General features: G+C 44.0%; 1 protein-coding gene across 4 annotated transcripts; it reads right to left on the bottom strand.

Moving 5' to 3' along the window:
* Positions 1 to 18,913: 18,913 nt before the first annotated feature.
* On the bottom strand, positions 18,914 to 66,397 carry lrrc8c (leucine rich repeat containing 8 VRAC subunit C). Of its 4 annotated transcripts, none has more exons than XM_052012936.1 (5): positions 66,308 to 66,397; positions 47,559 to 47,652; positions 46,807 to 46,847; positions 43,539 to 43,681; positions 18,914 to 22,000 (listed from the first exon to the last, which is right to left on the bottom strand). In XM_052012936.1, the coding sequence occupies exons 3-5, from the start codon at positions 46,817 to 46,819 to the stop codon at positions 19,715 to 19,717; spliced, it is 2,442 nt and encodes an 813-aa protein (XP_051868896.1). In that variant the 5' UTR covers positions 46,820 to 46,847; positions 47,559 to 47,652; positions 66,308 to 66,397; the 3' UTR covers positions 18,914 to 19,714. The 4 variants fall into 4 exon arrangements, with proteins under 4 accessions (XP_051868896.1, XP_051868895.1, XP_051868897.1 ...); XM_052012935.1 differs by lacking the exon at positions 66,308 to 66,397 and adding an exon at positions 52,561 to 53,120; XM_052012937.1 differs by lacking the exon at positions 66,308 to 66,397 and adding an exon at positions 52,705 to 53,120.
* Positions 66,398 to 72,089: the final 5,692 nt, after the last annotated feature.

Below are 72,089 nucleotides of genomic sequence, written 5' to 3'. Positions count from 1 at the left end.
CCCACAACGTTGTGCTGACATAGCTATTCTCTCCAACCTACACAAGGCCCATATCCCTCTATTTTCCTCATTCATATGCCCATCCAAGCCCCTCTTAACAGTCCCCAATGAATTTGCCTCCATCACCCCATCAGGCAACACATTCCAGGCATCCACCACTGAGTAAAAAATGTACTCATGTCTGTTCCGAACCTACCCCCCTCACCTCAAATGCACGCCCTCTGTTATTGGATCACTCAATGGGGAAAAGATATTGTTTGTCCACCCTATCTATGCCCCTCAATTTTATACACTTCCAACAGATCACCCCTCAGCCTCCGCCATTCCAGAGAAAAGAGCCCAAGTTTGAACAAGGGTCCTGACCCAAAATATTGACCACCTGCTTTTCTGCATGGACACTGCCTGGCCTGCTGAGTTCTTCCAGCATCATGTTTTTCAGCTTTTTGCATGTGTTGTTCCAGATTCCAGCACCGGCAGAACTTCTTGTCTCTGTTTTGCTGTTCCACTGCAGTCTCTTCCAGGGATGCCTACCCTGAAGAAGTTTTCTTCCTCTCTTCGACGGGAATTCTGCGAGGCCCTCTCTCACTGTTCCCCTCCGTGGTCTCTGCTGCTCTTGAGCTCTTTGACCATATGCTCACCCAAGCTCACTTCCATAGCCACCTGCCCATTCCGGGCACTTGTATCTGCTGCTATCTTGTGCCACATGACCTCTTCCACCTATCACCTCTCAGCTTCTTACATCATTCCCTTTCATCCCCTTTCCCCCACCCACCTACCCTCCCCCTCTCACCTGGGCTCACCTATCACCTGCCGGCTTGTGCTCCTCCCCCTCGTCCAACCTTTTTATTCTGGCTTCCTAGGCCTGAAACATCGACTGTTTATTTCCCTCCACAGATGCTGCCTGACCTGCTGAGTTCCTCCAGCACTTGTGTGTGTGTTGCTAGGATATGGAATACCCCACCAGAGACATTGCTGGAAACAATTCATAACAGCCTTGGAATATTAGTATCTGAAAAGATTAAAAGGGATGGGGATTAGGGCAGGGGATTGAAACCCAGGAGACGGTGCTGCCAAGTGTGCTTACATAACAGCTTGTCTCTGTAGCTGTTACATCTGAGGATTATTATTTAATAAACTTAGAGTAATTATGTTTTTCACTTTACTAATCCCGTGCTCACAGCTTCCCAGATCTATTATGTAGGGCACACCTTCCACCAATATCACGCAAGAATAAATAAGTAAAACCAAGCCAACCTGTTCCATCACTTTTGAGTTTAGGATGGGAAATGATCCATTCTGGATTTGCCAGAGGGAGTACAAGTTGAGTACAACCGATCTCAACTTGTTAAATTTTACATCCAGTGTTTCCACAGAAGAGAAAAGCTGAAATACCTTACCCCAGAGCTGCTGACTTCCATTTCTGTTTATGAACACCAAGCCAAATGTCCATGTTTATCTTCCCTGCCTGGTCATACACTGAGCCTAGCCTAGCACTTGGCCACTCAGGACTACTGGCACTTAATAAGGTCTTGATGGTAACCTCATCGCTGCATTCCTGCCTATTCCCCCAAAGCCTTTCACTACCTCCACCCCCACCCCTCCTCCCCCACTTGTTTATCAAGTATCCATCCACCTCTGCCTCAAAAATATTCAAATCCTCTGCTTGCACTGCCCTTTAAAGACTCAGGACCCTCAGAAAAACCATTCCCTCATCTCTCCTAAATCACCACTTATTTTAAAACAGTTGACCCACTAGTTCTAGATTCTTCTATACAAGGAAGCATTCCCTTCATGTTTATCCTGTCAAGACCCATCAGGATCCTATATATTTCAACCAAGTTACCTCTCAATGTTCTAAACTCCAGTGGATACAAGCTTGGCCTGTCCCAGTGAAGGAAAGCTGCAAATGAGAGATGGAGCTAGACATTATGAAAATGAAGGAAAGGGGAGAGAGGACATCTGTAATTGCCTGGGTATTTGGTACAGCACAGTCAACCTTCATTACCATTGTCAAAAACAAAGGAGCAGTGACAAGTATGGCAGAAACTCCAGTGACTATTTGTTTTTGTTGAAAAATTATGGGAGGAAGAGAATGTAGAAGATATCAAACATACCGACTGGGGATCAAAGAGGCACCATCTCTCTGGCATTATTCACAAGACGTGTGTCAAATGGAAGGACTTTAAGAGATTGAAGCACCTACATCTATTGGATATAAACAGCCAGCTGAACTGTTTGTTGCTAGCCTCAGGCTGTTTTATTTTATCAGATAATTTGCATCTGTAGATGGGCGGAGATGCAGCCAGTGCAGATACTACTCCCTCCCTCCCACCCATATTTTGCAGAGCTGCAGAAGATTATAAGTCATGGTGGTTATGTGCCCAAACAAGTATTTAACTCTGAGGTGGAACTTATTTGGAAGACATTACCAGAATGTACCTTCATATCCTGGACCAAGAGATCTGCCCCAAGCTTTGAAGCAGCAAAGGACTGTTCAACCCCTATTCTGGGGCAAATACAGGTGGTGATTTCAAGTTTAATGTGTTCCTTATCCATCACCGGAAAACTGAGGGCATTGGAAGGTGTATCAAGGCCTGCCAGTTTATTACAACTCTGACAGCAAGGCTTTGATGTCCAACATGGAGATACATTGGGCATGCAATTGAATGACATCTTAAGAACAATATCTGGATGATAAGGGTTTGTTGATTATCAATAATGTCATTGATATATGTAGCAAAATCAGCATATTTTTGCTGCTTTAACAGTACTCACTCACCTCAGTGTCCACCCCCCCCCCCACTGCCTAAGATGAAAAATCATCTTAACCACCTTCTTTTGCAATCTATGGACAAAGGTGTCATTTTGACATTCAAGGCTTATTACTTGTGTTGTGTGAAGTGCTATGTGATGAGGGAAACTGAGGAAGGTGGCAATAGAAGTCCACCATAAAGGATGCATTCAACACTAGACCAGACACTTGGAATGAAGTGAAGATGATGAATGGTGCCTGCTGGAAATTGTGGCCTGAAGCAATGAATGACTCCAAAGGCTTTCCTATTGTAACCAGCATCAAGACTGATGGCAGGTATTGACAGCACCAATGTGGAAGTCAAGGAAGCTCTGAAGTCATGCGTCAAGGAATTTCCAACTGAGGACAATCGGGAACAAACAAAGGAGCAGGAGGAAGCTGAGTTGGAAGATGAAAGCCAGGAGTCAAGAAATCTTAATGTGTTAAAGGATTTCTTTTCTAAAATAGATGAGGTTTTTGCGGTAATGAATATCAAAATGGATGTAGTACAAATGTTACCTGTGATATTGAATTAAGCATTTGTTGTTATCAGAAGCTGTCTGAAGAAAAGCATCGAATATTATGACAGACCTCTCAAAACTTTCCTTTAACTGTAACATCTGCCTCACTGAACTAGTACCTACCACTAACATCATCCAATAAGCTTGCAGCAAAGCCAGCTGCCTCATCACCTGCCTCACTCAGCTCAGTCTCCTTGCCTTCCTCCACCACTACCAAGGCGCAGATCATCTGTCCATCCCTCACACCACCCTCGTGTGTGGAAACATTTTATACACTCTTTGCCTTCCAAGTGCATCAGAACATAGAACATTACAGCACAGTACAGGTCCTTTGGCCCATGATGTTGTGCTGACCTTTTAACCTACACTAAGATCTATGTAACCCTTCCCTCCTACATACCACTCCATTTTTCTATCATCCATGTGCCTATCTAAGAGTCTCTTAAATATCCTCAATGTATCTGCCTCTACCAGCTCATTCCACACACCCACCACTAAAAAACTTCTCTGATATCCCCCCCTGTACTTTCCTCCAATCACCTTAAAATTATGCCCCCTCGTGTTAGCAATTTCTGCCCTGGGAAAAAGCTCTGGCTGTCCACTCGATCTATGCCTCTATCATCTTGTACACCTCTATCAAGTCACCTCTCATCCTCCATCTCTCCAAAGAGAAAAGCCCTAGCTCACTCAACTTATCCTCACAAGACAGGCTCTCCAATCCAGGCAGTGTCCTGGTAAATCTCCTCTGCACCCTCACTAAAGCTTCCACATCCTTCCTAGTGAGAAGACCAGAACTGAACACAATATTCTAAGTGTGGTCTTACCAGGGTTTTATAGAGCTGCAATGTTACCTCATGGCTCTTGAACACAATCTCTCGACTAATGAAGGCCAACATGCCATACACCTTCTTAACAACCCTATCAACTTGCACAGCAACTTTGAGGGATCTATGGACTTGGACCCCAGGATCCCTGTTCCTCCACATTGCTAAAGAATCCTGCCATTAACCCTGTATTCTGCCTTCAAATTCAACCTTCCAAAGTGAATCACTTCACACTTTTCCAGGTTGAAATCCATCTGCCACTTCTCAGCCCAGCTTTGCATCCTATAATGTCCTGTGGTAACCCTCGACAACCTTCTACACTATCCACAACACCTCCAACCTTCGTGTTATCTGCAAACTTACCACCCTTCCACTTCCTCATCCAAGTCACTTATAAAAATCACAAAGAGCAGGGGTCCCAGAACAGATCCCTGCAGAACACCATTCGTCACTGACCTCCAAGCAGAATATGCTCCATCTACAACCACCTTCTCCTTCTATGGACAAGCCAATTCCAAATCCACACAGCCAACTTTCCCTGGATCCCATGCCTCCCAACCTTCTGAATGAGCCTATCATGTGGAACCTTATCAAATTCCTTACTGAAGTCCATATACACCACATCCACTACTCTATGCTCAATGTGGTTTGTCACATCCTCAAAGAATTCAATCAAGCTCGTGTGGCATGACCTGCCCCTCAAAGCCATGCTGACTGTTCCTAATCAGCCTATGCTTCTCCAAATGCCCATAAATCCTGTCCCTTATAATCTTTTCCAATAATTTGCCACCAATGAAGTAAGACTCGTTGGTCTAATTCGCAGGGTTATCCCTACTCCCTTTCTTGAACAAAGGAATAACATTTGCCACCATCCAATCATCTGGTACTACTCCTGTGGCCAGTGAGGATGAAAAGATCATCTCCAAGAGCTCAGAAATCTCTTCCCTTGCTTCCCATAGTGTCCTGGGATATATCCTGTCCAGCCCCAGCGATTTATCTATCCTAATGTTTTTCCAGAAGTTCCAGCACATCCTTCTTAACATCGACATGTTCTAGCTTATCAGCCTGTTTTACAATGTCCTCACAAATGTCGATGTCTCTCTCAAGTGAATACGGAAGCAAAGTATTCATTAAAGGACCTCCCCTACCTCCTCTGACTCCAGGCACACATTTCCTCCTCTATCCCTAATCGGTCCTACCTTCACTCTGGTCAGCCTCCTGTTCTTCACATATGAGTAGAACGCCTTGGGGTTTTCCTTAGTCCTACTCACCAAGGCCTCCTCCTGCCCCCTTCTAGCTCTCCCAAGTCCATTCTTAAGCTCCTTCCTGGCTATCTTGTAACTCTCTAGAGCCCTGTCTGATCCTTGCTTCCTAAACCTTAAGCAAGCTTCTTTCTTCCTCTTCACTCGATATTCCAATCTCTTGTCAACCATGGTTCCTTCACCCTACCATCCTTTTCCTGCCTCAGAGACAAACCCATCCAGAACCCCATGCAAGTGATCTCTAAACAACCTCCACATTTCCATTGTGCATTTCCCTGAGAGTACATCTGCTTCCAATTTACACTCCCAAGCTCCTGCCTTATAGCATCATAATTCCCCCTCCTCCAACAAAATACTTTCCCATACTATCTGCTCCTATCCTTCTCCAAGGAGAAGGTAAAGGTCAGGGAGTTGTGGCCACTGACTCTGAAATGCTCACCCACTGAGAGATCCAACACCTGACCAGGTTCATTGCCTAGTACCAGATCCAGAATGGCCTCTCCTCTAGTCAACCTGTCTAACAAATTCTGCCCCATCTAAACCTTTTGCACTAAGGAGGTGCCAATCAATATTAGGGAAGTTGAAATCACCATTGACAACAACCCTGTTATTTTTGCACCTTTCCAAAATCTGCCTCCTGATCTGTTCCTCAGTGTCTCTGTTGCTACTGGGGCGGCTATAGAATACTTCCAGTGGAGTGATTGCTCCCTTCCTGTTTTGGACTTCCACCCACACTGACTCAGTAGACAATCCCTCAAGGATATCTTGCCTTTCTGCAGCTGTGATACTATTCCTGATTAGCAATGCTGCTCCCCCACCTCTTTTACCTTCCTCCCTGTCCCTTTTGAAATGTTTGAACCCCGGAACATCCAGCAGCTGTTCCTGCCATTGTGACAGCCAAATCTTAGTGGCCACAGCATTGTAGTTCCACGTACTGACCCATGCTCTAAGTTCATCACCCTTGTTCCTGATACTTCTGCATTAAAATTGACCAACCCATCCAACTGACTGCAATTTTTAAAAGAAATATTTATTAGTCACATGTACATCGAAACACACAGTGAAATGCATCTTTTTGCATTACTGAGTGTGCTGGGGGCAGCCTGCAAGTGTCGCCACTCTTCCAGTGCCGACATAGCATGCCGACAGCTCCTAATCTGTACATCTTTGGAATGTGGGAGGAAACCTGAGCACCCGGAGGAAACCCACGCAGTCACAGGGAGAACACACAAACTCCCTACAGACAGCGGCGGGAATTGAACCCAGATCACTGACACTGTAATAGCATTACACTAACCGCTACAAGTCTCTCTACACACTGCATTAACCTGTACACCAACTGTCCCATCCTCTGACCTATCACTCGGGTGCCCATTCCCTTGCCAATAGTTTAAGCCATCCGCAACAGCTCTTGTGAACTTGCCCACAAGGATATTGGTCCCTTTTGTACAGATCATACCTTCCCCAGAAGAGATCCCAATGATCGACAAATCTGAAACCCTGCCCCTGCACCAACTCCTCAGCCACACATTCATCTGCCAAATCAATCTACTCTTATCCTCACTGGCACCTGACACAGGCAGCAATCTAGAGATTACTACCCTTGAGGTCCTGCTTTTCAGCTTCCTACCTAGTTCCCCACATTCACTCTTCAGGACCTCATCCTTTCTCCTACCTACATCATTGTGTACCACAACCTCTGGCTGCTCGCTCACCCACCCCCTTTAGAATGCTGCAGACCGATCTGAGACATCCTTGACCCTGGTAGCTGGGAGGCAATATACCATCCGGAAGTCTCTTTCACAGCCACAGAATCTCCTGTCTGCTCCCCTAACTATAGAGTCTCCTCTCACTATTGCTCTCCTCTTCTCCCCCCCTTCCCTTCTGAGCCACAGACCTGACCACTGCGACTTTCCCCTGGTAGGTCATCCCTCCCAACAGTATACCTGTTATTGAGGGCAACTGCCACAGGGGTACTCTGCACTATCTGCCTTTTCCCTTCCCCTCTCCTGACAGTCAACCAGCTATCTGCCTCCTGCAACTTGGGTGTGGCTACCTCCCTGTAGCTTTTATCTACCACCTCCTCATTCTCCTATACAGGAGAAAGGTCATCCAGCTGCAGCTCCAGTTCCCTAACACTGTCTGTAAGGAGCTGCAGCTGGATGCACCTCCCACAGATGTAGCCATCAGGTAGACTTGAGATGTCCCAGATCTCTCACATGTGGCAGGAAGAACACACCACTGACCCTGGACCCATTGTCACTACTTTAGCTAGGCACTAATAAACAAAGAAAGAAACTTACCTTGGCCTCTTCTCACTGCAGCCTCTTGAGCCAAAGCCTCAGCTCCCCCACTCTAACACTGGTCCACTCCAACAATGGCTGCTCTGCTTGACCCTACCTTCTTTTAATTAGTTGTTGTCAATTGGCTAATTTCCCATGCAATTATCACCTAACAATTCGCAACTGTGTCTGGAAATACCTGGAAAAGAACTGGGTCCTGACACTCACCTCTTTATATGGCTCCCACTTCTCGCACTGAGAGTCCCGCTTCTCACTCCAAGTCACAGCCCTCACTTCCTAGAAAAGAACTGGGTCCCGACACGCACTTCTTTATATGGCTCCCACTTCTCACACTGAAAGTCCTGCTTCTTGCTCCAAGTCACGGCCCTCACTACCTACATTCCTTTATGTTAATAAAACCAATATTTTGATGTTGCTTTTTTCAACCTCAGGCCACTAAAAATCATAATGTAAGGTACCCAGCTGAATCTTTTTCCATAAGAAATAATATAAAGCTAACTCCTGCTGTATTAATTTTTGCAGAATGCCTTTGTTAACCAGGGGAGAGCTGATTGCATCTTTATTCTCCCTGCCAAAATGGACATCAAATTCTCCCACATTATACTCCATTTGCCAGATCCTTGCCAACTCATAACCTATCTGGATCCCTTTGTAACTTCCTCATGTCCTTTTCACAACTTAGTTTCCGACCTATGTTTCTGTCATCAGCAAATTTAATACATTTGTCACCTTCATCCAAATGGTAAATATAAACTGTAAGAAGTTTTGGCTCCAGCACTGAGATCTGTGGAACACAACCCATTACATGTTGCCAAGCTAGAAAGGATCCTCCTCTCTATTTCCTGTAGCCAGTCAACATTCTTTCCATTCCATATGTTATCTGCTGCACCATAAACTTTTATTTTCCCCGATAGTCTTTGATGTGGCAACTTTATCAAATGTTTACTGAAAATCTAAGTACAGTAGTACTCATTGCGTCTCCTTTATCCACAACACATTACTTCTTCAGAAAACTCCAATAAATTGTTCAAACATTATTTCCCTTTCACAAAATCATATTAACTTTGTCCAATTGAATTTTTCTAAGTGCCCTGTTATAGTATCTTTAGGAATAACTTCGAACATTTTTCCAAAGACAGATGTTAAGCTAAGTTTCCTATAGTTTCCTGCTTTCTATTCCCCTCTCTTTGTGAATAAAGGAGTTACATCTTGCCATCCAATGGAACCTTCCTCTGAATTTAGTGAATCTTGGGAAATTAAAACCAACATATTAACTATCTCAACAGTTACTTCTTCCAGAACCCTAGAATGAAGTCCATGAGAACCCAGAGACTTGTCAGCCTGCAGTTCTAACGTTTGCACAATACTACTATCCTGCTGATTGTAATTGGAATTGGTTTATTATTGTCACATGTACTGAGGTGCAGTGAAAAACTTCTTGTATATCATTCATACAGATCAATTCATTACACAGTGCATCAAGGTAAAACAATAACAGAATGCAGAATAAAGTGTAACAGCTACAGAGAAAGTGCAGTGCAGGCAGACAATAAGGTGCAAGGTCATAACAAGGTAGATTGTGAGGTCAAGAGTCCATCTCATCGTACAGGAAACCATTCAATAATCTTATAACAGCGGGATAGAAGCTGTCCTTGAGCCTGGTGGTATGTGCTTTCAGGCTTTTTTATTTTCTGCCTGATGGGAGAGTGGATGGGGTCTTTGATTATGCTGGCTGCTTTACCGAGGCAGCGAGAAGTATAGAAAAAGTGAGAAATTGTAATTTACTTTAGTTCCTCCCAATTCCCTGATTTAGAGTTATTTCTGAGATGTAACTTGTATCCTCTTTGGTAAGAATGATGCAAAATACCTGCTTAATTCATCTACCATCTCCTTGATATTAATTCCGCAGACCTGCATTCTGCAGGACCAATGCTCAGTTTGTTCACATTATTCTTTTCAATTTTAAATATCTAATGAAACACCATCTATTTTTCATTTCTAGCTAGTTTAAGCATATACTCTAATTTTCCTTTCTTAGTAATTTGATTTTTCTGGCCAATCTTGCACATCCTTGCAGAATTACTTGCTTATTTTGTAAACCTGAAACAATCTTATACTATTTTAGTTAATGGCAGATGCCAGGTTCTCCCCTTGGAATTTTTCCTTCTTGTTGGAATGTATCCAAAAGGTCTCCTTAAAGGTCTGCTCTGCATCATGACTGATTCCTTAACCTTACACAGCGATTAATATTCCTGACGTACTTACTTCATAATATGTGTAGAATTACTATGCTTCAACCCCAAATTGGGCCTATCCACACTTCATCGAGTGCTCATACATAATTTGGAAGCAGGACAGATTTAAATATAATGCAAAATTAGTGCAAAATATTTCTTCCTTAATTTAACCCAGTGCATGTTTCTTTGTTACACCCTTGAATACCAGTAACCTGAAGGTATGTTTTCCACTGTTAATTACTGTTCAAGAAAATTAGATATGAATATGAAACAACGTGGGCTCATGAATATAGGTGATGGGTAAATCTTTTGTAGGGCTCCAGTTTTTCAGGTGATTATACACCAAGGATGAGAATTACTGGGTGATTCAGTGATGCAACTAATAGAGCTGCAGCCTCTCGGACCCAGAGACCGAGGTTCAGTCTTGACCTTGGGTGCTGTCTGTGTGGAGTTTGCACATTCTCCCTGTGACTGTGTGGATTTCCTGTGAATGCTCCGGTTTCCTCCCACATTCTAAAGATGTGCAGGTTGGTCAGTTAACTTGTCATTGTAAATTGCCCCCAGTGAGTGGTAGAATTTGGGGGAAATTGATGAGAATGCAGGGAGAATAAAAAAATGGGATTAATATAGAATTAGTGTAAATAGGTTGTTGATGGTTAACACAGACTCAGTGGGCCAAAGAGCTTGTTTCTGTGCTGTATCTCTCTGTGATCCTATGATACAGAAATAAGCAGACAACAATATTTTAAACAGATAGCAAACTTTTACCAACAGATTTATTTATTTTAACTATGTACAAAATGTTTAGTCAAATTAAAACAGCTTTAAGTATCATTGGGATAACTACCAGAAGACAAAGTCTATCAAACACTCTCAGCAGCAACACGATAAATCAGAATTTAAAACACTTTGTGCAATTTGTAACATCAGAAGTCTTCTCGCATTTCCAGTTCTGCACATCTTCCTATAAACTTCAAGGGAATTAAAGAATCTTGTACACAGTTTAGGAAGGAACATATTCAAAACCTGCACAGCTTCCTCTGTTGAACAAACTGCCTATAGTTGTTCTAAAATTGTCGTTTGTACCATTAGCAAATGATACTCAGTCCCTGGTAATCCAGGAGACATAACTGCACTCCTTTCAGAGGTTACCTTTGTCTAACTGCTGTCCTACAATAAGTTGAATATTCACTTCTCAAATCACAATTAAGTGTGCAACAGAAAAATCATTTGCAGAAATAACACAATGCTAGACTCCTGCACAAAGTTCAATAGAAAACTCTGCTTTTTCTGTTAACCACTGCACAAAGTGTCTAATTGACAACTAGCTGTTTGAAAGGTGATATGCACTGCATTAAGTGAGCAAATACATCCTTCATACACATATACTGTCTTGAATATGGTTACATAGATACATTGGGAGTCAATTAAAACACTGCTAGGTGCTGTTCTGAAACATAATTATATATGATATCACTATCTGAAATATAATTTACAGATACAAAGTGTCCCATTTCACATACTCAACTTTATAATAATGTACGTCAAGAAAATACAATATTGCAATATGTACAGTGTGATAAAAATTGACATTAAAAAATTAAAAAAAGGCAATTTAGTTCTAAAATCAGTAGTGGACACACATATATCACACAGGTTTCAACAAATAAACCAATGACTCTGGAATACAATAATAAGGATTTTGTCATTTCTGGATAATTTGGATTTTCAGGCAAAATAAAGCAGACAAGCTCTCCTAGCTTATTATCAGTGACATGAGAAAGCACAAATAATTACTGTTTAGTTTGCCTTAATGAGTAAGTGCAGAGTTGAGTGATGATAATATTTTGAACACAAGAAAGCTTCCCTGCAGTTGAACAAGTAGCAAGCCTAATTCATATTTGCAGGAGTGGCTAAGAAAGCAGTTTGTTGATCTCATATATCCAATGAAAACGCTGAACCGCATCTCTGTGATATGAATGCATGTTTGTTGAGAAGCCTTTACAGGACAGACTTAGCAGTCATGCAAAACAGTTTAGCTTGATAAACTGCTAAATGTGTATAACATATGGGAGTGGAGTGGAGTGGAGTGATACTCTGCCCTGCAGGGACTCTCACTCTGCTTCAAGCAGATTGTAAAGAAGCCCTTAATCAAAGAAAATGCAGCTTCTTCATGAGAAAGACCTAAGAAATTGTGAGATTTATACTTACTACATTGACTTTTTTCCCTCAGCCAGAAAAGTAGTGAGTTTAGTAAATTTACCTGATTACAATATCATTTCAGCAACCCATGAAACAAAATAGAAATTCCCCCTGTATTGCAAATGTACAGTTGTCTTAATTGACAAACATTAACAATAGTCACTCCTTTTAAGTATTTTTATTGAACATCTTTAAACACACATTGACTGATCTGTTAGTTAATTCTCATGTTCTTTGGTTGAATTATTCAAAATATATTATTTATTTTGAGGACAATTTCACACAAAATACTTCACAGGTTTGATATTTTTAACCTGTGGAATCTAGTTTATCAAAGCAATTTATTTCTTAAAAACACATTCCGATTACCAAAGGAAATGGGCACTTCTTTTGAAACAAAGGGAAAAGGCAGCATCAGTAGTAAAGTGCAGAAAGCAGCCGTGACCAACCTTTGACTTGACCAGCCTAGAGCATGACAAATAACCAAGTGTCACGTTTGAAACAGGGCTGGCAAAAGGGGAGCAACTAAATAAAAATTGCACATATTAGATGAACATGTATTGGGTTAGAAATATGCGCTGTCTACAGGACACAGACTGCAGTAATCTGCCAAGCTTTCTTCCACAGTATCTCTCAACATCTATTGTCTTTGGGTTTGCTTTCCCTAGAGCAGAGGAGGCTGATGAAGGTACATGAAATTATGGATAAGGTAGATAATAAAGATATCTTTAAGATATCTTTATTAGTCACATGTCCATCGAAACACACAGTGAAATGCATCTTTTTGCGTAGAGTGTTCTGGGGGCAGCCCGCAAGTAGCGACACTGCAGGCTGCCCCCAGAACACTCTACGCAAAAAGATGTGTGCTTCTGGCGCCAACATAGATCTTTCTCCTATGGCAAGGGTGTCTAAGACAAGAGGGCATAGGTTTAAATTGAGAGGTAGGAGGTTTATAGGGAATCTGAGGATGAATATTTTCACACAGAGAGGGATTGTAATCTGGTAAGCACTGCCCGAGGGGGTGGCGGAGGTGGATACTGCCACAACATTTAAGAAGCTTCGAGACAAGCACTTGAATCGGCAAGGCATAGAAGGATAAGGACCAATTGCGGGTAAATGGGATTAGTATAGATGGGTGCAATGGTCAGCATGGATGTGGTAGGCTGAAGGGCCTGTTTCGGCACTTAATGGCTCCACGACAAAGACACCAAGAACATGGGAACACCATTAGTCTAGGTTCCCCTCCAGCATGCGATTTTTAAATAGATGGGTGTTCCTCACTCAGAATCCAGGAAACACCAGCCCAGCAGTAGAGGAGACCCAACGCTATGAGGAAGCTCAGTTTAGTCACCCCACCATCAAAAGGCCAACGAGCAATGGGCAATAACTTGCGCTTGTCAGCAACGCCTCTGTCCCAAGAAACTTTTTTGAACCATTGTCATGTTTAAGACCCCATGACAGCAACTGAAGTACAGGGCACATTTCTCCATTTCTGTTAAATGCCATGACATCTTTTATGTGAAATCTGTACTAGAGTTCGGTGCCCTGGCTAAAATTCCTATCTCAGTCAAAGACAGGCAGATTAACTGGTTGCTTAAGTCATTTCTGCTGGAACTGATACTACATTTACCTGCCCAACAATTCTCAGTGCAATTAAAATCAACTCATTGTGAATTCACCTTGCATCTGGTATCTCCTTTACCTAACAATGCTGGACAAGCAGGAAGGTAATTTGTTAAAGTAACAGTTGTTTTAATAGGTTTTCATGCTGCTGGGTTTAAAGCCTCTGAGGAAATTCCAGAAGAAACAAAGCGATGTTATTCCACTGTTAGACTTCTTGGGCTTTCTAGGATGTTTACTCTCCTTTGACAGCATCCCAAACAAGCTTGGAGAAGAAAATGTACAACGTACTTGCCTCTATCGATTTGAACAGGACCAGACTTTGGCTAAAGAACCAGAATTAACTATGGGTTGTGGATTGCATTTCCACAAAGTATAACAGAAGCAGATTCAAAGGTAATGTAAACAGGAATTAGATATTGGTTCCAGCATACACATAAAATAGAAAGGATAGTGGGACTCTAGAGTAACAACAGGTGACTGATACAAAGAAGCATTTCCTTCAAAGAGCCTGTATGATGAGCCAACTGGCCACCTTCTATGTGGCAGTATCCTGACTCACAGATAGAAGTTCTAAGCAACATTCACTCTTATAATCAGAGAAAAGTTAAGTGGGTGCCTTTGATAACATGGGTTTCTTGTTTCAAGTTTATTAATGACTGTAAAAGCCCTTTCAACATGGAATGACATTATACTGAGTTCCTTGGAAAGCCATTGTAACACTACCATTGATCCATTTATTCCACATTTTTCCAATAATTGACAGAGGAACATTATACGAGGCATTAACAGCTGCCAAACAAAGTGTAATTTCACAAACTGCAGTTGTTGCTGTCAGATCCCTGAGGTTTGCTCTTGCCTTTATCCCACTTATTCTGGCATTCAAGGGATGGTTATAAAAGCCAATGGCAACGATCAGCAGTGTATCCTAAGTCTAATAGTGCTGTCCTTTAAAAGGAATCTCTCTCAGGCTGAGTGATATTTTTGTGCCTTGGAAAAGGTATGATGAAATATTTACAGGGTTGTATTATATGGGCATAGGGCAGAGTGGTTATATTCATTGGCTAGTTACAAATTTACAATCCAGGTTCAACTTGCCAACTAGTTGCAGAACTTAGATTCTGTTAATTAAGAATCAATAACCTTTAGAGTCATACAGCTATACAGTGTGGAAACAGGCCCTTCAGATGAACTCATCCATGCTGCCTAACTGAGCAAATCCCATTGCCTAAGTCTGGCCCATATCCATTTAAACTTTTCCTATCCATGTAACTGTCCAAATGCCTTTAAAATGTTGCAGTTGTACTCATCTCTACCACTTCCTCCAGCAGCTCGATCCATATACTCATCATCATGTGTGAAAAATTTGCCCCTCAGGTCCCTTTTAAATCTTTTCCCTCTCCCTCTAGTTTTGGACTCCCCTACCCTGGGGAAAATACATTGGCTCTTCATCTTGCTGATGCCCCTCATGATCTTACCAACCTCTATAAGCTCACCCCCTCAGTCTCCTACACTCCAGGGAAACAAGTCCTAGTCCTAGTCCAGCCTCTCCTTATAGCCCAAGCCCTCCAGTCCTGGTAACCGGTGTGAATCTTTTTTTGTACCCTCTCCAGTTTAATTACATTTTTAAATAAGCTAGTTTCAGTAATGATGACTATCATCTACTAGAATGTCATCAAACCCCAGTGGTTTTGTTAATGCCCTTCCTTACAGAACCTGTCATCCCTTCCTGGTCTGGCCTATCATTCAACCCACAGCAATGTGATGTCCTCTGAAATGGCCCAGCAAGCAATTCAAATGAATCACAGCAGCTACGTTAAACAGAATAGGTGAACTGCAATGGTTCGAGGGCACATAGAGATGGACAATATATACTGGTCTTGCCAGTGATATCAACATCCTGAAATCTCAACAAGTACTACAGGACACTGGTGTGGTACCAAACTATATTTCTGTGCCAATACACCACAGCCCAAAGGATTGGACTGACTGCATCCATAACTTTCTTCACACTGAGCATCTGATGATTGCTGTTTGTAGAAACTTAGTTGATTATGAAGCACATTGGGAGGTCCTGAGATTGAAAAAGGCACCATAAAAATGCAAGATTTTCTTTTCCATCTCTTTCCTCTATGGGTAGAGATATCGAAATTGGACAAGGTATTTCTATGCAGGGAAAAGGAGCATCCAAAGAACAAGTTTATCCAACCTAATCTCAGTGACCTGCTATTGACTGGTGGGGGACTGTCATCTATAAAAGCTGATTAAGGGGTGTGTAGTCTCCCCTGCAAGACTGGGACATGGCAGAAGGCAGAGTGAGGAATCTAGAGTGGAACTAAGTAAGTTGCATCAGGCTGTACATTGCAGATCAGATGGTGTCTTGGCAGTGTTTGCAATAAAGCTATGATAGCATAGTGATTAAACTACTGGTCTTATATCCTGAGGAGTAGACACTTGATCTGGAGATGAGTTTAAACCTCATCGCAGCAGCTGGGGAATTTAAATTCAAGTACATAAATCTGGAATGTCAGGAACAGTGACCATGAAATGATTTGATTGACTTAAATGCCTCCTGATTCATTAATGTCCTTCAGGGAATGTAATCTGCCATACTCACTGGGTCTGGCCTCCATGTCACCCCAGGCACTTGTTCTGAGCAAGTCATTCAGTTTAGAAGAACCTAGGGAGGATAATAAAATATAATTCTGACCCTGGGAGCCTGCTATTCTTATACTGGGCATATCCTGATACACATGTCACTGGCTGTAATATACAACTTAAAAATCATCTGGATTTCCAGCTTAAAAGTTGAAGGAATGTATTTTGGATATTGTGGGGACTTAGGGATGCAAAGTGAAAGTCCTTGAGTCATAGAGTTATACAGCATGGAAACACGCCCTTCAGACCAACTCATCCATGCTGACCAAGTTACCTGCCTGAGTCCCATTTACCTGTGTTCGGCCCATATCCCTCTAAAACTTTCCTATCCATGTACCTGCCTAAATGCCTTTTAACACACAGCTTTATGATGTAATCCACTTTCTCACCATTTGGTTAAGAAAATGTGGTATTATCCATACTACATAAATGTTGAATAAAACAGCTAAGTGTTAAACTGTACATACATTCTTGTGCTATGTAAAAAAGCATGGAATGACATTAGATATATCACAGAATGAGAACAGGGCATTCACACCAGGGATCCAAATCATCCAACAAACCTCACCTGAGAACCAACTCAACATTTACCTAATTTCTTGAAGCCAGTGAATAATGACAAATTACAAAAACTCTCAGCAGGTTATAAGCAGCATCTGTGGAGAGAGAAACAGAACATTTCAGCTCTGATCACTTTTTATCCACCTGAAACATTAACTCTCTTCCAATCTCCACAGATTCTGTCCACTGTTGCTTATATCCAGCATTTTCTGTTCTTTTTATCAACATCTGCAGTATTTTGCTTTTGGAATAATGACAGAGTTAACCTTCCCTCAGTAACCAAAGGCAATAAACTGATAGTTCCCTCATAAATACCCAACTCTCTCATTACTTTAATGAAAACGGAAAATGCTGGGAAACGGAGCGGGTGTGGAAGGAGAAACCGTTTCAGATCTGAGGCCCTGCATGCCGTTTGGTGCTTTTCCTTCCCCGCTCACTGGTGTCTGATAAATCTTGATGCCAGGGCTGTTCAAACCAGCGACGAGCGCTTTGCACCCTCTGCTGTCAGACTAGCTGCACTATCACCGTGGGTCTCTTTTAAAGGCACTTTCTTCAAGAAAACTGTCCATCGACAACGAAGATTCCCATATCTGCAATCTTTCGTGTCTGTTGAACGAACAGTGCTCATGACAAACTCTAGGTGAATTTACATGGGCAGCGAGGAACGATAGAATGGGAACTTTTCGATCAATGGGAAGTAAGGTTTTATATGCAGGGAGGGCTTTCTGAGTTTCAGAGCTGAATATGTCGACCGGTAGGGTCAAGGTGCGTGCATTTTGCAAGCCGGAGGTTAGTCTATGCCCCCGCCCGCACACCGACACAATGACTTGCGCCCGAGTGTCACACACAGCGGCGGCTGTGACACCACGGCCACTTTCAAACGCAAGAAGGGGGAGAGGATTTTGTTTCTGGTCGGTGGCGCACAATGTGTGAGAGGGCGAGACTGCCGGCCGCATCCCCTAGGAGAGACGAGAGACCGCAAGTACTGGAATCCGAGGCAACACGCAAACCGCCGGAGGAACTCCGCGTCTGCGGAGGCGGAGACCCGGCATCAGGAAGGGATGGTCGGCTCTTCGGGTCTGATGCAGGGGTCTCTGCCTCCACAGACGCTGCTCGACCCGCTGAGTTCCTCCAGCAGTTTGTTCTTTTGACAACAACCAGGGGCCGCTCCCAGGGCGTGTGTTATCGCTGGCAACTTGCTAACTTGCCCTCTTCCCAACAATAAAACATCTGTGTACATATACAGTACTTCTGTATACAAGAGTGCATGGTGTTTCTTTCGGTATTATACTTATTTCTCATTAACGAGGCTCTATACCTTTGACTCCCACACCAACATCCATTGAATGACCTATGTAGATCGTGTAAATCGCACCATTCTCAGCAATCGTCAAAAAAATCCCTTGTAATATATCTTTTTTTTTACAAACATCTCTCTAGCAGCAGTTTGGACCCCAAGAGCCACACAACACCGCAGCAACTTCATTGAAGGCCACTCTGTGACGGTCGGGAGTTGATCTGTTCGTTGTTAGGTCGGTCGAACTGAACGGAGCAGGGGCCAGCCTTCTGAAGCCCCCCGGCGACCTGCTCAACTTCCATTCCCAGGTGCAGGGTGTTTTATAAGCTGCATCTGGACAATTCAGCACAGCCTCCCCCCCCCCCACCCCACCCCACGTACCCTCCATCATTCAAGCGCACCCCCTCCCCCCAGCCTTAACACCCTCCTAATGGACGGTCTCGACCCGAAGCGTGGACCTTCCCTTTACCTCCACAGATGCTGCTCGGCCCGCTGGGTTTTTCCAGCAGCTTGACTTTAACATTCCTCCCTTTCAGCTCCCCATTCCCCCCTCCCCCAACAACAGCCTCCCATTCTGGGCACCCCCCTCACTTACACCCCTTCAATGCCCCTCTCCCACCCAATATCCCTTCTGCTGCCCACTGGAATCACAGAAATGTGCGGGCGCGGGAGGCCATTTGGCCCCCTGCGCCAATGCTGGCCCCCAAAGATCTTCAAATTAATTCTCCTTCTCAGTTCTGGTGCAAGGCATGTGTTAGTTCCAAGTGCTCGTCTCCTACATGCAGTGAGGGTCGTCGCTGTTCAGACAGTGAGTTCCAGACCCCCCGCCTCTCCCTGGGTGAACAAAAATAACTTCCACAATTCCCCTCCTATCCCGTTGCCTTAAAATTCACGCATTCCCATTGCTTTAAGTGCAAAGGTTTTATTCCCTGTTAGATCTCCGCCTCAAACAAACTGAACGGGGTTCTTCAACCTAGTGGCACTTCGCCTCTTCTTGCGCAGTTCCGTTGGGTAAAACCCTTCCAAAAGGCACGTCGCCCCCCCCCCCATTGATTTTTATCTCTCTCTAATAAATAAGTTCCCGCTTGCCTGCCCACGACACTGAGCACAGAAGTCCTGATACCATAAATATTACCCATGTATTAAAGGCTGGGATGGTCTTCGTGCTGCCCAGCTCTCCCAAGAAATGTGGCAAAGTGAAGATCAACATTATTCCCAACAGAAGCGAGCCAACAGCATTATTCAATCAGTTGTTTCATACAGTCGCAGCTAAAAATATATTTATATATAAATATAAAATAACGGATTATAAAATACGAGGTTAATGTAAAAATTAACGCTGGCGAGTTGGACTGGATGAGAAGCAAAAGGAATTTAAGGTTGAGACTATTGCCGCTTGATGGCACTCGCTCGCCGGGGGCGTGGAGTGCTCCCTGCCCTATTCCGCTCTCATCTGTTCTCTAACATCGCAGGGCAGCCCGTCGAAGAGGGCGTCCTCTACCAGCAGCCCGCTCCGCTTCAGCGAGCGGCACTCGCCCAGCTCCCTCGGCAGCACCTCCAGATGATTGCCCTTCAGCTCCAGCAGGGTCAACAGCGCCAGGTTGCCGACCTTGGGTGACAGGACGGAGAGGCTGTTGCGGCCGATCTTCAGCGTCTTCAGCTTCTTGCAAAAGTACAACTCGTCGGGGAGGCTCTCCACCTTGTTGCCCGTGATACAGAAGTCCTGCAGGCTCTGCAGCACGCCGATCTCCGGCGGGATGAAGCGAATGTCGTTGTGGCCCAGGTCCAGAGAGCGCAGCTTGTTGCACAGGAAAAGGTGCGAGGGCAGCACCTCGATCTTGTTGTGGCTAAAGTAGAGACACTCGAGGCTGGTCAGTTTCTTGATGTGCTCTGGGATGTAAGTTATACTGTTGTGCCACATCTTGAGGCAGGTGAGCTTGCGGCAGTGTTGGAAGCTGATGATCTCCTCCACCGACCTCAGGTTGTTCTCCTTCAAGTCCAGCTCCTGCAGGTTGGTCAAACTGAACACGGCGTGGGGTATGCGCTCCAGGTCACAGTGGATCAGCCCCAGCTCTGTCAGGTTGGACAGCTTCTTCAGGCTGTTGAGCATCACCAACTTGGTGCCATCGTTGTGGATACACAGTGTCTGGAGGTGGCTGGAGGTTTCAACGATGGAAGGTGGGACCTTGGTTAGATTGCTCTTAATGCAGAGGACCTTGAGGCTTTTGAGCTCTCGCAACGACTCCAGTGTGACGTTCTTGGACAGGTCGGGGCTCAGGGAGCCTTGAAGATGGAGCTCTTCCAGACACTTCAGGTTGTAAATCCAGTTCGGCAGCTCCCGCATGTCGTCGAACTTGACCCGCAAGACTTTGAGGTTGTCCTTGAGGAAGGCCAGCGCCGCGCTGTGGATCTTCACGGAGCACTGGTAGAGGGAGAGCTCCCGGAGCCCTTCCAGCTGAACGATGGTCGCCGGGATGGTCACGTTGTTGATAATCTCCAGCCTCAGGGACTGCAGCTCCGTCAGCTCAAACACGGTGTCGGGCAGCCCCGAGAGCATGAAGAGTTGCAGCTCCAACCTGTTCTGACTGTTGGTCTGCAACCTCTGCCGCAGCTTGTCCGGGGTCCACTCGTTGTTCAGGTTCAGCTGTTTGAGTTTGTTCTCGCTCACCTCGGAGAGGAAGACGGCAAACCTCTTGGAGTACAGCGGGTCGTACTGATCGATCAGGTGCAGCATGAAGGCGAAGTCGTTCTTGACGTCGGGGATGTCGTCGATGCCGGTCTCATGCCGGACGTACTCGAAGGAGTATTCCTTCAGGGAGCGGTAGAAGAGCCAGTAGAGAGTGTAAAGGCAGGTCAAGCCATAGACACTGACAAAGCACAGGTAGCAAATGGACAGCTTGGAGAACAAGTGAGCCATGGTGTGGTTGCAAGAAAACTTACAGTAGCCGGTCATCTCCTGAATGTTGACCTCACAATCCACCGTGAAGTTGACCTTGGACACCAGGATGCTATTGTAGACAACGATGAAAACGAACTTAATGACCTTGATGATGGTCTGGCGCACGTACATGGAATACAGGAGATCTCCTTCTTCCACATGGAGTCGGAACTTCTTGACCTTCTCGAACAACGCCTTTGCCTGCTCGCCTTCCTTCTGGTCCAGGGCGCTCACGGCTGGTTTCTCCACCACGATCTTCTCGGGAATGGAACGCAGCGACTGGGTCTTCACCAAGTCGCCCTCGGAGACGGACAGGCCCGGCGCTGCCTTGACCACGTTGTTCTTCTCGCCACCCTTGTTGTCCTTCTCCTCCGGGTTCTCGCCGGAAACCTCGGAGAGAGCGCGAGTCGTCCAGGGGGAGTCGAAGCACTTGCCCAGGATTGAGATGAAATGCTCGATCTTGGAGCTGGATCCGGGGAACTTGAACCAAAAGTTGCTGCACAGCATGAAGATCAGAGTGTGTATCAGGACGAGATAGGGGAAATACTTGGCGTACCAGTGCAGGGCACGCTCATAGCACATCTGGTTTATAAAGCTGTACTGTTGGAGGTCAAGGTTAGTCTTCAGCCCTTTCATCTCATCGGTGGAAGCAGAAGTAGTTAACTGCAACGGGACGGGTGTCGTATATTTACTGGAAGAAATGTTGACCAGAGTTTGGTTTGGACCAGGGCGCAGATTATGGGGCGAAGTGCGTTTCGGAAGACAAATAATCTTGTCTTGCATTACCTGGGAAAGGGAGAGGGAGAAACCAAAGGATAATGTTTGTGCGAATTTAAATTGAGATACTTAACAGCGAGTCATGTAACCTTTAGAAATTATACTGTGGAAACTGGCCATTCAGGCAATCATACTGCTGCTAGCCCGAGCTTTGCAAAAATGCAAAAGTATGAAAATGTTTTCCAACAAAAATGCTGGAACTGCTCAGCGGGTCAGGCAGCGTCTGTGGATAGAGAAAACAAATTAACATTTCATGTCAATGACCTTTTATCAGAATAGGATATCCGATAAAAGCCGAACAATCTGACTACTATCCACGTTTTTGCTTTTGTAAAGGGCATTTGTATACAGTCAGTCAGGCCACAGAATACTTCACAGAGTACTGTGCTGTCCTGTGTTCACAATGAAATACTTTGGAAATGCAGTCAATGTTGTAATGTAGGAAACTCATTTCCCACTCGGCAAACTCACGCAGGTAGCAAAGAGTTAGGATGTTCGTTGAGGTATTGTTAAGGACTAGGTGAACGTCCCTTTAAAATAGAACAGTGGTGTGTGTGTGTGTGTGTGTGTGTGTGTGTGTGTGTGTGTGTGTGTGTGTGTGTGGCGTGCTTACGTCAACAGAAGATAAAGGACGTAATGACATTGTTGAAGAAGTCAGACAAAGTCAGTCAGAGAGAGAGAGAGAGAGAGAGAGAGAAGGGAGAGAGACACCAGCCTGCTCGTTTCTCTATCGATGGATGAGAAACAATAACTGTGTCTGTTACTACAATCCACATATGGAAATTGGGAGTAATCTGGTGGAGTTCACTTTGTTGCTGACCTGTAGAGGGAAACAGGTATTTGTGTGGATGGCCACAATTCAGATGCTTTTCAGGGTGAGGAAGTCGCTACCGAGTAAACACTGAGGTGTCGTTTGGGTTCCATCGTGGAACATTTGGATTTCATAATTACTCTCTCTATGTTCTCTCTACATCTACGTCTTATCTTCAGACAACGGTGGTTCTTGAAGAAGTCTTTGCTCATGTTTCACCTTATGGCTTGCTGAACTGAACTTTAAGAACCATTCCTGGACTTGGAGTTTGGGACGTTGCCACACACACACACACGAAGAGTTTAGTTTTGGGGTTAATGTTCAAGGTTTAACATTTTTACTTCTAACATAATAACATTTTTACTTTTATTTTTCTTATTATCATAAGTAGTTATTAATAAAATAGTTTCTAACACTGAATCGTGACTCAGTGTGTTTCTTTTGTTGATGGTTCGTAACAGTATAAAGGGCTGTCCAGGACATTGTGCCAGATTTATTTGAAAAGCGCCACAGGATCTTTTCAATTCAACATCTCACCTTAAAAAAATGACACAACCACCAGTGCTCTCTCACAAGAGCATCACTAGGGTTAATTGGGTCACCACTGAAGTGGGATTTGAACTCAAAATCACCTGGTGTAGAGATGAGAACACTGAGCCAAGCCTAATGCCAAATAATATCTTCAACTGTCCTCATGTTTCAGCTAACAGCTTAATCAGTGTAACAAGGCTTATGGAAATATTGGAACATGCAACATTTTCCAGAGAGTTATCTTTCACACAAATGTTTCACAGTGCACCAAATGTCCGCATGTACCAATGTGAACAGCTTAATAGTATAACAAGGTTTATGAAAATAAAGGAGCATGCAAAATTTATCAGAGAATTATCATTTATACAAATGTTCACAGCAAAAGTATGCCTTTTAGTTTCAATTCACTTTTTAAAATTCTGTGAAGGAAAGTAACTGTTCCACTCTTGCTAGATTGTGTGTATTGAATTCAACATTACAAGTGTCTGCATGTACTGACGTGAACTGTCCCACTGTAGAGAACTGAGTTATTTTTCAGAGTGATTGTGAAAGCTTGGCAAAGCCCCAATACTCCAGTGGCAAATGACACTTGAGAACACGAGGCAGCCACTTGACATTTCAAGCCTTCTCCAGAATTCATAAAGGTTGTGGCTGATCTTCTGCCACAACATCATTTTCCTCCACTGTCCCCAAACCCTCTGAGTCCCTTACATCTACAAATCTATTGATCAATGTTTTGAATGAGCTCAGTGAGGTAGAGAATTCCAAAAATTCACAGTCCTCTGCGTGAAAAGCATCTACTCATCTCAGTCCTCAATGAGTTGAGACCTCTGGTTCTAGACTCATCAGCCAGGGGAAACATCTTCCCTGCATCATCTGTCTAGCCCCGTCAGAATTTGGAAGTTTCAAGGAGATCTTCTCTCAATCTTTTAAACTCCGGAGAAGTTATCAAGACAAAGGAGCAGAATTAGGCCATTCGGCCCATCGAGTCTGCTCCATGAGCTACACTAAAACTATTCCTATCTAGCCCCAATTTCCAGCCTTGTTGCCATATCCCTTGATACCTTGACTAATTAGATACCTATCTATCTCCTCCTTAAACGCCCCCAATGATTGGACCTCCACAGCTGTACGTGGCAAAGAATTCCATAATTTCACTACCCTCTGGCTAAAGAAATTTCTCCTCATTTCTGTTTTAAACCAGTACCCTCTAATTCTAAGATTGTGCCCTCTAGTCCTGGACTCACCCACCAAGGGAAACAGCTTGGCCACATCTACTCCGTCCAGTCCTTTCAACATTCTAAATGTTTCTATGAGGTCCCCTCTCATTCTTCTGTACTCCAGTGAGTACAGTCCAAGAGCTGACAAATGCTCATCGTATGTAAGGACCTCTTAATCGCTCCTCGTAAGGCAAATCACCATTCCCAGAACTAGTCGAGTGAATCATTGTTCTATGGCAATAGGTACTTCATCAGTAAATAAAACTGCAGATACTGGAAATCAGAAGTAGAAAATGCTGGAAACATTCATCAAGTCAGCCAGCATCCATAGAGAGAGAAACATAGTTAACAACTCAGAACTGAAGGGGCTTCAACTTCATAAATCATCCTTGCTTCCCTTGTCACAGATGCTGCCTGACCCACAGAATGTTTCCAGCATTTCCTGTTTTTACAGCTTGTATGTTCTCCCCATGTCTGCGTGAGTTTCCTCCGGGTGCTCCAGTTTCCTCCCACATTCCAAAGATGTACAGGTTAGGAAGTTGTGGGCATACTGTGTTGGCGCCAGAAGTGTGGCGACACTTGCAGGCTGCCCCCAGAACACTCGACGTAAAAGATGCATTTCACTGTGTGTTTCAATGTACATGTGACTAATAAAGATATCTTGTCTTATCTTATGTGCTTCTAGGTAAGGAGACAAGAACTGTACGTGATAGCCCAGGTGCAGTTACACCAAGACCCTACTTCATTGCAGAGACACATCTTTGCCCCTGTACTCAGATCCTTTAATAATAAAGGCCAACATACCCGTTGCCTTTCTAATTGCTTGCTGCAGCTGCATGTTGGTTTTCAGTACTTTGTGTAGGAGGACACCTAGGGACGTTTGAATCAACGTTACCCATTTTGTCATCATTTAAAACATGCACAGCTTTCTTGTTGTGTGCACCAAAGTAGATAATTTTACCATATTGTATTGCATCCACCATATCCTTGCCCATTCACTTAGCCTGCCCATGTCCCCTTGAAGCCTCCTTATTATCTTCTTTCCTACTTGTAATCCACCTAGATTAGAATCATCTGCAATCTAGGAAATACAAGATTTAGTCCCGTCAGCCAAATTGTTGATAGTTGAATAGCTGGGGCCTAAACACTGATCCCTGTGGTACCCTGCAAACATTTATTTCTATACTTTGGTTTCTGTCCAATGACTAATTCTCAATCCATGTTAATACACTATCCTAGATTTCATGTGCTCTAACCTAGCTGATCAACCTCCAGTGTGGGACTTTATCAAAAGTCTGCTGAAAATACACTGGTTCCCCCTTATCTAGTCACTTTGTCAAAGAACTCCAGGGGATTAGTCATTTTCTTTTATAATGGGTCAGTAATATTCTTTCATAAATCCATGCTGACTCTGCTCAATCAAATTATTCTTTTCAAATTGTTCTATCATTATAAACTTCATTATAGATTGCAAAATTTTCTCTATCACTGACATTAGGATAGCAGGTCAGTAGTTCCCTGCTTTCTCTCCCCCTCCTTTCTTAAATAATGGGGTCAAATTTGATATCCTGAAATCCACAGGAACAATTGCAGAATCTATAGAATATTGGAAGATGATACACCACCTCAATAGCCACCTTGTTCAAATCCCTAGAATGTAGATGATCAGGTCCTGGCGATTATCCACCTTTAGTCCCACCAAGTTCTCTAATACTTATTTTTACTGATACTTATTTCCTCATTCTTGCTCAACTCTTGGTTCTTGGGTATTTCTGGCGGGTGTTTGTGTCATCTTCCATAATGAGAGAAACAAAGCAGTTATTTAATTCCTCCGACGTTCCCTAATTCCCCAATTATGACTTCTCCTGTGTGTCTGTCCCTTTCGAGGCCCAAATTTGCTCTCACCAGTCTGTTCCATCTTACCTACCTATGGAAGTTCTTTGTTTTAATGGTTCTTCCCAGTTTATTCTCATATTCCTTCTTTCTTTCTTTACCAATTTTTCGGTCCTCCTTTGCTGAGTTCTAAAATACTCTCAGTCTTAGGCTTATTGCTATTTTTGGATCTGATATGATCTTTAATTTCTCCTTTCAGCCATGGATGGGCCATTTTTCGTATTGGACTTTTTTTCTGCAAATTATGCATTATCTCTTTAAATACTTGACGTCACCTGCCCAGCGTCAAACCTCCCAACATATTTTCCCAATTAGTCACAGCCAACTCTCCCCTCACCCCATCATAGTTTCTTTTGCTTGGATTTAAGAACAAAGTTTTGGATCGAATTACATCATTTTCAAACTCATTTCATCATGTTGTGATCACTCTTCCCTGAAGGCCCCTTTACAAGAGCCCCCTTATCAATTAACCCCCTTTTCTTTGCACATAACAGGGGCTGGCTCCTCCCAAAGTTGCCTGTAATGGAAGCCTGCACTCCCAGCCAACCTCAACCTGAGGTAAACTCTAATGCACCCAGTCCCATTCACACATCACCCTCTTTAGCTCCCGAATGACCAATGCCTCAAGGTTAAAATTCTCAGCCTAGCTTTCAAATCCTTCCATGGGCTCACTCATCCTTGGCTCTGTAAGTCCCTGCAGCCCACTAACCCTCTGAAATCTCTACATTTCTCCTGTACTGACTTTTTAACTACCCCAGATTTTTATTGTCCCATCACTTCAGCCATGCCTTCAACTGCCAATGCTGAAAACTCTGGAATTCTTTCCCATGAAACCCTCAACCTCTTTACCCCTCATTTCTTATCTTCCTATATTAAAGATACCGTCCTTGGCCACATGTGTTCAACGTGCGATATACCAAGGCATATTATTTGTATTCTGCTTCTGAAATTTGGCTCCATTTAAAACAATGGAACCAAATTTTGGAGGAGTACAATGCTCACATTGCATGCAACCCAGAATAATTTCCTACCACATTTCTAAGTGTGAGTTGTTGTTGTAAATGTGTTTCAACAATTCTCATATAGACCACAAGATGGCAGTGCGTTCCATCTCTGAAAACAACTGGTCTCACAACTGCTCAAAGCATTCAACCCGCAAACTTGAAAACTATTTAACGACAAATAACGTTGTGAATATTCAAATAATTTAATCAATGCGTTATTTAATCAATGCTTTTACTTACAATCATCTAATATGCTGGAGGGGTATGGGCTGGGGGCAGGTAAATGGGACTAGCAGAATAATGTTTCGGCACAGACTAGAAGGGCTGAATGGCCTGCTTTCTGTGCTGTAAGTTTTCTATGGTTCTATGGTTCTAAGTAAAATTTTATAAAATTTTGATATTGGTATTTTGTTATTTCATATACAGTACAACCTCCATATAACATGCCTCATTATATTGCTATTTCCATTATCTTTCATGGGGCATATTATGTTGTTGGGTTCTCCAGCTTTATTAGGTTGCATTGGACTTGCGAAGATAAATTAATGGATTCTATGACTGGTTAGAGTTGTGGCAAATGGATTCTAATTCAGGCAAATATAGAGTCACAAGTGTCTGTGAGACCTGTACCCATGTGAGTCAATGTCTGTAGACCTGTCTTTTTGTGGAACTGTACACCAGTGAGTGTGGTCATGGGACCTGACCCCAAGGACAGTCAGGGTGTGTGGTACTCAGCCACCAGAGAGTCAGTGTGCATGGGACCCCTTCCCCAGGGAGACGCAGTGCACACAGGACCCTTTCCCCAGGGACAGTCAGTGTGCTTGGGACCCCCTTCCCCAGGGAGAGTCAGTGTGCATGGGACCCCTTCCCCAGGGAGACGCAGTGCACACAGGACCCTTTCCCCAGGGACAGTCAGTGTGCTTGGGACCCCCTTCCCCAGGGAGAGTCAGTGTGCATGGGACCCCTTCCCCAGGGAGACGCAGTGCACACAGGACCCTTTCCCCAGGGACAGTCAGTGTGCTTGGGACCCCCTTCCCCAGGGAGAGTCAGTGTGCATGGGACCCCTTCCCCAGGGAGACGCAGTGCACACAGGACCCTTTCCCCAGGGACAGTCAGTGTGCTTGGGACCCCCTTCCCCAGGGAGAGTCAGTGTGCATGGGACCCCCTTCCCCAGGGAGAGTCAGTGCATTCGCATCTGTCTCCTGCTATGTACAGTTGGGTGGGATTTTCTGGCTCCTCTGATCTCAGTGTGTTCCCAATGCTCAGCTGCGCCCCAATTATTCCCAGGTCACAGGGAAGATGCATCATTCCCAGAAGACTATAACAGATACTTGCGAAAGTTCCCCTGACTATGGAGGTGGCGAGAGGGAGCAATAGATCCTGACAAAGGATCGCTGATCTAGTGGGAAGCAGCAATGAAGAGTGAGTGGAGGGAATGTGGGTGGATGTTGGGGAAAATGTTTAAACTGTCCGTGCGCACATGCAAGCACGAGTATCAGTGAGGTAGTCTTCTGTTGTGTGAGGGCATTGGGTATGGAGTCAAGTTATGGAAATGGAATTTGGTTGCAATCCTGAAAGAGGACTTCCAAAATTAACCAAATGTTAATCTCACTGGTACATGGATAGGAAAGGTTCAGAGGGATATGGGCCAAATGGGACTTGCTTAGATGGGCATCTTGGCTGGCATGGATGAGGTGGGCCAAAGGGCCTGTTTCCATGCTGTATTACTCCATGACGCCATGCCTCACTTATAACACAGGTAGTTTTGAACCAGGTGTTAAAGTTGCACTGTAATTTACAACCTCTACCTCTCAGATGAAGAATACTACCTTATTGCATTTTGATGACACATAGTCATAAAGACATACAGCACAGAAACAGGCCCTGCAGCCCAAACTCTAGAATCCTTTCCCATGAAACCCTCAACCTCTTTACCCCTCATTTCTTGTCTTCCTATATTAAAGGTACCGTCCTTGGCTCAACGTGTGATATACTGAGGCATATTATTTGTATTCTGGGACCCCTTCCCCAGGGAGAGCCAGTGCAGTTATATTGGGTTAGTGCAGAGTGCATTGATGTAGTACAGGTAAAAACAATAACAGTACAAAGTGTCAAGGAGGTAGTGTCTACATTAGGGGCAATTTTGGAACTCTCCTTGGGATGTGGGAGGAAACTGGAGCACCCGGAGGAAACCCACATGGCCATGAGGAAAACATGCAAACTCCACACAGGCAGCACCATGGTTAGGACTGAACACGTAAGGCTTAAACTGTGTTGTAGCCATTAATGCACACGTGGTTCTTGTCCAGAGTTACTCAGTGATTGAATGAATGAAAGCTTCAGATACAAGTAACCAAACCCTGCTGTTTTGATTCATCAGTGATTAAAGGAGAAGTGGGTTTCTGTAATGAATACCTAACATAGTCCATACCAGGGTCCTTTTGGGAAAGGAATAACAGTCAGATACCAGGAACCAAGGCACAGCTTTTTGCCAAAATTTACACCACTGCAGCATCTCAATACATCACTTGGTGCATGGTTTGATGGGCACAGTATTTGCTGTTTGACTCAGTAAGCAGCACACAGCTCTCTATATCAGAAAGGTATGGAATGAGGTCCCACTTCGGACATTCGGATGTGAATCTCCAGGCTGACATTCTAGTGCAGAAATGGTGTAGTGTTGTCAGAGGTGAATTTACAAGTACTGTACAAAAATAGACTGTATAAAACAGCTTTACTTTCCAAAGTAGCAGGCATGGTAGTGTAGCGGTTAGCATAACGCTTTACAGTGCCAGCGACCCGGGTTCAATTCCGACCACTGTCTGTAAGGAGTTTGTACGTTCTCCCCGTGTCTGCATGGGTTTCCTCCCACATTCCAAAGACATACGGATTTGGAAGTTGTGGGCATGCTATGTTGGCGCTGGAAGCGTGGCGACACTTGCGGGCTGCCCCCAGAACACTCTATGCAAAAAGATGCATTTCACTGTGTGTTTCGATGTACATGTGACTAATAAAGATATCTAATCTAATCTTATAAAAAAAATTGTAGTTGTTATATAGCCATTTCTACTTCCAGGGCTGAATAAATTGCCTGTATCTTTACATCTTGGCAGATTTATTTGAGCACTCCTAATTATCTCAAGCCCTTTAGCATTAATCTTTCTAGATAAGATATGAAGCCACTCATTCATTGTCCATGCTCAAGGGTAACAAGCAGGGATTCAACCCGAAACGTTGACAATTCATTCCCTCCCACAGATGCTGCTCGACCCGCTGAGTTCCTCCAGCGGATTGTTTCCTGCTCCAGATTCTAGGGTCTTGCAGTCTCTATGCACACAGAACTAGACGGCACTGGCTTAAGGTAAGAGAGGAGTGATTTAAATGCAGACTGAGGGGTAACTTCTTCACACAGAGGTGCTTATATTGAACGAGTTGCCAGAGGAAGTAGTTGACGCAGGTACAATAACAACATTTAAAAGATATTGCATAAGCACATAGATAAGAAGGGTTTAGAGGGATACAAGCCAAATGCGGGCAAATGGGACTAGCTTAGATGGGCACTTTGGTCAGCAAAAATGAATTGGGCCGAAGGGCCTGTTTTCGTGCTGTATTTCTCTATGACTCTACTCCCATTTTAGCATAATTGACTACTTTTGCCCAGTTTCACAGATTTTTTTTTCAGGGGATTCATTTGGGTAAAAGAGAGCAAAATCCAGTTTCTGGACAACAGTGTCTAACAAAAAGCATTGCATCAATTTAATAAGCTCCCTCCCACATCCCAGCAACTCATTCGATTTTGAACAAGAGGAGTAAGTAGATTATGGGATAACTAAATGCAACCTGACGACATGGAATTAGGGTAAGGGGTAAGAGATTTAGAGGGAACTGAAGGGGGACCTTTTTCATCCAGAGGGTGGCGAATTCTTGGAATACACTGCCTGAGAGAGTGGTGGACAGCATTTAAGAAGTGTCTAGACAGCACTTGATTCACCCAGGCAGAGAAGGCCATGGATCAAATGTTGGACGATGGGGTCAATAGAGATGGGTGTCCAATGGTTAGCATGGACAGGATGGGCTGAATAGCCTGTTTCCATGCTGTATGACTCTGTGACCATCAGCTCCAGTCTCTTCTGTCACGCCCCATGTTAGAAATTAGCTTAGGGCAAAGAGAGGTCATTTGGCCCATTGAGTCCATGTCAGCTCTTTCAATGGTTAATCCAGTTAGTTCTGCTCCCTGCTTTCCCCACTTCCCTGTAATTTTTCTCCTTCAAATATTTATCCAATTCCCTTTAGAAAACCACAATAGAATCTGTTTCCATCACCCTGAGAGGCAACACATACGAAGTCCTCACCACTTGTTGCTTCGAGTTCCTCTGGTTACCTGCTCTCCAGCCACTGGTAATGAAAAAGTCTTCATTTGCTTTCCAGACTCAAAGGAGTAGAACCCCAGCTTTCAAGTGACTGCAATCCCTCATCCCTGGAACTACTCTAGTAAATCTTTCCTGCATCTTCTCCAGAGCCCTTATATCCTTACTAAAGTGCCGTGCTCAAATTGAACACAATACTCGAGTTGGAACTAAACTGGGCTTTTATGTAGAATTAGTATAATCTCTTGGTGTAAGATCCGAAGAATCTTCTAACATTCTCATTTTCTACTTTCCTATTGACTAATTGTGTGTCAAACTGTTTAATTTAAAAGAATACAAACACGTGCACATTCTAGTGAAGGGGACGTTACATCAGCTTCCTACTTTGTGTTTAATTCATCCTTGAAACTGCTGACCTCGTTGATGGTCCACTTGTATAAGGCAGGGAAAGGAAGGAAAAAATTAATTCACTCAAAGCCAATAAATAGCTAAAAGTAAGGTCACAGCTGGGGATGAACAACGTAGAATGTTGAGGGCAGACTCTATGCTTCTATTTGTAATGGAAAGAATCCCAGATACCTTACTAACTCTTTGTTCACCTGTCCTGTCATTTTCAAAACATTTTACTGTTGCTGCACTGAACGTTTGGAGCTCCTTCCCAACAGCACTGCAAGAAGGTCCTTGGGAGAAGGATACAGTGGTTAAAGGAGACAGTCCATGTGCTTCTTAATGGCACTCAACAGGAATGTAGCGCTGTTTATTAATCAATCTTTCATGAAGTTCATTAATCAGTCGTACATGAGGTTCATTAACTGATCACACATGAAGTCAGTTAATTGATCATGCATGAAGTTTATTAATCAGTCATACATGAAGTTCATTTATCACACATGGTCCATTAATCAATCATGCTTGTTCATTAATCAGTCATACACGTGGTTCATGAATCAGCCAGACACGCGGATTATTAATCAGTCATACTTACCATTCACTAACTGATCATGCATGGTCCTTTACTCAGCCATGTGTGTGGTTCATTAATCAGTCATACATGTGGTTCACTATTCAGTCATACATGACATTCACTAATTGATCATGTGTGAAGTTCATTAATCAATCATACATGAAGTTCATTAATCAGTCATGCATGAGGTTCATTTATTCTCATCAGGTAAAGGTTAAGATCTGGAATTGGCAGAACTATTGATAAATAACCAAATCGATCACACCTTGGATTCTTCCAGCTCCTTTGGAAATATTTTGTGACGGGAATGTCTTTGAACTTATCAGGGTAGCAAGGGTTGGGTCAAATTGAGGTCCCAACAGTGCTTTCTCCATTCCCAAGGCCAAGTTTAATATAAAGATTCAGCAACTGGGGGGAGTTAAATGGGCATGGTGAAGGATAGAACTGTAATTTAATGCAGCTCCCTAGTTTATCATTCTCAATGGTTGGTCGGGAGGGGGAAGATATACAGGGTGCTTAACCAAATCTTATTCTTTCAGAATCCTTTGAACTCCATGTCAGAGATTCTTGGAGAACCACTGGCCTCACAAAACATGCCCTCTGTTGCAGGTGTTTTAATAAAGACACAGAATCTAGATAATTCCTTTGAAGGTGGGTCAGATAATTCAACACATTCACAATACATTCTTGTAAATATAAATACCTAGGGATGAATAGCATCCACAGGGACACAGCGCAGGGGCAATACCAGGTCACTGAATGGGATTCCACCTCCATTTATGTTGGGGAGTTGTGTTGTGTCAGGGGCCTGAAGACCCACACTCAACGATTCAGAAACAGCTTCTTACCCTCCACCATCAGATTTCTGAACGGTCTGTAAACCCATGAGCACTACCTCGTTATTCCTTTTTCTTTACACTATTTACTTATTTTTGTAATTTATAGTAATTTTATGTCTTTGCATTGCACTGCTGCCACAAAACAACACATTTCACATCATACAAGTCAGTGATAATAAATCTAATTTTGATCCTGGATAAAGTTTGGAGGATCTGGAATTTGGAGGCTAATTTAATAACTTCCTGGTACAACAGAAGTATTTTCTTTGTTGTAGGTGGGATTTTTCCAGCCTGCCTAGAAATAGTGAGAACAGAATGCCTACTAATCCTCAGAACCTCAATGCCAAAAAACACAGTTCCCCAATGGTTTATGTTAAAGCCACGCACAAAGCAACATCTCCTCCTCATTCTGGTGCTCCAGGGCTGGGAGGTAGCAGCCCTGTTAATCCCTGCAGCTCACAGGGCCAGGAACATGTCTGAACAGGACAGAGAGAGTGGAAGCACAAGAAGATGAATGAAACGGCAGAGGAAGGAACAATATCGAGAGTGTCTACAATGGCCAGATGCCAAAGGGTAGGAGGGTCAACGTCAGGCAACAAAGACCGGAAGCCTCAGGAACAATGCTGAAGACATTATAGAAAGAGATGGCTCAAAACAGGTGGCCTCACCCCAATCATAACACAAACAACAATAAAGATTTAATCAGTCAATGGGCTAATTGGCCACTCTCAATAGCCCCTACTGTGTAGGTGAGTGGTAGAATTTGGAGGAGAGTTGAGGGGAAGGGGTTTGAATGACGGGAGAACAATAATAGGGTTAATGCAGGAGGAGTGTAAGTGGGTGGTTGACGTTTCATGTGGACTCGGTGGGCTGTTTCTGTGCCGTGTCTATGACTCTACGAGTTATGGAAACCATACTTGCGAAGTCTCTATAAAACATATTACACTTAGCACGTCTTAAGATATTCATCTACTATATCCCAGAATATCACTCTGAAGGAAACTCATCCATCGTTCACTTAAACAAGTCTGTGTTCATTATGTGTCTCTAAACTCCCTGCTCCATAGATTTGCCACACAAATCAGTAAAACAGTCCATCTGCAGATTAAATCACAAAAAAAAGTTGCAGATGCTAGAAATCTAAATAATAGAATACTGCTGGAAACTCAGCAGGTCAGAGAACTGGGAAGGAGACTAAAGTAGCTTGTTAGGCTGCAGGGAGGTTGGGAGAGGGGTATGTCTCTGATGGGGTAGACACGGTGACCATGGGGATAAACTGTAAACAGGGTTGTCTGGTCAGTGAGTGAATGTGTGCAGTTAGAGAGTGAGAACATGGACAAATGAACATTGACCGGATAACCTTGTTTACAGCTTATCGCTATGGTCACCCTGATTTTACCCTATCAGAGACATACCCCCTTCCCCATCATCCCTGCAGTTTAACAAGTTCTTTTTGTCTCCCTTCCAGTTCTGTTGAAGGGTCTTCGACCTGAAACACTAACTCTGTTTCTCCTCCCATAGATACGGCCAGATCTGCTGTGTATTTCCAGCATTTTCTGTTTTTATACCGCCTGCAGATTAGGCTTTAAACAGACCCTCTTGCCATGTGATGGCTGTGCTGTCCCTGGACAAGGTAAAACAGCTCATCAAGGTCAACATCTTTTAACCTCAGTGGAATCTCAAAAATCACATCACTTCTTACCCGCTCATCTCGAGAGCGGATGCCTACTTAACGCAGCTGTTAATGAAAATCCAATCCCTGCATCCACTCAATTCCACTGACAGTCCTTCTGTAAATTTTCAACAGCTGCAGTTGTCTTTGTATACTATGGTGAGTGTGACATATTTGGACTGGGAAAAGGATCTATGGGGTTTCTTGTTTTAAACATAAAGTAAACATATTGAACTCTGCTTCTTAAATTTGGTTTCATTTAACACACACACGACAGAGGCCAAGTTTCTGACCTTTAAAGCTCAAAGGTCTCCATCAGTGTCGTTTTACCCCACTGCAAGACCAGTTCCTGTCTCGGAGGACAGCTTGCATTGCAGATGGGAGGGAGATAATGGGATGGGATGGCGGCCTTTCTCAGTGAAGAAATTTCTTCTCATCTCTGTTGTGAATGGCTGGACCTTTATTTTGAGATTGTGATCCTGGCTTTAGACACCACAGCCAAGGGAAATGTCATCACTGTTTCTACCCTTCTAAACCCATAAAAGTTCTAAAAGTTTCAAACTGTTCACCTCCTACTGTTCTAAAGATGAGAGTTCAGTTCCAGTCTGCTTTAACCTAGCCTCACAAGGTAAACCTTTCTGTTCTGGAATCAATCTGGTGAACCTTTCTTTAAATCCCTCTATTGCAAGTATATCCTTTGTTAGGGAGACTAGACCTGAACACAATATTCCAGATGTGGTCTCACCAGGACCCTGGTAAGACATCTTTACCTTGTAATCAAAACACCTTGCAAGAAAGGCAATTGTACCATTTGCCTCCCTTATTGCTTGCAGTACCTTGCGTGTTCACTCTCACTGATTCAGAGTAAACACCAACACCTTTCAATCTTCCACCATTTAAAAATATACTTTACTCTTCTACTTTCTCCAAAGCTGATGTGTTCTCATTTTTCCTACATTGTACTCCATCTCCTATGCCCCTGCCCATTCACTTAAGCTATCTATACTATTCCTACTCCCATGTGCTCTAATTTTGTTTAATTAGTAATGATAAACCAATTTGCCAAATACCCCTTGAACTACTACTGAGCTTGTACGCCTATTAGGAACTTGACTTCAGTATTTCATTTGACAAATTAGTCACATATAGAGAGCAGTCATCATTGCAAGCAAACTACACCACGAATCTCTGGATTTATGTGACGAGAAGTGATTAGCAAGAAAGGACAAGAAACTTGTTATTGAAAATTGTAGGAAGTTGATTTTGTGAGGCTACTGATTTAGAAATTTTCTGTATCTGTCTGGTACTCCATAGGAATGCTGGGTGGATACAGCAAGGAATAATGAATTTGCAAGTTACTTCGGGAGATGTTACATTTAAAGTGGAAATCCAGGAGCAAAGGGTGTGATATACAAGTTAGAGCCAGGACTTTCAGAGGTGAAGTTAGGAGACATAAGAAACCATAGGCGCTGGAAATTGGCAGGTACATTAGGGACATTTAAGGGACTCTTAGATAGACACATGAATGATAGAGAAATGGGAGGCTATATGGGAGGGAAGGGTTAGATAGATCTTAGAGCGGGATAAGATTTCGGCACAACATTGTGGGCCAAAGGGCCTGTACTGTGCTGTAATGTTCTATGTTCTATAAACAATCTGCTGGAGGAAGTCTGTGGGTCGAGCAGCATCTGTCAAAGGAAAGTGATTGTCAACGTTTCAGGTTGAAACCTTTTATCAGGACTGCTCATAACTGGGGGCAGGCATAGTAGTGTAGCGGTTAGCATAGTGCTATTACAGTGCCAGCGACCTGGGTTCAATTCTGGCCACTGTCTGTAAGGAGCTTGTACGTTCTCCCTGTGTCTGCGTGGGTTTACTCCGGGTGCTCTGGTTTCCTCCCACATTCCCAAAACATACAGGTTAGGAAGTTGTGGGCAGGTTATGTTGGCGCCGGAAGAGTGGCGACACTTGCGGGCTGCCCCCAGAACACTACGCAAAAAGATACTGTGTGTATTGATGTACATGTGACTAATAAAGATACCTTATCTTATCAACCATGATCAACCCACTGAGTTCCTTCAGCAGATTGTTTGAAGTTAGGAGACACCTTTACACTCAAAGGAGGGGAGAAATTTGGAATTCGCATGTGCAAATGGAAGTTGATACCAAACTGAAGATTTTAGTTAACCAAAATGGGAAAAGGATTTGATGTTAGGTTATCGATCAGCCTTGCTCTCAATGAATGGCACAGCAGGCACAGCAGGCTCAAGGGGGTCAATGTACTGCTCCTGTTCCATGTAAACAATACAACAGAAAAATCATCAAGTTTCACCGTGTCTGTCTCAAACCTGCTGGCTCTTAATACACCCAACAGCTGCTTACCAAGTTCCATTCTAAGATGTTAAAAATAGATATAAAAGATTTTGAAAGTAAAATATATTTAAGAACAAAATAGCATTATATAAGAAAGAGGTTTAGGTGTTCGAGCCCGTTCTTCCTTTAAATAAGATCATGGCTAATCTGATCTTGGTCTCAACCCCACTTTCCTGTCTGGAGAACTATGGGTCCGGCACAAATAAGCAGCTCAAAAAAAATTGGCATCAGGATAAAATTAGTACTGAGGAAATGAGACTGAAAGGCAATAAGTCCACAGTAGCTGGTGATAACTTCCTGGGCGGTGCCCATGGAGATGATGGATGCTCTGGTTGTCACTTTACAATATTCCATATTCTAGAACGGTTTCTACATATGGGAAGATAGTAAATGTAACCCCACTATTTAAGAAACAAGTTCTTCACTGTACCTCGGTACACGTGACAATAATACACCAATTCCAATAAGGAAGAGAGAAGATAAGGAACAAGACCACCTGGTTAGCCTGATGACAGCAAAAGGAGTAATGTTGGCATCTATATTAAGGAAATAGTAACAGGGCATTTAGAGTAAACATGGATTTATGAAAGGTAGATCATATTGAACAAATATTTGAATTTATTGCTGTAACCATTACAATAAATAAGGGCGAACCAGCTAAGGTGGTGTATTTGGACTTTCAGAGGGCCTCATCTCCCCAAAAGATTATACACAAAATGAAAGCATACGGTATTGGGTGTAATGTACAGCACAGTTGACAAACTGGTTTACAGGCAGGAAAGAGGAGAAATAAATAGGTTACTTTCAGACTGAGGCTCTTTCTAGAGGAGAGCCACGTGGATCACTGCTGGGCGCAAGCTGCTCATAATCTATGTCAATGACTTGGATGCAGGGATCAAATGGAATGTAATTAAGTCTGCTGATGATATACAGCTGGGAGGCTGCGTGTGAAGGAATGCAGAGGCTGTGGGAAGAGCAAAGAAAAGGGAAGAACATGGCAGATGGAATATAATATGGAAAATGAGTCACCGCCTTTGGTAGAATAAACAGAAGAAACATTTTTTTTAAAATGGTGAGAGTTTAAAAGCTGGTGGTGTTCAGAGGGACTTGGGTGTCCTTGCACACTCATCACTGGAAGTTAACATGAATGTACAGCAAGGCATTAGGAAGGCAGAAGATGTGTTGGTCTTTATTATAAGGGGATTTGAATGCAAAAATAGAGACGTCTAGCTCCAATGACTTGGATGAAGCAACCGTGTGTTTCGTATCCAAATTTGCTGATGATACAAACACAGGTTGGAAAGCAAGTTGCAAGAGCGTCAAAGAATCCCAAGGGTTATACGTAAAGTAAGTGGGCAAAAATTTGGCAAATGGGCAATAAAAATAAATAAATATATATGTTTTTAAAAGCAAGATGGTGCCTGAACATGGTGACTCATTGCAAGCTGCGCTCTGCAGATCTTCATTACTTCTATTATAATCATTCTACTCTTTTAAACCTAAATTCTATGACTCTAAGAATCACGATTTATTCTGTATTCTGTTATTGCATTCTCTTGTACTACCTCAATGCACTGTTATAATGAAATGATCTGTATGAATGGCATGCAGAACAAAGTTTTTCCACTGTACCTCGGTAAACGTGACGATAATAAACCAATTTACCAAAGTGGGGAAATGTGATATCATCTTTTTGAATGATGGAGCAGTCACAGGGACTGAATGGTCCACTCCTGCTCCTATTCCTGATGTTCTTTTCTATCCCTTTCTATCTCAGCCATAAAGACATGCAATGGCTAAACCTCAACTCTGTGGTAAGAATTCCAAAGATTCACAAGAGAGAAGATCTTCCTCACCTCTTCCTTAATTCTGAAACTATAGTCCCTAGTTCTGTATTGTCCCACCAGGAGAAACATCCTCTCAACAGTACCTTATCAAGCCCTCTCAGAATTCTATAATCCAATCTACTCCACTATTTCTCCTTAGTTAACCCTTTCACCCTAAGAATCAACTAAGTGTACATTTGAGGACAAATATACTTGCATGCCTCAAGTGTCTCCCTAACACCCTGTACAGCTGCAAGAATTCCATAGTTTTTTTACTCCATCCCTTGTAATAAAGACAAATATTCCTGATTACTTGATTTACCTGCATGTGATTATTTTTGTGTTTCATGCACAAGATCACTGCCACTGTACAACAGCATTCTGTAGTCTCTCTCAACTTAAGCTGTGTTCTGCTTCCCTACTCTTACTGATAAAGTAAGATATCTTTATTAGTCACATGTACATCAAAACACACAGTGAAATGCATCTTTTGCGTCGAGTGTTCCGGGGGCAGCCCACAAGTGTCGCCATGCTTCCGGCACCAACATAGCACGCCCACAACTTCCTAACCTGTACGTCATTTGGAATGTGGGAGGAAACCGGAGCACCCGGAGGAAACCCCCGCAGTCACGGGGAGAACATACAAACTCCTTACAGACAGCAGCCGGAATTGAACCCGTGTTGTTGGCTCTGTAATAGTGTCACGCTAACTGCTACAGTACTGGACTTCACATTTTCCTATGTTATCACTCTTCTGAAAAATTTTTGCCCATTCACTATATCTATAACCCTTTGGAGACTGTGTTGTCCTCACAACTTGCTTTCCAACCTACCTTTGGATCATCAGTAAATTTGGCTATAATACAGTCTCTTCATCCAAGTCATTAATGTAGATTGTAAATAATTGAGACTCAAGCATTGATCCCCACAAGTTACAGTGTGAAAACCTGAAAATGACAGATTTTTCTTGGGTCTAGTTGGTTTATTGGTAGAGATTGGTTTGGTCAACCAATATTTTACCAATGCTAATACCTGATCCCCCAACTCCACGAGCTCGTTTGCATTAACCTTTTATGTGACAATTTATCACATATCTTTTGGAGAAATACTACATCTACTGGATCCTTTCTATTCTATCCTGCTAGTCATATCAAAGATTTCTGATAGATCTGTCAAACACAATTTCACTTGCATAAAACAATGCTTACTTGCTTAACTGCACTATGATTTTATACAACACACAAACAGCTGGAGGAACCCAATGGGTCAGGCAGCATCTATGGAGGGAAACAGACAGTCGAAATCCTTGGAGACCACACATGGAGTATTGTGCGCAGTGCTGGTCGCCCAGCTACAGGATGAATGACATTAAGCTGGAAAAGATGCAGGAAAGATTCAGGAGGATGATACGGGGACTGGAGGGCTTGAGTTATAAGGAGAGGCTGGATAGGCTGAGATTTTTTTCTCTGAGGTGTAGGAAACTGATGGATGACCTTACAGAGGTATATAAAATCATGCGAAACATAGAAAAGGTGGATGGTCACAGTCATTTTCCCAGGGTAGGGGAGTCTAAAACCAGAGGACATAGATTTAAGGTGAGAAGGGAAAGATTTAAAGGGGACCTGAGAGGCACTTTTTTCACTCAGAGGATGGTGGGTATGTGGAACCAGCTGCCAGAGGAAACTGTAGAGGTGGGTACAGTTACAATGGTTAAAATGCTGGACAGGTAAGTGGATAGATAGATAGAGGGTTATGGGCCAAATGCAAGCAGATGGGACTAACTTGGACAGACATCTTGGTTGGCACAGATGAGTTGAGCTGAAGGGCCTGTTCTCCGTGCCATAATTATTATTTCCTTAATAACAAAGTATAGCATTATCTCAAAGCAGATGTCAGACTAATTGGCCAGAGTTTCCTTTTTTCTGTCTCCTTTCTTTCTTTCTTGAATATATTTGCACATTTCCATTCCTCAAGGACATCCTTAAGAATCTTAGGAATTTGTAAAAATTACAACCAAGGCTTCCACTACCTCTGTGCCCACTCCTTCTAAGACCCAACATACAGGCCTTGAGGTCTAGAAGACCGGTCAACCCTTTAGTCCCATTACTTTGCCTCATACTTTTATTCTTGTGATAGTTTTAAGTTCCTCGTTCCCCTTTGCACCTAGATTTTCTATGCAATTGAGATGCTTTTGGAGTCTTCACATGAAGGCAGATATAAGCCAGTTATATGGCACCTATAAAGCAGATGACTTGTGTTACGTGTATGCTGTTGGCTCCCAACATATAATACTGTTTGCACAATGGTATAAAAACAGAAAATGCTAGAAACACTCAGCAGGTCAGGCAGCATCTGTGGAAAGAGAAACAGTTAACGTTTCAGGTCAGGGACCCTACATCAGAATTGGGACAGAGTTACAAATGTAACACTTGTAACAAAGACATTTGGATCAGACCTGACATTCTCGTGGGCCAGTTCACTATTGATGCTGTTAATTGTCTCGCAAGGTGGAGTGAATTTTACTGCCCATTGCCCACTTAAATGAGAGCATGACACCTGTGATATAATATAAAGCCCCCAAATATCCATCTTGCGGACAATGCATTAAAACAAATCTCCATTTGCCCTCTCAGATGGGTGTGAAAGATCCCATGTCACATACTTGAAGGCTTTCGATCAACAGGTTGTCTCGTTGTTATGTTGTTAGTGGGATCTTGCTGTACCCAAGTTAGCTGCATTACAAGGCTGATTCCACCTCAAAAAGTACTTCACATATTATAGCTATGACATCCAACGTAATGAATGATACATCAAAAACATTACATCAAAAACCTCCTAAAAAAATGAACAATTGTAAACGGGAATACTTTGTATAAATAATAATGGAATGAAATAGATTTCTTTGTTTAAGAGTCAAACTGTTCCTCATTCTTTGTATAAAAATATTTGCAACTCAACCAACAGCCTTGCCAATAACCCACTGAAGGCTGCCTGTTTCTGAAACAAACTCCATTACAGAATGGATTGTCCCACACTGTGTGTATGACAGTGAATGAACGAGAGGGAGAAATGTAAGCAAGCTCCTTAAGAATGTTACGGGACCAAGGGAAAATGGGGGCAGCAATCAGAAGCATTTCCTCTTCAATGTTCAGGGCTCCCAATGTCCGTTTGAGTTAACTTTGCTGCTGGACAAACTAAAGGCCTACTGGATGATAACCTTAGGTATTTAGCAATTATACCTGGGGTTTTCCACACTGAAACTGTTTTAAGACAATGTGGCAAACACTGAGTAGAACATAATACATGAAAAAAGAAGAAATGTTCATAAATTCGCAGGATGCGAGCATTGCTGAAAAGACCAGCATTTATTGTCCATCCCTAACTACCATTGAAAAGACTGTGGCTAATTACTTTCTTAAACCACTCTACTCCATATGGTGAAATCACACTTACAGTGTTGTTAAGTAGGTAGTTTAATTATTTTGATCCAGCAACCCTGAGAGAGGAGTGAAAGATTTCCATATCAGAGGTGAACCTGCATGTGGTGGCCATTTCAATGCAGCAGCTGCCCTCGTCTTTGTCCTTCTAGATGGTGGAGTTTCATGGGTTTGGGATATTTGGTGAACTGCAGTGCTGTGCCTCTTTATAAGAAAGTCAAACAGTTGTAAGCGGGAAACAGTTTCCCCTCAGTGGCAGATTGCCCATGAGAAGGCTGGAAATAGGGCAAGCAATCAAACTGAAGGACTCATAAAAGGGGATGGCTTTGGGTAGCTCAGCAGATATCAGTATGAGGAATTTACAGCTGCAAATACGCTAAATGCAGGAGCTGGAAACCTCCCTCCAGCAACCCATCTTTGCAGATGCTGATTCCTTTAACACTATCCAGAAACGCCCACCTCACGGTTTCATGGCTATATGCTGGGGAACCAGCCCAAATGCCTGTCATGTCCTTTTGGATCCAACACCATCCCACTTTTAGCTACAAATACAATGGAAATCATCCCTGGTGGAAACTAATTGGTATTTAACTTAAGGTAGTACCAGACCTACCTGTAATGTGCATCCAAATACGCCAATCATCAGCATGGCGATGGCTATATAATCCGTGAAAACATCCCACCATGGCTTCAGCACTCTAAATGCAGGTTGATGGTCAGTGAACTGCTTAAACTCCGTGACTGGAATCATTGCTCCTGCCAAAAAAAAGATTTAACAATAAAAATCTTAAAATATGTATAATCATAAGATACATATTAGTTGGAGTATCACAAACAAAAATCTGAATTTGGGACACTTAGATATTGAGCTGGTTACATTGCTATGGTCTGGTAGAGACTGGACCAATTAATTCTAGTGTGGTTTCTAATCCTGTAGTCAGGAAACTTTACTTACAGCGTCACTGTGTGTGTGTACTTGGGTGTACAAGCATCGCTTCCTATGTAAGATGCATTCTGAGGTAAGAATCATTCCAAACCCTTTCAGCTGGTGGTCTTAACATGTGACCAGCTGCTAAAATAAGCTATTGCCAGATATTTATGATTCACTACACCCAAAGCTAAAATAATGGGGGTTAATGCTTTACAACAGTGACAATCCTTCAGATGTACCCTGTTAATTATGAAATGTCCAGAGAATGCAAAAGGGACAACAATTACAAATTTTGCACTTTGGAAAGTTGTGCTGCAATAATTTTAATGTTTACCAGCACTGGTTCACTAAAGATAATCCACTTCTGTTTAAGTATTTTGTGTGTTTTACTTTTAAAATGTCTAACAGAATCATCTTACACAGAAACATACCACTTTTAATTTGTGTTTTATTTTCATACTTGAATTAACCAAAAATTAAGCAGATTCATTTAATCTTAATTAAAGATGAGATAAGCAGATTGTCTGTAGTACATGAGTTTTACATTTTCCCATTGTCCACTCAGGCATCCTGGGATCCCAGAGTATGTTTAACAACCGAGGGTAAATTGTTCTAAATTCATAGCTTTGTGCTGTGTGCCCATACCCAAGAGGAAATGGATAAAGAGTATCCACACTGGTTTCACGTAAGACCATTGCAGCTCGCAGACAGAACAAACTTTAATTACCAGCTTGAAACTAGGTCTCAAAGATGAAAGACAGCTGTCTAACCCTCTTGCATACACCATTCACTCTTCCATTCTCCATTTTGTAACTTAAGGCTTTATATTTTAGGTTAAAAAGAACATATACATTTAATACATCTAATACATTTGTTTCCTTGTGTTGATTTCCAACGTTCTGATTTCCCCATCCCATTGTTATTTAGTGCTGACTTTTATTCCACCTCCTCAGGAGCGGTTTCAGAGCATTTCCCTGGATTAGAGACTGCCGACAGCGGGAAACAGATGAGGCAAACCACAAGTAGCAGCTAGATGGTATTAAGGATGGGTTTGTAAGTTTGAAGGGCACAAGAGGAAGATTAAAAGGCAAGGGGACTGATAGGACGTCAGCGGGAGAAAGAGCACTCAGGAGGGCACCTACAGAGAAACAAAGATGAACGTTAATGGGAACACTTACCACTGCAGCAAGGAAGCAAGAAAAATAATTTTGCAAGCACTTTGCTCTAGTACCCTAGCTAGTAGGAGAAGAGTATCTTAGAAGAGTTCCTCTGATACCTGCAGTGGTTATTGCTTGGCTGATGGGTTCACTGGATTGACAAGAATTAGTAAAGTGACAAAAAGGAAACAAAAGACACCAACAAACATTACTGAAATTCAGCATCAGAAGAAATCCAAAATTTTACTTGTGGCCTAAGGAGATGGAATGACAATGGAATATCAACAGACAAGTAACTGTGGATGAAGCCATCACAGCTAAAGCAATTAGCTGATGCTTGTGAGAGACTTGATGAAACTGTCCATAGAAGAATTGCAAGAGATTTTCATTGGCCCACTCCAGGCTATGGATGTGGCAATTCAGCTAATGGGCTGAGAGGAATAAAGTCCATCAGTGCTTAGCATCAAGAGGTCTGAAAGCAGCTTATGAATTTTCGAATTAAATCATTAGCAAATGAACAGGATAGTGAAAGGAGAAGCATGATGACATCAGACAGCAGAGCAAACACAAGGAAAGCTCTGAATTAAGACTCTTTCCATCCAAGACAGCATGGTTAAAGTATGTTCAGATAAAATTAGATAACCATAGACAATGATGAGAGATGATTCATTTGGAACTTGTTCAGATGTTCATGATGCTAGATCCCAACAGATGTCATATGGGCATCCAAAACAGCAAGAGATGATATGTAGATGTCCACAGATGCACAACATTAGTACCAAGAACATGAATGCAAAAGCAATGACAAAGTATATACTAATGATCTTGGAACCAACAAGAAATTCCAAGGTAATATGACATTGGAGAGTTTGCATCCATTGCTAAGTATGTGTCAAAGTATGGGCTGCAGGCAAGGTAGAGTGAGAACGAAGAAAGGATCAAGGGATATAATGAAGCATTCTCTTCTTATGCATGGCAGAGATATTGTTTTCAGAATTAGAGGGTGATTGGAAGCCAGCAAGCGAATGACCCAGAGACAACCAGCATCTTGACAGCGTCCAAACTGGTAGGGCAGGAGAGATGGAAGGAAATTCTTAGCAAGATTGTCACAGCTAGAGTTAGATAAGTGAAAAACATGCAATACATGTCTGGCATCTCTCTGCCATGCTGGATTGATCCATCATCCTGGTGCATTCAAACACCAACATGATTGGCCAAGCCTGAATGCCTAATTCCATTTTTGTGCTGTCTTCTCCTAAAGGTAATGCCTTGCGCTGGAGTATAATTCCAAGTGCGTTCATGGTCTCTAGTATCTTGCATATCACAATCCTTGATAAGATGTGTCTGTTGGATGCTTTAGTTTACATGTTGAGCCACTTGTAGCTCAGCTTCCACCAACATCCCAAATGTGCACTCCAGATATTAGAAATAGGAAGCTGGGGAGATTTTGATCATCTCCTCCTGCTTACGGTCAAAGGGCTTAACTGCAGAGACTCTGCCCCACATCAAGGCCAAAGTGAGCAAACTCAGCACAGACTAGCTTGGGATGCTCTTAGCCTGTTGTGCTGAGTACCAAACACTCCACATTCAGGCCACTGTTTGCAGCACAATGGCCTTTTCTCAGTGGTTTCACTCCCACTGTTTTCAATCATTCATGACTGTGGGTCAGGAAATGTCAGCATCCTTTCGGTATCTAGACTTTGCAGACATGTCACATGAGTGATGTTCTTTTCCGAGTAACAGATCCTGAACATTGCAGCATGCACATTGCAACAAGAATGGGAAGTACGCACGTGGGAACGACATCTAGTGGTTAGCCCATACGGTTTCCAATCTGCCAAAAAGAAAATAAAAGCTCTTTTAAGAACAGAAATTAGAATACATCCAATCAATAGGGGCCACAAGTTGTACAGAGTTGGAAATTCAGACTTATTCATTGTAAGTTTAAGATAACAGTTAGAACTACAATGTGCTCTTAACAACAGCATGAAGCAGTTCCTTAATTCGATGGATTTCCAAGTTAAAGCTGTAATTGCTGTTAAGAGATGGATTTCCAACATTCACTCCTGGGAAAGGGCTCTGATAGTGTCTTCATTCTCAACAAACTTTTCACACACTCCCGCCATCCACTCCTGTGATGTGATCTCAGCACCATTTAGTAACATAGCTTTTTCACCACACTTGCAGTTTAGGAACTGTGAAACTCCTTTCGGAAAAAAATGCTTGCTTAATCTATTCATTAATTTGGTTTCAAGAAACACTTCCAAGGAAAAATCTTACTCCGATTTACAGATGTAGAGAGAGCCTAATTCGAATTCATGGTAAAAAATGCCAACACAAGTATTGCTGAGGATACAAGTTTCCATTCAAAGGAACCAGTGCTGGCATGAAGCACTCCAAAGGACTGAAACTGTCATCTAAGGTGGCTTCCGCCAATCAGCTGGGCTTTATTTGAACTATAACCTGTTCCCAGCTGATTGTCCCAACTATCCCATATCTCCTACCTGACCCCAATTTGAATGCTTCTAATAATTTTCTTACTTACCTACAAAGAAAGTCTTGCCTCTTTCAAGGAGGTGGTTTTTAGCTTTATAAGTTTTCTCCTTCTATAGTTCCAGCATGAATAGAATTATCAAAACCTGCAAAATAATAATGCACAAATTTTTCCATAAAACTTAAGATCAAAAACAATTCCATAAAGTATCCAGCTGACATTTTAACAGATCTCATCTTGGCTCAAATACATCTCAGACAGAAAAGAATTTCATACATGCAGTCGATGTTCAGAATACAGTGAGCACAATCCAGGTCTGAACATTGCTACCTGGTCACAGGACCATACATTACCAGAGGTCAGTCAACCCACTGAAGCTATTCTGAGTCTTTGAAAGAGTTCTCCATTTAGTCACACTCCCCTGTTCTTTCCCCATAGCTTTGCACATTTTCCCTTCATCTTTAACCAGTTTCCCTTTGAATCTGATTCTACCTCCCATTTCTGCATCATTTCAGATTCCATCCCCCTCGGCCCTCCCCAGTAGAATTGCCTTTGGGTTAATAAATCTGGTCTCAGCTCTTTTGCCACTTTTCTTTGCTATCAAAATTCTCCATGGGATTTTAGACACCCCTGTCAAATCTTCCCTTGACCTTTTCTACTCTATCAAGAAAAATTCTGACTCTTCCAATGTGATTGGTAGCATACTAATAAATTGGTATTGGTATTGGTTTATTATTGTCACATGTACCAAGGTGCAGTGAAAAACTTGTCTTGCGTGCTGTTCATACAGATCAATTCATTACACAGTGCATTGAGGTAGTACAGGGTAAAAACAAAACAGAATACAGAGTAAAGTGTCACAGCTACAGGGAAGTGCATTGCAGGTAGACAATAAGGTGCAAGGTGAAACAAGGCAGATTATAATGTCAAGAGTCCATCTCATCATATAAGGGAACTATTCCAATAGTCTCATCACCACGGGATAGAAGCTGTCCCTGAGCCTGGTGGTATGTGCCCTCAGGCTCCTGTATCTTCTGCCTGATGGGAGAGGAGGGAAGAGAGAGTGACCCGGGTGGGTGGGGTCTTTGATTATGCTGGCTGCTTCACCAAGGCAGTGAGAGGTATAGACAGTCCATGGAGGGAAGGCTGATTTCCGTGATGCACTGGGCTGTGTCCACAACTCTCTGCAGTTTCTTGCGGTCCCGGGTAGAGCAGTTGCCATCCTAAGCCGTGATGCATCCAGATTGTATAATTTCTATGATGCATCGATAAAAGTTGGTGAGTATCAAAGGGGACATGCCATATTTCTTCAGCCTCCTGAGGAAGTAGAGGCGCTGGCGAGCTTTCTTGAAAGTTGGACTGGCCACATTACTCCAGCTGGAACCTTGGTTTGATAACTTTAATAAAACTTTATAACTCTCTTCCTTTAATCTTCAGTGGCCCTATTTGCAAAGCCAATGTTTGTTCATGGCCAGGAGGAGGTGCGGTTGCCATTACACCTTATACACACATTTCTTCCAGATCTTTAGCCATGGCAGGAACTTACACAAACACAATGCACTACACTCTTACTCTTTTTCAGCTAGAGGTGATACACAGTCATACTTGGCAGGGTTGGCTCTACCATGTTCCAAGGTAAGACTCTGTGGCCTCCTTCTCTCCAGGGGAGTGACCATCCACAACTGGGCAGTATGAACACCGTGTGCAAATATTGGCTTATCCCATGATTGGCCACAGAGTCTCCAGTAAGTGAAGGATTGGAGATCACTGAACATGACTTTATACTCCTCTCTGATTATCCATCATATCCCACATCCCTCGCACCCCACACTCACTTCTACCTTACAGGATTCAGATGGTTTAAATGCACACCCAATGCTTTCTCTCCGCTCTCACATCTTTCTCACATCAGAGAGCGCAGATAAGATAAGGTATCTTTATTAGTCACATGTACATCGAAATACAGTGAAATGCATCTTCTGCGTAGTGTTCTGGGGGCAGCCTACAAGAGTCGCCACACTTCCGATGCCAACAAAGCATGCCCACAACTTCCTTACCCATACTCTTTGGAATGTCGGAGGAAACCAGAGCACCCTGAGGAAACCCACGGAGACACAGGGAGAACGTACAAACTCCTTACAGACAGCGGCTGGAGCTGAACCCAGGTCGTTGGCGCTGTAAAGCGTTACGCTAACCGTTACACTACCGTGCCTGCCCTACACAGCGTGCCGTTGCCATCAGAAGGTGCTGACTGTATCTGTCACTCCAGTTTGCCTGACTCTCCTCACCCAGCAGAGGGTGCTTCAGTTGTGTGGCTTGCACACAAAAGAGGACTCACAGCCAGGCCACAGGGAAAGGGCAGCTTGATTGTCACCTCCTCCAAGGGTGAGTGCAGTGACTCCCTGGTTCACCTTCCCACCTCCACCAACACTGACTCCCCTTCTCAACGCACCTCCCCAAGCAACCACAGGAGATGCCACATCAATGCTTCTACCTGTTGCCTTCCCACCATCCAGGGACCCACCACACATGCTGCCTGACCCCAATATTTCAAGTCAAGTTGAGTTTATTATCACGGGCACAAGTACAGTGAGGTACAGGTACAATGAACAACTTGCTTGCAGCAGCATCACTGGCATGTAGGTACAGACAACACACAGAATATAAATTATACGTAACTTATACAAGGATGCTGCCTGGATCAGAGGGCATGTGCTATCAGGAGAGGCTGGTCAAACTTGGGCTCTTTTCTCTGGCGTGGTGGAAGCTGAGGGGTGATCTGTCGGAGGTGTATAAAATTATGAGGGGCACAGATAGGGTGGACAAGCAATATCTTTTTCCCATTATTGAGCGATCCAATACCAGAGGGCATGCGTTTAAGGTGAGAGGGGGTAGGTTCAGAAGACACACGAGGGGTAAGTTTTTTTACTCAGAGAGTGGTGGATGCCTGGAATGCGTTGCCTGATAGGATGGTGGAGGCAAGTTCATTGGGGGCTTTTAAGAGGGGCTTGGATGGGCACATGAATGAGAGGAAAATGGAGGGAAATGGGCAATCTGTAGGTAGGACGGAATAGCTATGTTGGCACAACATTGTGTGCCGAAGGGCCTGTTCTGTGCTGTTCTATGTCCTACAAGACAGTGGAGAGAGCAAAAACGACTCTGCAAAAACAGTGCAAGAGAAAACCAAAAGGATTTTCAGGATTTTGTTTTTAATTTTGTTTTTTTTTAAAACTGTTTTTGATAGTCTGGTGGTTACCATTAAATTTTCTTTCCAGAATTATTGATTTAGTTGAATATAAATTTCCCCAGCTGCTACCGTATGAAAAGTTCAGCCCTCTCAGAATTAGTGCAGTTACTTCCTGCCCTTAATTAATTGACCCTTTAAATAGCACTGGTAGAATTCTTCCTATCGTGCGGACCCGCTTTCGCGCCCACTCTTCACCTTCTGTGAATGATGCGAATGTGTGGATAAATTCGATGGGACAGGTGCCAAATGCGCATTGCACGGTGATTGACATCAGCAGCGGCCACACAGAAACGCGCACTACCATGCCTTGTGACACCATGAATTATTTCAATATGTTAGAAGCGCGCTATAATTTACCTCTGGTAGTCCCAATCGATTCTATATAAACATTGAGGCCCTACACATTAGAATTTCTAGGCCTATTTGACCAGGACTCTGCACAGTTACCTAGACACGGAAAATCCAGACAGACACATACAAATACCAAATAAAACAGAATATATTGGACATATTTGGCAGGTTACGGCCCGAAACCTTGCCTCTGTTTCTCCACAGATGCTGTCTGATCCGCTGAGTATTCCCAGCTTCTGCAATGGATTGATATACAAACTCCAGGAAATTTTATGTATTAGTTCCACGAATCGGGGGGGGGGGGGGGGGGGGGGGGTGGAGGTGCAAAACTGCAAATCGTGCTGGCTCCCAAATTCTCCTTAACATTAATCAGCAAGCGCAAAAAGAATTTGGAAATCCCCATTAAAGCTAGCCTACGCACGCTGCTACAGAAATGATGCCGCATTCAAGCCCTTTCCACTAAGTATAAGTGAATTGTTTATGAAGTGTTGGACAGGTGTTTCCTGCGTTTGTCCATCCAGACCGGTATCCTGTTGCGTAAGAAATTCTTAGACTAATTGACGCAGAGTTGCATGGCTGATTCACCGCTCGGTTTGAGCAAAGTGCCACAGCCACTCGGCCCGACACAGCAGGAGTTCCCTCAAAATGTAACGTGAAGCACCGGTGTGTCACATTGTCGGGCCAATGAGTCGCAAGGGCCTCTCTCTCTCTCCCCTCTTTATGCACTAAATTATACCATTTCCAATTAAAGGAACGTCCCTTTTAATCTCGCTAACATAGCCTTTTTCTAAATGGCATCTTCACCAGCCACATGCGATATCTGGGAACTACAGGGAGACTAAGTCTGGTTGTCTCGAAGCGCAAATTCCATTGTGTTATTTGCACCTTCACTACATTGTACCTTCAGCAACCTTAATCCATGTAAAACTCCAATTCCGTTACACATACTTGGCGTGAACCACACTGTACAAATACACTATCATACTCTCTTATGTAGCCGCGTATACACAAAGAGATTATACAGACTTAATAACCCCACCCTCATAACCGTCTCAACTGTCTGCTGCGGAAACCCAGTGAGATAAAAAGTCAACAGGCTGATCGATTCCGATTGCAAACTGGGCTCATCACAAATCGGGATATCAGGGATTAATGATAACTTTCTGTTAATATGCATTAAACTGGCTAGACATCGGTCGCTCCGACGCCTCAAACACCACCAGCTCCCCACCACCCCCCCCCCCAAAAAAAATCATTTCTTCTTTTCTTTATCCTAGCGAGATAGGACGAAATGTCGACTGCTGTACAACGCTCTGATATCTGCAGGGCCCTCGGTAATATCTAGGTCTGATACACAAATAAAGGCTCGATGCTGCAGGTAAGAGACGGGACGCATTTCTGGCGCATTTCTCCCCCCTTTCCCCTGACAGAACGCGTTTAATATTCATTACTTACATTTAGGAGATATCAGCTAGCAACAAGCACGCTTGTGAATCCACAGCATTTGTACCGTTTACATGAGGCAAACGCCCAAAGTACTTTTAAATAAACCCAGAGCTATTCATTCCAAAGAGGCAGAAAATCCGGGTCTTTCCTGACCTTAATTCTAAAATAGATATATTCCCTTGGTCGCAGAAGACAAGTTGCATATTTTACATTTTTTTCCCTTTTCTGCAGTAGAAGAGGAGTCACCATTCAATACAAGTGGGTCTGGAAGCGCTGGCTAACATGTTACTCAGACACTGCCTGCACAGTGCGGTTCACATCAGCCGCTAGCATCCTCCGTGCGGACGACAACCTTGTTGCAGCGCGGAACACTGCTTCCCCCGGCCAGAATGACACATCTGGCTGCTTTGCATCTGAACGGTGGTACAGTCTATTCTTCAGGAAAAAAAAGGACGGTCCCCGTCTCTCCTCCTCCCGGGTCTGCGGAACGTCCTGCCAAATCTCCGCGCCCAGAGTTGGTCAGGAAGGAGGCTGGGAGGGGAAGAGGGGACACAGCCTGCGCTTGACCGAGTGGGAGACTACGCTGGGCTCGAACCTTGCATCATCTGACCCACCCTCTGTCCCGGCCCCGCCCCTCCTGACACCCATGCGGACCTGGGGGGAGACGGCGGAGCTGAGAGGAAGGCGCCTACAGGAGCGGGGCAGGGCGGAGGAGGGAGTGGGTATTTGCGATGTAACACCTCTTCGTCACACATCAACAGCAGCTATCTTCAGATTAGAAGTGCAATGTTGCAGAATAGAAGGGGACTTTTAAACTGTGCAGGGAATGATACAAACTGCAGAAAATCGAAAACAATCTGTTTAGAAAACACACTCCCGGATTGGACTATCTGGGAGAGGTCACCCACTGCAATCTCCCTCCCCGGTTTCTCGTGAGACCAATTGTATTTTTAAATCTTCTATTTATAAAGGAATGAGAAATGGAGAAGCGAGAGACTGCAGATGCTGGAACTGTCTGCCTGCACTGCACTGTCTCTGCAACTGTAACGCTTTATTCTGCGTTCTCTTATTGTTTTCCCTTGGGCTACCTCAATGCACTGTTGTAATGAAATGATCTGTATAGATGGCATGCAAAGCAAAGTTTTTTCACTGTACCTCGGTACATGATAGACACATGAATGATGGAAAAATAAGGGGCTATGTGGGAGGGAAGGGTTAGATAGATCTTCGAGCAGGATAAAATGTCGGTACAACATTGTGGGCAGAAGGGCCTGTACTGTGCTGTGGTGTTCTATGTTCTATGAGTTTGGTTTGAAAGAAATACAGACCCAGCAATGTACAAAATCTCAATATAGAAAGGTTTGTCAACCCAGTGAGATTTCTAATGCATCTGATCCAAGTACATTTAAGTGAACTTGCTTTCAACGATTGTGCAATATTCTATATGGTGGCACATGACACAGATGGTAGAGCAGCTGCCTCACAGCTCCAGTGGCCCATGTTCAATGCTGACCTCGGATGCTGTCAGTGTGGAATTTGCATATTCTCCCTGTTACTGCATGTATTTCCCCGGAATCCTCCAAAGAAGTGTTGGTTGGTAGGTTAATTGGCCACTGTAAATTGCCCCTAGTGTAGGTGAGTGGTAGAATTTGCAGGGAGTTGATGTGTAGAATAAAATAGGATTTGTGTAAAATTAATGTAAATGGGTGCTTGATGGTCAGAGTGGACTTGGTGGACCAAGAGGCATGTTTTCATGTTATATGGCTCTCCAGTAATTCAACGGAAATAAATCAGAGCCCAAATGGTATTGGTATTGGTTTATTATTGCCTCTTGTACTGAGGTACAGTGAAAAACTTGTCTTGCATACCATTTGTACAGATCAATTTATTACACAGTGCAGATACATTGAGGTAGTACAAAGTGCATTGATGTAGTACAGGTAAAAAAACAGAGTACAGAGTAAAGTGTCACAGCTACAGGGAAGTGCAATGCAGGTAGATAATAAGGTGCAAGGTCACAACAAGGTAGATTGTGAGTTCAAGAGTCCATCTGAATGTATAAGGGAACCTCTCATTAGTCTTATCACAGTGGGATAGAAGCTGTCCTTGAGCTTGGTGGTATGTGTCCTCGGGCTCCTGTACCTTCTGCCTGATGGGAGAGGAGAGAAGAGAGAATGACCAGGGTGGGTGGGGTCTTTGATTATGCTGGCTGCTTCACCAAGGCAGCGAGAGGTATAGACAGAGTCCATGGAGGGCAGGCTGGTTTCCATGTTGTGCTGGGCTGTATCCACAACTCTCTGCAGTTTTTTGCGGTCCTGGGCAGAGCAGTTGCTGTACCAAGCCGTGATGCATCCAAGTGCTGGTTAATCATAGGTCCCCGGAGAGCAATAATCTGAAGATGGGACTGAACTTTGTGGGATTGAACTGAATTTGGAGTACCGTGTGCAGTTCTGGCCACCACACTACAGGAAGAATGTGAAGGCTTTGGAAAGGGTGCAGAAGAGGTTCACCAGGATGTTGCCTGGAGTGGATTAGCTGTAAGGAGAGTTTGGACAAACTTGAATTGTTTTTTCTGGCGTGTCAGAGGCTGATGGGGCGACATGATAGAAGTGTATAAAACTATGGGAGATATAGATAGGGTAGATAGTCAGGTCTTTTTCCCAGGGTGGAAATGTCAAATACTAGAGGGCATAGGCTTAAGGTAAGAGGAGGAAAGTTTAAAGGAGATTTACGAGGCAAGTTTTTCACACGGTGAGTGGTAGGTGCCTGGAACCCACTGCTGGATGAGATGGTGGAAGCAGATACAACAGTGGCATTTAAGAGGCATTTAGACAGACACGTGAACAGGCAGGGACTGGAGGGATATGGACCACATCCAGGCAGATGGGATTAGATAGATCGGCTTCATGGCCGACACAGACATGGTGGGCCGAAGGGCCTGTTCCTGCACTGCACTGTTCTATGTTCTACGTAACATAAAACCTGGGATCAAGTATGAAAAGCTTAGTACGGAGCACATATGAGCAGGCTGTTTAAGCTTTCAAGGAGTGGCACTGTGACACAGCAGTTAGCACCGTCAGTGTAGGATTTGTACGTTCTCCCTGTAACCACGTGGGTTTCCTCCAGTGCTCTAGTTTCCTCCCACATCCCAAAGAGGCATGTTAACTTTAGGTTATTGTCAACTGGTAGGTTAACTAAGTATTTAACTTACCCCTTAGTGTAGGCTAGGTGGCAAAGAATCAAAGACAGGAGGTTGATTGGCAGGTAAAGGAGAATACATTCTAGAGGGAATGGGAGTGAAGTGATTGCTGAGAACCTGCAGAGACTAGATGGGCTGAATGGCCCCCACTTGTTTAATAATAAATACATAAAATTAAAAATATGAAAGTGCAATGCTGATTTGTGACCTCACTCCATTTATAGATATTAATATGCCAATATTAGTATCTATGATTAGGCATCTACTTCAAACTTTAAGGCTATGATGTAGAAATCTCCTGTTAGAATTATCTCATAGAGTCAGAGAGCACTACAACACAGAAACAGGCCCTTTGGCCCATCTAGTCCATGCCGACCTGATCTTCTGCCTAGTCCCGTCTACCTGCGCCCAGACGATATCCCTCCAAACCCCTCCCATCCATGTACCTTTCCAAATCTCTCTTAAGTGTTACAATTGAACCCGCATCCACCACTTCCACTGGCAGCTCGTTCCACACTCGCACCACCCTCTGAGTGAAGAAGATCCCCCTCAGATTCCCCTTAAATATTTCAACTTTCACCCTAAACTTATGTCACCTGTTGCATAATAATTCCCCAACCCTTAGTTTGTCCTCATTTACTCATCCACACAATGTGGGTGTCACCAGCAAGGTCATCACTTATTATCCTTCACTACTCACCCCCTCCAACACCCTCCAAGGGCGCCAACACCCTTGACCACTGCTATACAACCATCAAAGATGCCTTCCGAGCCACCCCTCGTCCTCACTTTGGGAAATCAGACCAACAGGCTGTGCTCCTTCCCCCTGCATACAAACAGAAACTGAAACGGGAGGATCCGGTACGGAGAGTCGTGCAGTGCTGGTCTGAGGAAGCAGATGAGCTTCGACGTGACTGCCTTGAGACAGTGGACTGGACCATGTTCAAAGACTCAGCTGCCAGCCTTGATGAGTATGCCACCACCATCACAGACTTTATCAGCAAGTGTGTGGAGGACTGTGTACAAAAGAGGACAATATGGGTGTTCCCAAACAGGAAGCCGTGGATGAACCGGGAGATCCACTCCCTACTGAAGGACAGGACTGCTGCACACAAATCTGGTAATCCTGATCTGTACGAAAAAGCGAGGTATGACCTTCGTAAAGAGGCAATACCAACTCAAAATAGAGTCCCTGGCCAGCCGCCAGTTATGGCAGGGCTTACATGCCATAACAGCCTACAAGACGAAGTCAGGCTGCATAGCTAACAACAGCACATCCCTTCCTGATGAACTTAACGCATTCTATGCACGTTTTGAACAAAAAGGAAGTGGATTGTCATCATCCACTCTGACAGCCACCAACGCAGCTGAACCTGTGATCACAGTGGAGGACGTAAGATCTGTCTTACGAAGAGAGAACACGAGGAAAGCACCTGGCCCAGATGGTGTCCTGGGCTGCGTGCTCAGATCTTGTGCTGATCAGCTGGCAGAAGTATTTGCAGACATATTCAACCTCTCCCGGCTTCAATCTCAGGTTCCCTCCTGTTTTAAGAAGACCACTATCATCCTGGTACCAAAGAAAAGCAAGGTAACGTGCCTCAATGACTACCGACCAGTGGCTCTGACATCCACCATCATGAAGTGCTTTGAGAGGTTGGTCATGGCATGCATCAACTCCAGCCTACCAGACAACCTGGACCCATTGCAATTCGCCTATCGCTGAAACAGGTCTACAGCAGATGCCATCTCCCTGGCCCTTCACTCAGCTCTGGAGCATCTGGACAGTAAAGACACTTACGTTAGACTATTGTTTATTGACTACAGCTCTGCCTTCAATACAATAATACCAAGCAAGCTTGTCACCAAACTCTGAGACCTAGGACTCAACATCTCCCTCTGTAACTGGATCCTTGACTTTCTAACAAACAGACCGCAATCAGTGAGGATAGGCAGCAATTCCTCCGGCATGATTATTCTCAACACTGGTGCACCTCAAGGCTGTGTCCTCAGCCCTCTACTCTGCTCCCTATACACTCATGACTGTGTGGCCAGATTCTGCTCTAACTCCATCTACAAGTTTGCAGATGATACCACCGTTGTAGGCCGTATCTCAAACAGTGATGAGTCAGGGTACAGGAAGGAGATAGAGAGCTTAGTGGAATGGTGTCATGACAACAACCTTTCCCTCAATGTCAACAAAACTAAAGAGCTGGTCATTGACTTCAGGAAAGGGGGCAGCGTACATACACCTGTCTACATCAATGGTGATGAGGTCGAGAGGGTTGACAGCTTCAAGGTCTTGGGAGTGAACATCACCAACAACCTGTCCTGGACAAACCACATGGATGCCATGGCCAAGAAAGCTCACCAGCGCCTCTACTTCCTCAGGAGGCTAAAGAAATTTGGTCTGTCCCCTTTGACTCTCACCAACTTTTACCGATGCACCATAGAAAGCATCCTATCAGAATGTATCACGGCTTGGTATGGCAACTGCTCTGCCCAACACCGCAAGGAGTTGCAGAGAGTTATGGACACAGCCCAGAACATTACGGACACCAGTCTCCCCTCCTTGGACTCTGTCTTTACCTGTCTTTACCTCTCATTGTCTCGGTGTAGCAGCCAGCATAATCAAAGACCCCACCCACCTGGGACATTCTCTCTTCTCTATTCTTCCATCGGGTGGAAGATACAGGAGCCTGAGGGCACGTACCACCAGACTGAAGGACAGCTTCTACCCCACAGTGATAAGACTATTGAACAGTTCCCTTATACAATGAGATGGAGTATGACCTATGACCTCATGACCTCACGATCTACCTTGTTGTGACCTTGCACCTTATTGCACTGCACTTTCTCTGTAGCTGTGGCACTTTACTCTGTACTGTTATTGTTTTTACCTGTACTACATCAATGCACTCTGTACTAACTTAATGTAACTGCACTGTGTAATGAATTGACCCGTAAGATCGGTTTGTAAGACAAGTTTTTCACTGTACCTCGGTACAAGTGACAATAATAAACCAGTACCAATACCAATACCTCCATTTCAGAGGACATGTAAGAATCAAGCAGGGGCAGTAAATGTGATCTTGCCAATGATGATCAAATCCCTAGAATGAATATAACAACAACTAACGGCCCTGTCCAGGTAAAGGCAGCAGATCTCCTTAGTGAAATAGATATTTCTGCAATGAACAGGTACTTGCATGATAGTGTAGTGGTTAGTGTGACGCTATTACAGCACCAGCGACCCGGGTTCAATTCCGCCCACTGTCTGTATGTTCTCCCCGTATCTGCATGGGCTTCCTCCAGGTGCTCCCACATTCCAAAGACGTACAGGTTAGGAAGTTGTGGGTGTGCTATGTTGGTGCCGAAAGTGTGGCGACACTTGTGGGCTGCCTGCAGAACAATCCACGCAAAAGATGTATTTCACTGTGTGTTTCGATGTACATGTGACTAAAAAAGATATCTTCTTTGAAGCCGGCTATTTTCTTATTCCAGGTTAATTTAATTGCTTGAATTTGAATTCCAAGACTGGTCTGGTGGGGTCTGAACTCATGTCACTGAATCAACAATCTATGCCTCTGGTGGGTGGATACAGACTTCACCTGAGTACAGGGAATTCCACATTGCAGATATCAAAAAAGTGGTGTAGACAAATCAACATCTCGAAACTGCTTCTCTCATTCAATTACATTTTTAAAATGTATTTATTCTTTATTCAGTACATGGCCATTGCCAACAAGGCCAGCGTTTATCCCCCGTACCTAATTATCCTTGGGAAGGGGGTGGTGAGCCCCCTCACAGCGGCAGTCCATCTGGCAAAGGTGCTCACACTGTGCTGCTGGGAGTGGGAGAATTTCGGGATTAAATCTCAGTAATGATTAAGGGCTGGCGATGTCAAGACAACGACCTTTCCCTTAAAGTCAGCAAAACAAAGGAGGTGGTCACTGACTTCAGGAAATAGGGTGGAGTACACTCCCCTGTCTGTATCAATGGTACTGAAGTGGAGATGGTTGAGAGCTTCAGGCTTCTAGGTGTAAGTATCACCAGCAATTTGTCCTGGACCAGCCACGTGGATGCTATGGCCAAGAAAGCACACGAGCGGCTTGACATCCTCAGAGGGGAAATTTGGCATGCCTCCGATGACCCTCACCACTTTTTACAGATGCACCATAGAAAGCATCCTATCCTGATGCATCACAGCTTGGTACAGGCTCATGAACAGCTTCTATCCCGATTTTATCAGACTCTTGAATGGACCTCTCATATGCTAAAATATGAACCCTTGACCTCCCAATCTAGCTTGTCATCACCCTTTATTTGTCTACCTGCATTGCACTTTCTCTGTAACTGTAACACTATATTCTGCATTCTGTTTTCCTTTTTACCGCCTTAATTTGTACCTATGAATGGAATATAACTACGTAAGGCCCTCTTCATTATTGCAGGTGACGTCAACCAGGCCAACCTCAGGAGTGTGTTACCAAAGTACTACCAGCACGTCTCCTGTCCCACCAGGGGCCCTAACACCCTTGACCATTGCTATACAACCATCAAAGATGCCTTCCAAGCCACCCCTCACCCTCACTTTGGTAGATCAGACCACCAGGCTGTGCTCCTCCTCCCTGCATACAATCAGAAACTGAAACGGGAGGATCCAGTACAGAAAGTCATGCAGTGCTGGTCTGAGGAAATAGATGAGCTTCTATGCGACTGCTTTGAGTCAGTGAACTGGTTCATGTTCAAAGACTCAGCCGCCAGCCTTGATGAGTACTGTATGTCACCACCATCATGGATATTATCAGCAAGTGTGTTGAGGACTGTGTACCAAAGAGGACAATACGGGTGTTCCCAAACAGGAAACATGGATGAACCGGGAGATCCACTCCTTACTGAAGTCGAGGGTTGCTGCATTCCAATCAAGTGACCCTGATCTTTACAAGAAATCGAGATACGACCTCTGTAAAGCTATCAGAGATGCCAAGAGACAAACAGAGTCCCAGACCAGCTGTCAGTTGTGGCAGCGTTTATATGCCATAACAGGCTACAAAACGAAATCGGGCAGCATAGTCAACAACAGCACATCCCTTCCTGATGAGCTTAACGCATTCTATGCACGTTTTGAACAGAAGGGAAGTGATTTGGCACCACCCACCCTGACAGCCTCCAAAGAAACTGAGGACGTAAGATCAGTCTTCCGGAGAGTGAACCCGAGGAAAGCATCTGGGCCGGATGGTGTCTCTGGCCGTGTGCTCAGATATTGTGCTGATCAGCTGGCAGAGGTATTTGCAGACATATTCAACCTCTCCCTGCTTCAATCTGAGGTTCCCACCTATTTTAAGAAGACCACTATCATCCCGGTACCTAAGAAAAACAAAGTAACGTGCCTTAATGACTATCGACCAGTGGCTCTGACATCCACCATCATGAAGTGCTTCGAGAGGTTGGTCATGGCACACATTAACTCCAGCCTCCCAGAAAACCTCGACCCACTGCAATTTGCCTACTGCCGAAACAGGTCTACAGTGGACGCCATCTCCCTGGACCTACACTCAGCTCTGGAGCATCTGGACAGTAAAAACACCTACGTTAGACTATTATTATTGATAATAGCTCCGCCTTCAATACTATAATTTCAAGCAAACTCATCACCAGACTCTGAGACCTGGGATTCAACACCTCCCTCTGCAATTGGATCCTTGACTTTCTGACCAACAGTCCACAATCAGTGAGGGTAGGCAGCAACACCTCCAGCATAATTATTCTCAACACCGGTGCCCCACAAGGCTGCGTCCTCAGTGTCAGCAAAACAAAAGAGCTGGTGATTGACTTCAGGAAAGGGGGCGGTGTACGTGCACATGTCTACATCAATGGTGCTGAGATTGAGAGGGTTGAGAGTTTCAAGTTCCTTGGATTGAACATCACCAATAGCTTGTCCTGGTGCAACCACGAAGATGTCATGGCCAAGAAAACTCACGAGTGCCTCTACTTCCTCAGGAGTCTAAAGAAATTTGGCATGTGCCCTTTGACACTCATCAACTTTTATCAATGCACCACAGAAAACATCCTATCTGGATGTATCATGGCTTGGTATGGCAACTGCTCTACCCAGGACCACAAGAAACTGCAGAGAGTTGTGGACACAGCCCAGCACATCACAGAAACCAGCCTCCCCTCCATGGATTCTGTCTATATTTCCCGCTGCCTTGGTAAAGCAGCCAGCATAATCAAAGACCCCACCCACCTGGGTCATTCTCTCTTCTCTCCTCTCCCATCAGGCAGAAGATACAAGAGTCTGAGGGCAGATACCACCAGGGTGAAGGACAGCTTCTATCCCACTGTGATAAGACTTGAACGGTTATATGATGAGATGGACTCTTAACCTCACAATCTACCTAGTTATGACCTTGCTCCTTATTGTCTACCTGCAATGCACTTCCCTGTAGCTGTGACACTTTACTCTGTATTCTGTTATTGTTTTTACCCTGTACTACCTCAATGCACTGTGTAATGAATTGACCTGTACGAACAGCATGCAAGACAAGTTTTTCACTGTACCTCGGTACAAGAGACAATAATAAACCAATACCAATACCAATGATCTGTCTGATTGGCATGCAAACAAAAGTTTTTCACTGTATTTTGGTACATGTGACAATAATAATAAACCAATACCAATACATTTCATGACAGTGTGTTTCATGGAAGGGAACCAGCAGGTAGTGATGTTCCCATGTGTGTCTCGCCTGGTGATGGAGGGTGCAGATTTGGGAAATGCTGTTGGGGTAGCCCAAGCAAACAATTGCACTGCATTCTGTGGACAATGGACACTGCAACCACCATGTGCTGGTGGTGGACAGAGTGAATGTTTAGGGTGCTGGCTGAGCTATCAGTAAATGATATCAAGCTTCTTGAGTGCTTTTTTTTGGCCTTCATCTCTATCCCACAATTTGTATGTTTTTCTTTTGTTTCCTTTTTTGTTTATTTGTTGGAGCTGCGTTCATCTGGGCAGGTAGAGAGTATTCCTTCTTGTGCCTTGTAAGATAAGATACATATCTTTATTAGTCACATGTACATCGAACTACACAGTGAAATGCATCTTTTTGCATAGAGTGTTCTGGGGGCAGCCCACAAGTGTCACCATTGCTTCCGGCGCCAACATAGCATGCCCACAACTTCCTAACCCGTACGTCTTTGGAATGTGGGAGGAAACCGGAGCACCCGGAGGAAACCCACACAAACATGGGGAAAATGTACAAACTCCTTACAGACAGTGACCGGAATTGAATCCGGGTCACTGGTGCTGTAAAGCGTTATGCTAACCGCTACACTTCCGCGCCTGTCCTGCCTTGTAGATGATAGGAAGGTTTTGAGGTGTCAGTAGCTGAGTAATGCGTCAGAGAATCCTCAGCCCTCAATCTGCTCTTGTAGCCACAGAAATCAAATGACCAGGTGAGTGTCTGGTCAACAGTGACATCCTCCCTCTTCCCAAAGGATATTGATGGTGGGGCACTCGGTGAGATAATGCCATTGAATTTAAGGGTAGAAGACTAGACTCTTCCCTGTTGAAAATGGTTGTTGTCCAGCACTTTTGTAGAATTGAACATTCAGCAAACATCCCCACTTCTGAGCTTATGATGGAACCCATAACCTTGCTGAATCAGTGGCAGATGGTTGGCCCCAGATCACTGTCCTGAGGAACTCCTGCTGGACTGGGATGGCTGGTTTCCTATAAACACCACAATCTTCCTTTGTGTGAGGTTTGGCTCCAACCATTAGAATGTTTTCTCCTCGATGTCCTTTGACTTCATTTTTACCAGGGCTCCCTGATACCGCACACGGTAAAATGCTACCTTAATGCCAGGGGAAATCTATCTCACCTTACCCCTGGGATTCTGCTCTTTGATGCATGTTTGGATCAACAATATGATAAAGTGTTGAGCCAAACTGACCATTGGTGCGTAGGTAAATGCAGTTTGATAGCACTCCGATGACACTTTCCATCACTTTGCTGATGATTCAGAGTATACTGATGGGTCAAACTGGATTTCTGCATTTTGTGTACAGAACATACTTGGCAACTTTCCACACTGGTGGATGGATGCCAGTGCAAGATTCACAGTTCTGCTCCATGCAGTTTTGATACAATTCCCTGATATCTGCATCTATTTATAGCAAACAAAACATTTTCACCTGAAACGTTAAATTTGTTTCTCTACAGGTGCTGCCTGATCAATTATGAATTTCCAGCATTTTTAAATTTTTGATCTTTAATTGGCTTTTTCTCAAAAACTCCATCAGTGAGAACTGACAGTTGCAAAATATGCATTATTTTGAAAGAAACCCTTCAAAGGGAATGTTTTTCCTTGAAAATGAACAGCTGTCAAATGTTTCATTTTAAACCACCATTTATCTCGAAAATGCCTTAGTAATTATTTACCAAAGTGGCCACAAACAGAAACATCAATCTCATACATGCCATTGTTTCAGTAAACAACTAATCCCCAGTGTCAGATAATTCCATGTTCTGACTCATCAAACCTTAAAGCACCCAGGTAATGAAGAAATGAAAAGTTAATTAAATCAGAGAGTGAACTGAAACCTAATATTGTTAATTATGGGTACATAACTAGGTTTCAGCAGCAGATAACCTGGGTAATATACAAGTAGCCACTTTTGATGTCGACATGAATACAACAACAACTTTTTTTTATTCACAGTGAAATAAGACACTTCACTGAAGTGCTATCAAATAAAATCTGACACTGGGCTGAATTGGTGTTTGGAAATCTGAAAGAAGCTGCACTACAAGTCCAATAAGGGTGCCTAGAGTGCACCATCCCTCAGCAGAAAGTGGCATTTCAGCTGTGCTCAGGAGTCCTGAGCCTCTGCCCAGTGAAGTACTGAAGACCCAGCAGATCTACCAGTTCTCAGGTGGAAGACCTGACCCTTAGATTCTGCTTTCATTTACATGTTGGACTAAGTATTTGGTAGTTTAGCGGTTAGCGTAACGCTATTACGGCACCAGCGACCCTCGTTCAATTCCGGACACTGACTGTAAGGAGTTTGTACGTTCTCCCCGTGTCTGCGTGGGTTTCCTCCAGTTGCTCCAGTTTCCTCCCATGTTCCAAAGACATATGGGTTAGGAAGTTGTGGGCGTGCTATGTTGGCGCTGGAAGTGTGGCGATACTTGCGGGCTGCCCCCAGAACACTCTACGCAAAAGATGCATTTCACTGTGTGTTTCTATATACATGTGACTAATAAAGATATCTTATTTTAAATATTCACAGCACAGAAACAAGGCCATTCAGTCTATCAGATAAATGCTAACATTTATGATCTCCACAAGCCTCCTCCAACTCTTCTTTATTTAATCCTATCTGCACATCCTTTAATTTCACGTCCCTCAAGTGCTTAACCACTTTTACCTTGAAGACATCAAAAGCACTCTGATGTTTTCACATTTCACCCACTCACTGGATGATAAAATTAATTTTAAATGGTGCATTGGACTGATCATTGAATTCTTATATTTGTTGCCTTCATTCTGGTCTCAATCACATGGAAACATCTCACGCATCTACCCATAATCTCAGTCTTCCACAGTCTACTACAAAGAGATCCAGCCTCTTCTATCTCTCCTAATAGGCTGAAAATCTCTGTTCTGACATCATTCTTTCTTTGTGTCCTTTTACTCCATGGAATTGACCACAGCTTTCCAGTTAAGATCTAATATCTTTCCAACATTGTCATTTAGTTCACTGATTATCCATATCCCAATTGAAATCTCCTTCACCAGCAAATTGCCTGGGCTTTCCCCAGAGGGCGAAAGCTTCATGTGACTAAGGGCTAGGGTCTAATATCCATAAATGGGAATTCTTCAGAAACTGGCTTAGAAGTAATTTGTCTGATAACTTTGTTCTTGATAGAAACACAAAACAGACATTCCCACCTCTTGACATTCTACTTTTGATGGAAGCCAATAACTTTATCAGCTGGTCAAGAGATTAAAAAAAAAACTCTATTAATTAGAGAAAGAACTTTTTCCCAAAGCTTTTTCAAAGCAATCTGGAGAATTACATTTGCTTAATCAGTTTCCTTTGAAGTGAGTGCTCTAGGGCAGGATCTGTGAAACCAACCAATAAACCTACCACCCTAACCAAATATAGGAAAAAAAGAGAATGGTGGGTTTATCATGCAGTTATAAGTAGACAGTGTTATCAGCAATCTATTGAATTGTAGCCAGAATAATAATGACGAACAATTAAATATATGCTTTCAGATCTGGCACCAGAGAAATTATTCCCAAAAATCAGCTCTTGTCACTTCCAACTAAATATGGCAGCCAGGAATTAATCATAAAATATTAATGTTTTAAATTAGCTTTAGGGTGTAAGACACAATGGCCTTGTGTGGTAATATCCAGCAACTCGGAAATAATTGAAAACATGGTCCTAGGGAGCAATAATCCAGCAAATGGTTAAAACATGACTTTGCAGCTTGTTCTGATTTTATATAAACCCGTTTCCCCAAGCCTGTTTGCATGTACTTACTAGGGTAAATCGCTGGATTTTCCTGGATTGCAATTGTATGAACAGTTCCGCTGGTTGATGCACCAACGGGAACAAAGACGGAAATTTCTCGGGGAGCCCGCATGCCATTGTTTCAGTGTGGTGACCGCAGTTCGGACCTAACCAAGTGCAGTACCGCCCATAGGGATAACGGAGAGCGCGGCCGCTTCTTGCCTCTGTTGCTTACCCCACATCGTTACGAGGAGCAGGGTTTTATCCATTGGGAATTACGGTCCAGCTGCTTGGGTTCTCTGCCTGCGAGAGGCGGTGGCGACACTCGGAAACACACGGGTTGCTTAGAGACTGGCATAATCTTTCATTCAGTGCAGTGTAACCTCAGGAGAGGAAAAACACAGCGAAGGAAATGCAGCTATCAGGCCCCCGAATTCTCGCTGGAGCTGATATCAGCCTTGTGCTGGGCTCAAACCTTAAATCCGTTCCCTCTACCTTTACCAGTATTGGGAAACTCGTGGAAACCGTCCGAAAATTTGGTGGAAGTTTCAGACATTCCTATGTAAAGCAAACAAGAATGGAAAAGACATTTGGACCAGGTACATGGACAGGAGAGGTTTATGGGCCAAGCACAGGCAATGGGACTAACTCAGTTGGGCAATTTGGTTGGCATGGACAAGTTGAGCCAAAGGGCCTGTTTTCTGTGCTCCATCACTCTATAATAATTGGTTGCACCCAAACTGCCTCAATGGGATAAACACCACAGCATCACCTTTGTGCCATAGTTGCACTGAAAAGTTCCACCAAATTGTTCACATCAGGACATGAATCACAGCAAGTGTTCTAACTCATCAGTTGCCTCTCCCTGAATCAGATGATGAAGGCAGGATCTGGGGTCAGAAGAGATTGATAATACAGCAGAGTTGAGATCCGTGGCAAGGAAATGAGGTCAGGGCACACTCCGAGATATGAAAACCCAATCCAGTTTTTCTTGCTCTTTATTTTCCCCTCGTTCTTTCCCCCTTCTGTCTCCTCTTGGGTCACCTCAAGCTTTCTTCCCTCTCTATGCCCTTCGCTTCCTCTCTGCCCCCTTCCCTTTCCTTCCTATCGATTCTATATCCTTTTCCCCCCGGCAAGTGGTAGGCACGGTAGTGTAGCGGTTAGCATAATGCTATTACAGTGCCCGCGACCCAGGTTCAATTCCGGCCACTGTCTGTTTGTATGTTCTCCCTGTGTCTGCGTGGGTTTCCTCCGGGTGCTCCGGTTTCCTCCCGCATTCCAAAGGCGTATGGGTTAGGAAGTTGTGGGCATGCTATGTTGGCACCGGAAGCGTGGCGACACTTGCGGGCTGCCCCCCAGCACACTCTATGCAAAAGATGCATTTCACTCTGTGTTTCGATGTACATGTGACTAATAAAGATATCTTATCTTATCTTAAGTAACATTCATGCCATGGTCATCCCGAGCTCCCAGTTACTAGCCATTGTAATTCCACTCCCCATTCCCACACTCGGTCTCCTCCACTGCCAGGATGAGGCCAAATGCAAACTAGAGGAACAACACCTCCTATTCTGCCTGGGGAGTCTACAACCCGATAGCATGAACATTGAATTCTCCAATTTCAGGTAACCTGCTCCCCCCCACCCCCGTCCCTTTCTCTCTCCATTTGATCTACCAGGTCCTCCTACACACATCCGACCTCCCCCCACTCCCCTCCTGCTCCCTATCACCCAGTTTCATTTCCCTCCCATGACCCACACATTCCACCCACTGGGTCCCCTCTTCCACTGTTCCCCTCTGCCCACCCCCCCCCCCCCCCATTAGGTTCCATGCTCCACTTTCCTCTCCTATCAGATTCCATCACCCGCAGCCCTTTGTTTCCTCCACCTATGGCCTCCCAGCCTCTGTCGCTCTCTCCACTCTTCCCTCCTCCATCTGCCTATCACCCCTCCTCACCTGGATCCACCTATCACCCACCAGCTCTTGCCCCATCCCCACCCTCTTATGTCTTTATACTGGCTATGACATAACCAGTCCAGATGAAGAGTCTCAACCCGAAATGTTGACTGTCCATTTCCCTCCGTAGATGCTGCCTGACCCGCTGAGTTCCTTCAACAGTTTGTGCTTTGCTTCTTGCCACGTGACCCAGGCTATGACCATCTCCATGCCATTATCATCTCCAGTTCCCTAAGCTTCAACATCTGACCCAGAGTTTTGGTAAATCTACACCTTGGGAACAAATTCATAAAGAAAGCACAGAAGACAGAATAATAAAATGCTGTTAAGTAACCAAAAATATTAATTTCTTACATTACACCCACAATTATTGTGTTTTGCATTAATCATACCTTGCTTTCAGTTGTAGCTTTGTTTATAGTACCACAGACTTGAGTAGATAACTCCAGGCTGATGCTCCAATACAGCACTGAGAGAGAAGTCACAAGAAATTCTGCAGATGCTGGAATCTGGAGCAATACTTTATAGAATATACTCTATAGTTCTCTATAGAACTCTGGTTAGGTCGCATTTAGAGTATTGTGTGCAATTCTGTTCACCTCACTATAGGAAGGATGTCAAGGCTTTAGAGAGGGTGCGGAGGAGGTTTACTAGGATGCTGCCTGGATTAGAGGGCATGTGCTATCAGAAGATGCTGGACAAACTTGGGCTCTTTTCTCTGGAGCGGTGGAGGCTGAGGGGTGATCTGTTGGAAGTGTATAAAATTATGAGGGGCATAGGGTGGACAAGCAATATCCTTTTCCCATTATTGAGCAATCCAATACCAGAGGGCATGCATTTAAGGTGAGAGGGGGTAGGTTCAGAACAGACGTAAGGGGTACGTTTTTTACTGAGAGAGTGGTGGATGCCTGGAATGTGTTGCCTGATAGGGTGGTGGAGGCAAATTCATTGGAGAATTTTAAGAGGGGTTTGAATGGGCACATGAATGAGAGGAAAATAGAGGGATATGGGCATTCTGTAGGTAGGAGGGATTAGCTATGTCGACACAACATTGTGGGCCGAAGGGCCTGTTCTGTGCTGTACTGTTCTATGTTTGATGTTCTAACACACACAAAAATGCTGGAGGAACTCAGCAGGTCAGGCAGCATCCATGGAGGGAAATAAACAGTCAACATTTCAGTCCGAGACCCTTCATCAGGACTGGAAAGGGAGAAGGGAGAAGCCAGAATAAAAAGGTGGGGAGAGGGGGAGGAGCACAGGCAGGCAGGGGACAGGTGAGTCCAGGTGAGAGGGAGAAGGTAGGTGGGTGGGGGAGGGGGAGAAGATGTAAGAAGCTGAGAGGTGAGAGGTAGAAGAGGCAAAGGGCTGAAGAAGAAGGAATCCGGTAGGAGAGGGCAGTGGACCATAGAATAAAGGATGGGGGAGGGGAGGAGAGGAGATGGACAGGTCATCAAGGCGGGGGAAGGGAGCCACAGGAATAAGGGAAGACAAAGGAGTTGGGGGGGGGGGGAAGAAAAAGAAGGGGAGGGGTTACCAGAAGTTAGAGAAATCGATGTTGAGGCCACCAGGTTGAAGACTCCCAAGGCGGAATATGAGGTGTTGTTCCTCTAACCTGCATCTGGCCTCAACGTGGCAGTAGAGGAGGCCATGGATAGACATGTCGGTATGGGAGTGGGATGTGGAATTGAAGTGGGTGGCCACCGGGAGATCCTGGCCGTTGCGGCGGATGGAGCGAAGGTGCTCGACGAAGCAGTCACCCAATCTGTGTCGGGTCTCACCGATGCACAGGAGGCCACACCAGGAGCACCGGATGCAATAAATGACACCCTCAGACTCACAGGTGAAGCACTGCCTCACCTGGAAGGATTGCCTGGGACCCTGAATGTTGGTGAGGGAGCAGGTGTAGGGACAGGTGTAGCACAGTGCGGTTGCAGGCATAAGTGCCAGGGGGTTATCAGTAGGAATGGATGAGTGGACAAGGGAGTCGTGCAGAGAGTGGTCCCTGTAAAAAGCAGAGAGAGGGGGTGAGGGGAAGATGTGCCTGGTGGTAGGATGCAGTTGGAGATGGTGGAAGTCGTGGAGGTTGATGTGTTGGATGCCGAGGCTCATGGGGTGGTAGGTGAGGACAAGGGTAACCCTGTCCCTGTTATGTCAAGAGGGGAGGGGGGGTGAGGGCAGACGTGTGGCAAGTGGAGGAGATATGGGTAAGGGCAATATCGATGGGGAAGCTCGTAGCGTCGTGGGGCCTGAAACGTGGACTGCTTATTTCCCTCCATGGATGCTGCCTGACCTGCTGAGTCCCTCCAGCACTTCTTGTGAATGACTGAGAGAGAAGTGCAGTGTGGTCAGAAGTGCTGTCTTCTGGATGAAGTATCTGGTCTCTCAGATGGACACAAGAGATCCCATGGCAACACTTCATGCAACTACAGTGGCCTTATTCCCAGAAGTAAAAGTAAAAAATGCTGGGGATACTCAACTGGTCAGGCAGTATCCATGGAGGGAGAAATAGAGTTAATGTTTCAAGTTATTACTGTTCATTGGAATGTTCTGCTGCCTGGATTGCACTGAGGAATTCCTGCAACCAAAACTATCTTTCCCATACCTCCCCAGGGTAGAGACCCTCTCTCCTTTCCATCTCACTGAGTGTGAAAGTTGTTGATGTAGATTATGAATAGTTAGGACCCGAGCACTGATTCCTGTGGTTCCCCATTAGCCACAGCCTGGAAACCCAGGAAGGACTGATTCCTTCCCTCCCTTTGTTTGCTGCCCTCAATCCCAAGTGCTCTAACTTTGTTAAACCCGACTAAAATCCTGGTTGCTCCATCATAGTCTTGCTCCCCTTTCTTATGTTCTGATGCATATGTTCAGATGACTTCAGAACATGGAAAAAAGAATAGTACAGCACAGGAGCAGGCCCTTCGGCCCACGATGTCTATGTTGACAATGATGCCAATTTCAACCAATCCCTATCTGCCTGCACCTGGTCTATGTCACTACATGTGTCTGTATAAATGCCGCTTCAATGTTGTTATCATATCTGCTTCCACCCCCTCCCATGGCAGCCCATTGCAGTTACCTACATCTCTCTGTGTAAAAAGCTTGCCTCACAAATCTCCCTTAAACTTTCCCTCACTCATCTTAAATCTATTCCCTCTAGTATTTGACTTTTATCTTTTATCGATGTACCATAGAAACATCCTATCTGGATGCATCATGGCTTGGTACGGCAACTGCTCTGCCCTGGACTGCAAGAAACTGCAGAGTTGTGGACGCAGTCCAGCTCATCACGGAAACCAGCCTCCTCTCCATGGACTCTGTATATACTTCTTGCTGCCTTGGTGAAGCAGCCAGCATAGTGAAAGACCCCACCCAACCTGGACATTCTCTCTTCTCCCCTCTCCCATCAGGCAAAAGATACAGGAACCTGAGGGCACATATCACCAGGCTCAAGGACAGCTTCTATCCCACTGTTATAAACCTTGTATGATAAGATGGACTTTTGACCTCACAATCTACCTTGTTATGACCTTGCACCTTATTTATCTACCTGCACTCCACTTCCTCTGTAGCTGTGACAGTTTACTTTGTATTCTGTTATTGTTTTACCCTGTACTACCTCAATGCACTATATAATGAATTGACCTGTATGGACGGTATGCAAGACAAGTTTTTCACTGTACCTCGGTACAAGTGACAATAATAAACCAATACCAATACCAATTTCCACCCTGGAACAAAGACTCAATGTGCCCTATTTATGCCTCTCATTATTTTATTTACTTCTGTCAGGTCTCCCCTCAACCTCCAATGCTCCAGAGAAAACAATCCAAGTTTGTCCAACCTCTCCTTAGAGTGA

This window comes from Pristis pectinata, chromosome 3, assembly GCF_009764475.1.
Source record: "Pristis pectinata isolate sPriPec2 chromosome 3, sPriPec2.1.pri, whole genome shotgun sequence".
Taxonomy (NCBI): Eukaryota; Metazoa; Chordata; class Chondrichthyes; order Rhinopristiformes; family Pristidae; genus Pristis; species Pristis pectinata.
The sequence above is the reverse complement of the archived record's forward strand: the minus strand, read 5'-3'. Positions and strand labels throughout refer to the sequence as shown.

Excerpts from the sequence above, each read along its gene's own strand:
- lrrc8c (XM_052012936.1), bottom strand. Across the intron at positions 22,001-43,538 it reads TATTTGGATGCACATTACAG|GTAATGCAAGACAAGATTAT; the intron begins GTAGGTCTGGTA and ends TCCCTTTCCCAG.